At 37.3% G+C, this 60,948-nt stretch overlaps 3 protein-coding genes and 1 pseudogene across 4 annotated transcripts; all 4 read left to right on the forward strand.

Annotated features, from left to right (window-relative positions):
- The first annotated feature begins 2,646 nt into the window (after positions 1 to 2,646).
- LOC128598824 (olfactory receptor 2A2-like) lies at positions 2,647 to 3,570 on the forward strand. Its single transcript, XM_053609614.1, has one exon. It carries the CDS (start codon positions 2,647 to 2,649, stop codon positions 3,568 to 3,570), a length of 924 nt encoding a protein of 307 aa, XP_053465589.1.
- A 20,940-nt stretch (positions 3,571 to 24,510) lies between these two features.
- On the forward strand, positions 24,511 to 25,434 carry LOC128598844 (olfactory receptor 2A2-like; annotated as a pseudogene).
- Positions 25,435 to 50,208: 24,774 nt separating this feature from the next.
- LOC128598864 (olfactory receptor 2A7) lies at positions 50,209 to 51,276 on the forward strand. The gene has a single exon (XM_053609704.1). It carries the CDS (start codon positions 50,277 to 50,279, stop codon positions 51,207 to 51,209), a length of 933 nt encoding a protein of 310 aa, XP_053465679.1. The 5' UTR covers positions 50,209 to 50,276; the 3' UTR covers positions 51,210 to 51,276.
- Positions 51,277 to 55,611: 4,335 nt separating this feature from the next.
- Positions 55,612 to 60,687, forward strand: LOC128598776 (olfactory receptor 2A1/2A42-like). 2 transcript variants are annotated; one of them, XM_053609549.1, is made up of 2 exons: positions 55,612 to 55,727; positions 59,251 to 60,687. In XM_053609549.1, exons 1-2 carry the CDS (start codon positions 55,714 to 55,716, stop codon positions 60,200 to 60,202), a joined length of 966 nt encoding a protein of 321 aa, XP_053465524.1. In that variant the 5' UTR covers positions 55,612 to 55,713; the 3' UTR covers positions 60,203 to 60,687. The 2 variants fall into 2 exon arrangements, with proteins under 2 accessions (XP_053465524.1, XP_053465525.1); XM_053609550.1 differs by having other exon boundaries at positions 55,631 to 55,723.
- The last annotated feature ends 261 nt before the right edge of the window (positions 60,688 to 60,948 follow it).

Here is a 60,948-nt window from a genome sequence, read left to right on the forward strand (position 1 = left end):
TTTTATCTCTGGAGGAGTCTTGTGATTGGAATTAGGGCTTACTGATAAAATTGAGGATTATCTCATCTCAACATTCTTAAAATAATCATAGCTACAAAGACCCTCTTTCCAAATAAGACAATATTCACCAGTGCTAGGGATTAGGATGAGGTCATATCTTTCTGGGTCACATTCAATCCACTATAGAAACATTTACAGATGGCCATTTTATCTACAGATGTAATATAGTCTATATCTTTATGTTTATTTGAACTTATCCTTTACAAATACTGCTTTTAATTATGTTCAACCTTCAAATAATCAAATTGTAGTTGTACTTTCTTTAAAAAGGTATAAACCATACCTTGGTCAATAGATAAAAATATATATTTTGTACATGTAATATACACATTATATATTATATATAGTTTATATATAGTATACTGTATATTTAATATACATGAATGACTACATATACAACTAACTAAAATACCATTCATCTAATTAATAACCATTTTATCCACCTTTGTTGTTTCTGTAACTATAGCAGTTATTTTAAGAAACAAAGAAGTACAAGACATATTAGCACTCATTATCTGGTGAAGAGCCATCTCTTGTTCAAGTAAGTGGTACTTGATGTCAACACTGCTTCCTCTTTGACATTATTTTGAGTATTATCCATATCTTCATGGTGAGGACATAACTCTTTAACTGTTATTCTTGACCAAGACTATATATTTAAAAGATACCTGAAGAGCCTACCTTTATGAATCCCCTCTACTTCCCTAGAATATGAAAAACTCCCTTTTCAGGCCATCTATAAAGAATACTTTTAACGGGGTCCAGACAAGATCAAATAGGCTGCCTCCTTTCTCTTTGTTGTAACTTGTACATAGCCAAGAAAACCCTCCGAAAGGAGAGGCGTGGGGCTCCACTGCGTACACAAGGAGGCTGGAGGGTAAGCACACTGTGTATGACAGTGCTATTTATGAAAAACCCCTATGACTTTTCCAACTCAAAATAGGCCTGGCTGCAAATTTACATTTATCTATGCTTCATTTCCTCCAAAGGGATATTCAAAATTCTCAAAACCTTTCATCACTGAATCTTCTTAATGTTAATATAGTGAAATAGATGTGACTCCCTAAGGGATGTCAATTAAGTTGTATTTGGTTTCCAGAACTAATCTTTGAATGTATGATCCTCTGTAACAATTTGTGTACCTGCTCAAGTTCTGTGCTGTTACTTTTAAATGAGAATAACAGAAATATAAAAAAGCCTCATGATAAAAATCATAATAAAATATAAATTATCACAATAAAATATAAAATATTAAAAATCCAATAAAATTCAGACGGTTTATAAATATACTTCATCAAAGGTAATTAGATTTTTATAGGAAATGGCTGTTTTGTGGCTAAAGTGAAGAATGTATAAGCTGAGCCTGAAATACTTGGTCGTGTCAGCAGGAAGTACTCAGATTTGACCGGAACATGTTAAAGAACAAAGGAGCAAGCTTGGGGGTCCACAAGCAGAAAAGTCAAGCATCAGAAAAAAATGATAATAATGAAGTATATAACCCATTGAATAAAAAAAATTCTGAGGTCATCCTGATAGATTAGTGAATAGATAGATAGATGATAGACAGATAGAAAGAACATGTCTTTATACCAAAATTGCAACTAGGAAGTATAAATTCAATGATAGAGTCAGAACAACCCATTTTGAATCACCATTACTAATAACTCAGTCAGGCAAGATAGTCAATGGATGCTAGGACACTACAGTGACTGAAAGAAGCTAATAATGAGTAGTTCCTCTATGAGGAACAAGATAGTTCGTAATTTTAACGAATACTCCAGAATCTAATTAGGGAAAAACAATGAATTTACAGTGGAGTATCTGGGAAACACCATCTTCATGTAGTGATCCATCTTAGCTGCACCAATAATGAGTCAAATTATCATCACACACTTGCTCAGAATGCACAGAAGGACCCTATTAGAAAGTGCATAATCTGAATAAAAACATGAGGAATATTATACACTTCCAATTTGTGAAATATTTACTAAACAATTGCTGTATAGTCTTCAAAATATCAATCTTTGGAAAATCACAAACAGACTGGGTAAATATTCATATTATAGAGTCAAGGCTACTGAAAACAGATGACCTTAAATACAACGTGTGGTCTTGGATGGGAGAACACTGGATAGTGGAGAAAAGAAACAAGTCAATATCAAATTTCCTAATTTTAATAATTACACTGGGGTCAGGTTACTGATTTTATTTTTTGGTGAAAAAATGAGGAATTTAGGGGTAAACAGGAATTATTTTTATCATTTAATTGCAAATGATTCAATAAAATAAGTATCTAGAGAGAAAGAGAATAAGACAAATAAGAGAGAAACATAAGCAATTGCTAATCTGCATGAAGGTACACAGGAGTTTGAAATATTCTTGACACTTTTCTTTAAGTTTAAGCTTATTTCATAATTAAATGCTAAAAACAGAAAAGTAGCAAGTCTTGAGGAGTTAGGGGGACTGTCTAATAAGATCATATGACCTTGCTCTGAGCTCTGTTTAGTTAAATGACCCAAATTTTCATTGACTCTCCAGTTCCGACCTTCCTTGACGCTGCATCCCTCGACACACTGTCCATTGGGAATGGGAGGCAACCAGTCCTGGGTCTCAGAATTCATCCTAGTGGGCTTCCAGCTCGGTGTAACGATGGAGCTCCTCCTCTGCTGCATCTTCTCCCTGTTCTATGTCTTCAGCCTCCTGGCAAATGGTGTGATCTTGGGACTCATCCTTCTGGACCACAGACTGCACACCCCCATGTACTTCTTCCTCTCACACCTGGCCGTTCTCGACATGTCCTATGCTTCCAACAATGTCCCCAAGATGCTGGTGAATCTACTGAACCAGAAAAGGACCATCTCCTTTGTCCCATGCACAGTGCAGACATTCTTATATTTGGCTTTTGCTGCTACTGAGTGCCTAATTTTGGTGGCAATGTCCTATGATCGGTATGTGGCCATCTGCTGCCCTCTCCAGTACACTGTCATCATGAGCTGGAGAGTGTGCACCATCCTGGCTGTCACGTCCTGGGCATGTGGGTTTATTCTGTCCATAGTACATGTAATTCTCCTTCTAAGGCTGCCCTTCTGTGGGCCCCAGGCTGTGAACCACCTCTTCTGTGAAATCCTGTCTGTCCTCAAGCTGGCCTGTGCTGACACCTGGGTTAACCAAGTGGTCCTCTTTGCTGCCAGTGTTTTTGTCTTAGTTGCGCCCCTTTGCCTGATGCTTGTCTCCTACACACACATCCTCTGGGCCATCCTCAAGATCCAGTCAAAGGAGGGCCGCAGAAAGGCCTTCTCCACCTGCTCCTCCCACCTCTGCGTGGTTGGGCTCTTCTTTGGCATAGCCATGGTGGTTTATATGGTGCCTGAGTCGAAGCAACGAGAGGAACAGGAGAAAATGCTGTCTCTGTTTCACAGTCTCTTTAACCCAATGCTGAATCCCCTCATCTACAGTCTGAGGAATACTCAGGTCAAGGACGCCTTGCACAGAGCCCTGCTGAAGAAGTGAGAGTGTATAGAATGTGGGTTGGGAAGGGCTTTGCTTTAAAACATGTGCTTTGCTGATGCAAAAACTCAAATTTTCCCATTAGAAGTCTGATATAAAAAATTGTAATTGTAGTAATTCTAACTCTGAAAAGAAGAAAAAATTCAAGTGAAAAAAATAGTATATCATTCTAATTATACTTGTCTCCCCACTGAAAACACTATGGGGTACAAACCCAGTTTCTGGGTTAAATTTCAGAGCTGAGAAACACACCTATTTAGAGAGTGCATCATTTTCTTGGCATTTTATTGCAAATCTCTCATTTTGAAAGGAAAGAAAACTAAACTCAAAGCAAGCAGAAAGAATAAAATAATACAGATTGGAATGTATATAAATGAAATAGAAATGAGAAAAGTAATAAACTCAATGAAAGGAAACATTTTTTTTTTTTGTAGAGACCGAGTCTCACTGTACCGCCCTCAGGTAGAGTGCCGCCGTGGCGTCACACGGCTCACAGCAACCTCTTAACTCTTCCCTTATGCGATTCTCTTGCCTCAGCCTCCCGAGCAGCTGGGACTACAGGCACCCGCCACAACGCCCGGCTATTTTTTGGTTGCATTTTGGCCGGGGCTGGGTTTGAACCCGCCACCCTCGGCATATGGGGCTGGCGCCCTACTCACTGAGCCACAGGCGCCACCCGAAAGGAAACATTTTTTAAAAATCAACAAAATTGACAAACTTAACTAGATTTACCAATAACAAGATCAAGGACAAAAACTCCAATGATTAAAATTGGGCATTAAAGTAACATCATAACCAAACCTACAGATGTAAAAAGAATCATAAAGCAATTCTGTAAGAAACTCTATGCCAACAATTAGAAACATAGCTAAAGGGAAAATTTTTAAGTAAGATACAATCTATCAAATCTCATTCAAAAGTGAATGAGATTGTAGATACAATCTATAAATGTCATTGAAAATTTAACAGATAAGCTGAATAGACTTATAAGTAAAAAAATTGAATTAGTAATTTTAAAACTTTTACCAAATAGAGCCATGGACCCACATTGCTATGATAGTAAATTATACATAATTTTTAAAAGAACTAATATTATTTCTTCACAAAAATAATCTTAAAAATAGAAGAAAATGAAATATCTCCAACTTGTTCTGTGAGGCTAGTACTTCTCTGTAATAAAGCCATCATGAGGAATAAAAATTATAGACCAATTTCCTTATGAATATAGATAAAAAAAATCCTCAACAAATATTAGCAAATCAAATCCAGCAAACATTAAAAGTATTAAATACAACTGAGATTTATTCCAGAAATGCAAGCTTGTTTCAACGTTTAAAACTCTATCAATGAAATATACAATGTTAATTAAATAAAGGGGGAAAAAAGCACAATCAACTCATTACACATAAAATTATTTGCCAATTTCAACATTTTTTTTTCATGATACACACACACATACATTCTCAATAAATTAGAAATGTAAGGGAACTTTTTCAATTGAATAAAGGGAAGATAAGAAAACCACAGCTAGAAATTATAATCGTTAAAGCCTGGATGTATTCCTCATAAGAAAAGAAACAAGATCAAGGAAATTGTCTCTTGCTGACTCTATTCACAGTTGTACTAGAGGTTCTTGCCAGAGCACTTAAGCAATAAAAAGAAATTAAAGGCATCCAGATTGGAAAGGCATAAGTAAAATTACATTGTCAGATGACATAATCCCATATGTAGAAAATTCTAAGGAATTTAAATTACCTAGAATGAATCAATTCAGCAAAGTTGCAGGATAAGAGTTCTAGACATAAAAATCAGCTGAGTTGCAGGTGTGTGAGTAGCCAAATAAAGCCACAAGCTAAAATAAGAGGGACCAGTCAAGCCTTTAGTCATTTGCTGCGACAGTACAGGCTGGAGATTGAGCCAGAGTGAGTTCCAGCTCCCACACTGCTCCACTTATCCCATGGAACGGCACTAGGCAAAGATCAGGTGGATCAGTGCAGATGCCGGGATCCCTCTCTGCTGACAAAGCCCCCAAACCAAAGTTGCTGATATTTGATGGACCTGAGAGTAACAGGGGGTGAGGTAAGGAGAGAGGGAGAGAGGGAAAGGCTAGGAGTGAGAAAATACAGAATACTGAGTCATAGTGGAGAAAAAGTGTCTTCAAGTTTTCTCCTACTCCCCAGATGAGGAGAGTCTCTATAAAAGGCCCCAAGGTAAACAGCCCTCCCAGCGAAGGTGTGTGAGTCAGGATCACAACATCCATATTAGAGCAAGGCTGGGCAGGGGGTCTGACCCTTGACTACAGCTCCCTTTCAGAGACGGAACTGTGCTGGCTGTGCACCAGGTCAGGGCAGCTTCCACCTGAGTCACCCGTTTGTGATTGCCCACAGTCAGACTGAAAGGTCACTCGGGATTTTGGCCAGGAGCAGACTCCTTAGCTCCACACACTGGTTTTTCAGGGCCCTGGTAGAAATACAGTCTCCTTCATCATGAACCTGAATGGATCAGATTTTCCGGATTGTACCAAGAACCACGAAATTAATCCGAGGTCACGGTGTACCTCAATCAGAAAGACCAGGCTTACCTGGAGGAGTGAACGTGGCCATTAGTCCCAACTGCTTCCCCAGCCAACCTTTCTCTCACTACTTTGGAGAGTCAGGAGGCTCCCTCTAGTTTCTGTGTGAATTTGGCCAATACATTGAAGCTGACCTAAATGCCTTCTGGGCAGAGGCGGTGTCCTGATACACAGATGAGAAGTACGATCCCAGTTTGCAAGGTTAGGGTCCCCAGAGCAAGAAACAGGTTGAAGGGCTCCAGATGTGGCCTCCCATTGTACGGCCTCCTGCCCTAGGGCTGTTAGTCCAGTCCTTAGTTTCAGAGCCTCTTCTTGAGGAAATTCTTCTTAAACTGTCTTGTTCATTTGTGGCACCAGCTTATCGCAGAACACAGTGGCAGGACTTGGGCTCCCTGAGAAGTAGTGGCAGGACTCCTGTGTGACCACTGGTATGTCTCGCCTCAAAGCCTGGCTGAGGTTGGCAGGGAGAGCAAGTGAGGACGCACAGGCGCGCATAACACAGTGAAGAAACTGAGCTGCCCCCAGGAACGCTGACAGGGTAGAGCTTTGGGGAGGCAGGGGCTATGCCATACAGCAGGTCCAATTCAGTAATCAAACTTTACATTTAAAAAACACACTTACTATTTTCAGGTTGGTGTTTTGTCTAGAAAGGTTGTGTGTAAGAGAGATGAAAGAATTTTTATACAAAAGCATTTTACATAATTTAATCTGAGAAACACATTATGTTTAGATATTGGTCAGTAAAAATCCTAACTTTTTAAAATCCAAAATGTGCTTACATACTCTCCAAGCTCCTGGGGTCTGATGACCATTTCAACTTCCATTTATTTGTGACTTCAGAAAGGAATTGAGAGATCTGGAAGGCACTCGCAGGCTTTCTCATAAGATCAAAGTGTCAAAAGTATGCAGAAGGTTATACAAGTGAAGGAAGTGGGTACAGCCTCCTCAAACACAGAGCACAAAAGGAGAAGCACCCTGTCAGGGAATCACCACCCTGGAATCACAGGTCACTTGCCTTAGGCGTGTGGTCCAGGTGATGGAGGTCAGTGTTATCCTAAATTATCATTACTCACAGGGCACTGCTGGATGGGCCCTGGCAGGGCTGATGAGCCCATGTGCCACCATTGAGAATTGTTCATTCACATGTGAGGCCTTCTGTGGTAGATAAAGCTGAGAGACCAGACGTTTCAAGGACCATGGTCCCGGTCAAGGACATGGTGCCTTTCATGTACTGACTAACTGTGGAGCTAGTCCAGAGTAGGGATGCTTTGAAGATACAACCACTTTAAGATGAAGGGATATTTTATAATCTTACATGAGGAGAAATCTGTTTAATGTTTACCATGACGATTAACAATATTGCTGACTCTTGCTTTTATTGGGAAAGTATAAAAGTAACAATGGGAACAAGAGCAATTCTTTGTGGTGATATTCCCACTGCTCTACAGAGTTGCCGGCTTTCTGTACGCTGAAGTGAAATTGTTGTTTTCTCATCTGCTCCTGCTTTAATTGACTTATTTTTAAGATACAAGCCATAACAAATACTAACATGTGAATTGACTAAAAGAATATAAATCAAAGTAGGAGAAGCATTTTCTCCTAAATTTAAACAGTTTCGTATAACTAAATTTTACTTTTATCAGAAAATGTAAGGCAACCAGATCAGGTCTGAACAGTACTCAAAAGTATCATAGGATACATATTTTTAAAAAAATCTCATAGACATTTATGTGGTTGGCCAATGTTAGATATTATCTGAGAATATCAAGTATTTTACCCTACAAGCCAGTGGTCCCCAACCATTTTGGGACCAAATTTTATAGAAGACAATTTTTCCACAGATTAGCGGTTGAGGAGATGATTTAGAGATGATTCAAATGCATTACATTTCCCTCAGAGCATGAGGCATTAGATTCTCATAAGGAGCCCACATACCTAGATCCCTTCCATGTGCAGCTTACAGTATGGCTCATGCTTCTACAAGTATTTAATGTCACTGCTGATTGAACAGGAGGCAGAGCCCAGGCAGTGATGCCAGCCACGGGGAACAGCTGTAAATGCAGATGGAGCTTGCATGCTCACTCACCACGCACCTCCTGCTGTGTGACCTGGCTCCTCACTGGGGAATGTGGCTATAAGTAATATGTAGAGGGAGAGGTACAGAAAATGTTCTAAAATTCCATGAGTATACTAAAACCATTGAACAGTACAGGAAGAATAGGGATCGAAGACCCCATTCTTGGCAGGGGAGGGCACCCCTAGAAAAGGGGAAAATCAAAAAGTAAGCTGTAGGAGTCAGAACAAAGAAAAGTCAGCTAGTTTACCTTTAAGCCAGCAACTGATAACTTTTTTAGCTGAACAAGTTTCCAGCCTTTCCTGAAACTCTGGCTTATTGGGGATACAGCTTACACCAATAACCTGCTGAGTCTGTGAACACTCTGAGAAGTAAATGGTCATAAAAGAGGTTATGACAAGACCCAGAATAGATACACCTTTTAGGTAATTTCCTGCCCATTAAGCAGAGAAAGCAGATACCCCTTGTGGAGATTTGCATTTGGCTGGGGCACAGACCAAGAGAATAGCTAAAGCCCTGAGATATGGGCAGGAAAGCTTAACACCCCTTGTCACAGAGGAAAATCCTCTCTGGCGGTAGTGAGAGGAAAAAGCCTCTCTCCCCTCGATTCCTCAGAGATTAACACCAGTGGTGTTTTACTCCACAGTGAACTAGCAGAGCTTAACACTTTACCAGGAATCTGTGTGTGTGACTACGGACAGGAGGCTCCCCCCACACAAGGCTCAAGTTTCAGATGCTCTAAAATGGCTCAAATCCTTAAAGTTAATAATAATAATAGGTGCTGAAAGCTCACTCAAAGAAACTACTGGCATCTTATTTCCCTCCCTCAGCTTACCACCTAGGCAAAGAGGTTTTAATAAAAGCTGTATAGAACAAAGACTCAGGGCCACTCACGAACAGGTGGTGGTCCCCTGAGCTCCCACCTTTGAATATTCTTGTCTGTGTCTCGTGTCTCTTTCTTTATCGTGGTTCCTAACTTTATATTTCTTCAGTCAGTCATGCCAGTTCCACAGGTCTCAGTGGACCCTGTCCCGGGGGTGGGACCCTGACATTTGATGCCCATGCAGGGCTCGATACTTGGAGCCCACCCACAGAACAGCACACTGCAGATGGCTGAATTATATGGCATGTAATTAACATCTCAATAAATCCATTTTTTTATGCTGCTGCAGTTTGAGACCACTAGCAGTCCGCCTGTGATTTCTTCCACTTACTCATTCCCTTATGGAGAATCATGTTTTATCACAACTGTCACTCACTTGGACCTTCTAATAGTTTTAGAAGCTCAAAACTCTTTCATCAAACTATTCTTGCTTTAAATAGACTAGTTTATATTTTATTGAAAATCCTGATGTGAATTTTGCTATGGAATTCCAAGTTGGAAACAGAAATTAGTCATCTGGCCTGATTATATTGGGAAGTCACTGTGACCTCAGCTACAGAGGAAATGGACTGCGGAATGCTAATAGACCATCGGACCAGAGGAAAAACTGTTCATTAATTTATTACACAAATTTCTTACATTTAGTGGCCACTGCCGGCCAATATTAGGCACACTAAGGGATACCTGTAAACACACGTATAGGTGTCATCTTCCAACTCCACTGGTCAGTTTACAAAAAGAAAATGATTAGCTCAAAACTCCAGCCCCAGCTTCCAGTTCCAAAATGGCAGTGGACAATTAACCAGGTTCATCCTCAACACAGACACACAGAAAACCAAAAACAAATATACAGCATCGTGCTTTTCACCATCCACAACTCAGAGCTCGACTAGGAAGAGGAGACGGTTTTCAGAGCAGCAGACAATGGGAAAAACCCCTGTGCTTCCAAGCAGCAATAAGCACCCCTCAGCCCTGACCCCCAAACACCAAGCAGCACCAAGCAGCTTCTCCACCTCGCTGGGTTCTCTGGCAGATGATCTGTTTTGATCTGAACCCATGGGAAGCATCATCACTGCCTGAAGGGAGAAATATCCGTGAAGACTGCAGAGAAAGACAGTGTGTGTGAGGGGGGATCTACCATTCCCAACCCCGGAAGGTCTGCTCTGTCACTCAGCCAAATAGATGCCAAGTCAGAGAGGCCGTGCAGCAGCTCTGTGCCACAGGAGGTGTGTTCTGCTGGACTCCTGGCCATAAACCGCCACCCATTCTTTCCCCAGTGCTGGGATAATCTCTTGGGATCTCCCAGATACAAGACAGAGTGGCCAAACTGTTGCTAAATCTGAGGCCCAACCTGGGCTTAATGTGCCACCTAGAGGGGAAGGGGAAGAAGTAACCTAGTAGTACAGATTTATTAAGCGAAAATAATTAGTAAGAAATTAATTAAGGTTAGCCCTAACCCCGACCCTAGCAATTTCATTACTAGGTTTCTACCCAGAAGAACAAAAATTATTTTACCACAAAGACTTTTGCTTCAGAATGTTTATTGAAGCTCACTTCATAATTGCCAAGTCCTGTAAGCAACCCAAGTATCCATCAATCCATGAATGGATCAACAAACTGGCTTATGTATACCATGTAGCATTATGCAGCCATAAGAAAAGATGAAGAGGCTCAGTGCCTGTTGCACAGTGGTTACGTGCCCAGCCACATACACGGTGGGTGGCGGGTTCAAACCTGGCCCAGGCCAGCTAAACAATGACAACTGCAAGAAAAAATAGCCAGGCGTTGTGGTGGGCACCTGTAGTCCCAGTTACTAGGGAGGCTGAGGCAAGAGAATTGCTTAAGCCCAAGAGTTTGAGGTTGCTGTGAGCTGTGACATCACAGCACTCTATATGACACTCTACCCAGGGAGATATAGTGAGACTCTGTCTCAAATAAATAAATAAATAAAAGGTGGAAACTTTACATCTTTTATGTTTACCTGGATGGAGTTGTAAGACAGTCTGCTTAGTATCTTAAGAATGGACAAAAAAATGTCCAATGTACTCAATACTAATATGAAATCAACATATAAACAATTACACACCCACACAAATGATAAAAACACAAATATAATCTAGCAAGGGGGAAAGGAGAAGAAGGAAAAGGGAGGGGAGAGGATGATTGCTGGAGGAGGGAGGGCAATGGACAAGATCCTGCCTAATATTCACAAAGTGAGGGTGTGTAGCACGCCTCTGGGTGAAAGGCTCAACTACCATTTGAACTTTACCTTGGAAGTGAGAACAATGTAACCTTAAAATTTGTACCCTCATATGAATTTGAAATAAATAAAAATAACATAATTAATAAAAGCTAAGACAAGGCAGACAGAAAAAAAATGGAACAAAATGCCAGCTCTTCAATGCAAAGATATAGAAATATACCCACAAGACTCTTAATTTTCTCTTTCTCATATCTTACCACCACCTTCTTCCCTCTCTCTAACATAAAATAAACTTATACTTTCATATCCTACCAAAAATAAGTCACACCCACGAGAAGCAACAGCAAATAGGGAACCATGACCTCCCCAAAGGACAAAGCCACAATCCAGTGACGGACGCTAATGAGACAGTGACTTGCGAGCTCTCTGACCAACAACTCAAAATAGCAGTTTTAAGAAAACTCAGGCTGTAGGCGGCACCTGCGGCTCAAAGGAGTAGGGCGCCGGGCCCCATATACCGGAAGTGGCGTGTTCAAACCTGACCCCAGCCAAAAACTGCAAAAAAAAAGAAAGAAAAGAAAACTCAGTGATCGCCTGGGTAACAGAGAAAAGAAAATCAGAAATTTATCAAAGAAATTTAACAGAGATTGAAATAATAAAAAATCCAGAAACCTTGGAACTGAGGACTATATTTGCTGAACTGGTATCTATAAGCATCTACAAACAAATATCTCTTTCTTGTAGTAAAATCTTTTTCTCTTGTAAAAATAACTCTTATCTTTTGAGACGCAGCTTCTGGCTTGGTGCTGAGCCTTGGTAGAAACTCGGTGCCCGAACATGGTCCCTAAGTGACCAAGTAGCCTGTGATGCCCAGAGGAACTAGAACCATCGGATTCATTAAAGCATAAATTTGACATGCACAGAAGTACTCCAGCATCAAATGGAAGTAATAAGTATGATATGTTAGTTCACAGTTTTTAATATTCACTTCATGGTGGTCTGTTAAAATATTTGTTTATATAGATATTGTAAACAATTACTATTTTTTAGTTTTTTTATAGATTTCCAGTCATTTTGGTCTATAAGCTCCAGGTGTGGTTATTAGTTAGTTTACTGTACAATATGTTATGGGGATAAGCTGAAGCCCAGACTTTAGTTTTATTTCACACCTGAAGTGCTTACAAAGGAAAAGGAAGATGAGCTCTCAGTGTCAAAGTCCGTGAACCAGAAAGCTGCAATTTGTGACTTTACATGCCACAACTTATGTTTCAGTTCAGGAATTTTCCTGAACCCACATTGGGCAAAGGTCTGCTTAGACTGTACCGCCAGGATTTTGCAGAAGCCATTAGGGGTTCTTTCCTGATTCCCTCAGATGCTCCTTCCTACAGGGTTTCTGGGATGCTTTCATTTATTTTCAAGAACATCTGAACTAGTATCATGACACTTCATATTTTCTTAGGGGCAGGTAGGGATGATCCTAAAAGTATAGAAGAAGGAAACTCCGATCTCCCACCTCCCAAAGATACTTTCTTATTTTGCCATGAACAACCTGACGGTCTGCCTACTATAGCCCTTGGTATATACCAAGTAAAAGCAACCGTTCCCTTCCAGAATTCCTCCCACTCTTCCTCTTCCATTTTTTCTTTCCTCTATAATCTTTTTTTGTGTGTTGATCTTAGGAAATTACCTACTCCTAGTTTAGCAACATGGTTAAAAGCTTTAGGCCAATAATTTTGTCCAATTCAATTTGGTTTTGTCTCATTATTCTCTCTCAGAAACTTTTTTCTTTAGGCCAAAATTATGAACATATTATTTATTCAGTTTTTACTGACAGCCAATTTTTATGTATAATGCTACTTTTTCATTCTTTATATTAAATTCCAATTAGTTGTATCACTTTTTAAAATATTTTATTTATGACCTCTTGATATATGACATGATATGATATGATATGAAGAATTCTTCAGCTGTTTTCACCTTTTGCCCTCTATAATTTTAAGCAAAACCAGGCATTTTTCTACCGTCTTCATGGGTGAAGCAGAAATATAATATACTTGTTTAAGATTGTTTGAGGTTTACATGAGATTTATGATGCATAGCTGGACAGGAGGGTCTGGGCATTTTGAGTAAAAACCAGCAGCATATTAAAAGAAATTACACTATGACCAGTACATAAGCATAACCTTAAAACTGGTAAGATACCTAATTCAGAATTTACCAGGCTATTTTGGCAACCTGCAAATGAAAAAATAAAAACCTATGATAGAAATTAGGGAGTTGTAAATGAGAAGAACACAGAAAACTGACAAATTGTCAAAAGAAGAAAAACATTCAGACAATGTTATCACCAATTCTATGTTAGGAAAAGAAGGGAAAAAGAGGATAAAAACTTTCCAGCCAAATTTCATTCCTCTTTCCTTATCAAATTCTAGTATGCTCCTCCATTCTTCTCACATTGATTTTCCTGTATATGAAATTTATATCCCACTTCTAATTTTTACTCATCATTTTATCATTTAATCATTGCTTTATATTAACATTTCTTCTCAACTAGGTAATGCATTAAGTTTTATATGTCCACTGGGATTATACAGTCCTTAAAATGGAAGAACATAAGTTAAGCACTAACATAGGTATTCTTCTAGCACCTGGACTGTTATAGATAGATAGATAGATAGATAGATAGATACATAGATACATAGATAGATAGATAGATAGATAGATAGATAGATAGATAGATAGATAGATAGATAGAGAATTGAATGAGAGACTTATATAAGGACCAAATACTGCTAGAGACTGAATTAAAGGACATATAAAGAAAAGTATAAATTATTTTAAAAGTATCGTCTCATCTGGTTATCATTATAAAGTAATCTTGGGAACATGATGTGCTACAGTTTCACACTTTTTATGGCCTGTGGTTCCTCTATCTCAGCCATCAGATCACCTAATGTACTAACCCTGCTTTTCACTAATAAAGTATATTCCGTGATCGTGGATTGGAGGAACAAATATTGTTAAACTGACATTCTACACAAATAAATCTATAGATTTAATGTGCATCAAGATACAATGATAGTCTTCACAGAAATAGAAAAAAAAATAGTAAATTCATATGGAGCCATAAAGGACCTACAATAGTCAAAGTCATCCCAAACAAAAAGAACAAAATTAGAGGAATCCTTGTACACTATTGGTAGAAGTGTAAATTAATGCAACCACTATGGAGAACAGTTATAAATCATTCACAAGGATCTTAAAGAAAGTAAAAATAGAACTATTATATGAGTCGCCAATCCCACTGCTCAGTGTATGTTCAAAGAAGGGGAATTTGGCATATTGAAAATATCTCTGCATACCCACGTTTATTGCTGTACTAGTTAAGATCAACCTAACTGGACATCAGCAGATGAATGGATAAAGAAATGGTGGTACATGTACACAATGGAATATTATACAGCCACAAAAAGAATGAATCCTGCCATTTAATACAGATGGAACTGGAGACCATTATGTTAAATGAAATGAGCCCAGCACAGAGAGACAAATCTCACATGTTTTCACTCATGTGCAGGAGCTAATACAAAAAACAACTGACCTCACAGGAACAGAGAGTAGTAAGATGGTTACCAGAGGCTGGGAAGGGTAGCAAGCAAGGGGGATAAAGTGAGGATACCCCAATGACCCTGATTTGATTAATTCATACTGTGTGCCCGTATCAAAATATTACATGTACCCCATAAAGACATATAACTATTATGTACCCACAATAATGAAAAATAAAAATAATTAAAACCAAAAAATAAAATGGTCTAATGATTAAGACCTTGGAATTCAAGTTTATGTTCCTGTTAGCCTCAACGTACTCAGGAAATCAGATTACACTAAAAGAAACCCAACTACAGGGACTAATGTTAAGATTTTATTTCACTGTCAAATAGGCATGGATCTCACATGCCTCAAGTTTCTCCTGAATGTCTGGGGAGTGGAACATCAAAATTCATGAAACTAACAAATTCATATATTTAGGTAACTGTAACACTAATATGGTCCTAGAGTTGACTTCACATGGATGTACCCTATTAGTTATGGAGGGGTTTCCTGTGCTTGCCTTAACCTCCATCTCACAGTCTCTGTGGCTGTGCAGACAAGCTCACTCCTGTGCCTGCTGGAAGAACAGCAACAGTTGGGTTCTTCATGTCTCCATAGAAACCCAAGTGGTGCAACCGAGACCTATTTTCTCATGCACTACAGGAAGCTCTCATGACAATTGGGAGGGCGCCCTGTGGAGGTGATGAATGAATAAAGCCTTCCCTTCTCAAAGACAACGTGAAAAGCCAAGATCCTTCCTTGGCAGTTCTCAGGGAAACAGCAAGGTTTCCCCTGCCCTCAGCACATTCAGCTGCCCAGCTGAACGTTTGCCTTTCCAGCAGGAAGATTCCCCAGGTCCTCACACAACAGCCATCTCTAGACTCAGGTTTCCTAATTGCCTTTGTAAGTTCTGGTCAAAGACATTCTTACATCATTTCCATTGCTTGTTAGCTTTGTTACACTCTCCAGCTCATGATGACAGAATATCGGAAGGGATGGCCATATACCAATCATAGGACATCACTACTGGGAGAAGACATTTGGTATGAGCAAAACTCAAAAAGACATCTGGAACAGTATTATTACCAAACAAAAGTTCAGCTACCACCACCTGAGAACCAAATGTGGTGTTGGTGAAGAAAAGTGGTTTATTCAAGTTTCAGCAGCCTGAGGAGATGCCTCATTTATGTCTCAAAGACTCTCTCATCTTTCTGTGCTTACCGAGTAACTTGTAAAGGGAAGAGATTAAGAGGGTTCGTGGCAGAAAGCAAGCTTTGTGCAAGTCATCACAACTTGCTTAGTGGTTATAGGCAAACAGTAGGTTGGCTGGAGGATCTTGTCATCATCTGTGCATGGCTGGTCAGTTTTGCAATCTTGATCTGTTTTTCCTCAAGGTTGTTTTCTAATCTTGTGCCTGCCAGCTGTGCAAGCAAGCATTGGGCTCATTCTAAACTTTTAGGACAGGACAAGCTAGAAGCACATTGGAAGCAAGTGGCTTCCCTTTAGGTAGCCCATCAATATACTCTGCCCCTGGGGCACTCTTACAATAGGAGTCAGAAAATAAATATAGTATTGAAAGGGCTGCATCTTTTTGAGAGAAAGATATAGAATCAAAAATAAATGAAAACACTACTCAGTGGTTTAAATAAAAGGTTTTGTGAAACAGGCAGAATTCTCTACATGACCCCCTAAGAATTTTGTTATTCAAGCTCTAATCTGAGTACTATTGTGAAGGGACTTTGCAAATCAATGCATCTTAAACTGCAGACATTGTCTTGGTGATACTCAGGTGAGCCTTCCAAAAGCTGGAAGTTTCTCCATCTAGCAGCAGAAGAGAAAGTTAGACTTGAAGGATGTAAAGGACTTGACAAACCATTTCTGGGTGTGTGAAAGTCAAAAAGTAATAGCCAGCAGCTGAGGGCAACCCCAGAGGACAAACAACAAAAACAAGAAATGGACTATTCCTATAGTCACAGGAATCAAGTTCAACCACTGATGGAACTTGGAAGAAAATCCCAAGTGTCAGATGGGGATTGCAGACACAGCCAATGTTGATTTACCCATGAGACCTACGCAGGAACCTTGACCAATTTAAACAGTCAGATGTAGATACATGTTATTTTAAAGTCACTTAAAGTGTTCATCAGTTTATTACAATGGAGATAGAAAATGAATACATTTCTGGTATTAAATAAAGACCGTCTGTTTCTAAATGTTTCCAGCGCTCGTCCTTGCTAGACTGGTGATTTATCACTTAATGCAATGACTGTCTAACTTTTCAGCCTGTGGATACTTTTAAACTCCTAAAAATTACTGAGGATCTGAAGATGTTTTGCATACATAGGTATATTTGCCGATATTTGTCATAATACGTGTAGAAGTTAAAACTGAAAATTTACTAAATATTTACCCCCAGTTCATTTTAAGAGGTTCCCCTTATAGGCAATTAGAAATGCTTTATGAAAAAGAACTATCTTTTGTAAAAGTAGTAGAAATGTATTATGTTTCACATTTTTGCATCTTTATATGTCTGGCTTAATAGAAGGAGTTGTATTTTGTATATTCTCCGGCATTGTATTTGTTGTAATGTCACATTATCAGGTAGCCTCTGGAAAAATTAAACATATGCTCATGAGAAAATAAGGGTAAAAAAGATAAAAATTTTCTAAATATTATTTTGTAAGTAGTTTTTATACTATAGACTCTTTGAAAGCATCTCACCAAGTCCCAGAGTCCCTGGACCATGCTTAAAGAATAGCAGATGATATATTTAAACTTCAGTCTTCATATCTGTAAAATAAAGATGGTGATTACATTAATATATATTATATATATATTCCATTTCAAGCATTTGACACATTTTCTGAAACATAATAAGGGCTCAATAATTGTTGCTTACAGCTATTTTAACACTTCTTCATTTGTATCCGGCACTTCCTACTGCAGACAGGATACATCTTGGCTCTGTGAGATCTATTACTTCTCAGAGTTACCAAACCAGGTTTCATGGGAACCATCCCTCAACCATCTAAAACTCCCAGCCTCTCATCAACCTTCATGGCTTTTCTAGAGAAGCATAAAGTCACAAAACAACAATGATTTTAAGAGTTCTGATCTTGTGATTTGTGATACCTGTCTCAAGCTGATGATCCTTCAGATATCTGAAAGTTTATGCAGAAATCATGCTATGCTAGTATCTGACCTCGCTGCTCCCTAGAACCTTTCCTTGGAGGACAATCAGACACAATCTTTGCTCCCCTCCAGGGAGAAGAGTCAGAGATCTCTTTCCCTCTGCTCCTTAAGGGAGGAGATAAATAGGTCTGATACCTTATGATTCCTCTGAGAATCTGAATTCTCAAGAGAAACTGAAGAATGTTTTTATTCATCTGATTCTAAGATCAAAGCTCTTGGGGTTCATGGAAGAAATTTCAGCAAGTCCTTTGAATCTGTCCATATATGGGATTTAATCCTATCAAGGCTGCCAGAGGGAATAGTATTCTATACCCATTTCAGAGGTATGCTTCTTAGGGTTTATTCTGTAGGGTTTATTCCAGGTCAAAGTATTTTCCTGAGAGAAGTCCAATGCTAGCATTTCTTATGTAGAAGGGATGCATTTGTGCTGGGTGGGAGGTAGTTTCCAGTACAGGTGGTTGAAATAGGACAGGATGACAGCAGAAATTATCATACATATGCCAGAGGAGGGACATCTCTCGGTAATCTTTGCTCCTAAATCAAAGTATATATTCAGGTAGTTAGAATAGACACCAATGGTCCCTCCCTACAGAGAACGTTTTCTTCTATACTAAGGCCAGGGTGTCCCAAGACTCCCTCTCAACTCCACCTGCTCCACCTGCTGGACAGAGCTAGCTCCATTGCCTCCATGAGAAGGAGATCAGAGATGAGAAGCTTGATATCCAAGCATCATTTCTGAATAAGGTTCTCCAGTAGCCAAATCAATGAAATGTAATATATAATTACTTATGCTAAGTAAGGGTATTGATGGCCAGGAAACCCTCTCTCAATGGAAAAGACAACTCTAGCAACAGCTTCAGTAAAACTTTTCTATTTGAAACAGCATAAGAGGTAAGTTTATCATATAATATTTTTCAGAACTATCCAAGGTTACCATTCTATCATGATAATTACCACATTTGAAATCACTGTATTTTATATCATATTACAAAATAGGATAGAACAAGTTAGCAGCCAACACTTCTATTAAGAGTTGGAAAAATGGGGGAAAAAACACCTTAGTTGAAGATACTTTCTGGGTTGCAGGCCTGCCGGTGTAGAAAATTGCTTTTATTAACCATGGGTAAAGAAAAAAAACCTTCTGTTTGGGGGCTTATGTTGTTTATTTATTTTATTAGGAAGGTAAATATTTTAGATATCACTGTGGAGATAGTTGCTGAAAGATTTTAATCTATCTTGAATTTTATATTTTATATTGCAAATTTCTTTACAACAAAATGGAAAGGATAATAAAGATAAGATTTATTAATCAAGGAAAAATAACTGGAGTGAAATGCCAGGAGACAAATGTTGCTACTGGGTGGCAATAGACTGAATTATCTTCAACAATATTGTCATCCTTTCCATTCAGAAATTGTGTTTTACACGTTGAGTATTTCATGCAAATGTGTCTAAGTAAAATTTCATGATACAATGTTACTATCCCTCACTAAGCATACTATAATCTTTAATTGTAGCAAAAATAATTTAATGCACACATATATACAATCTTCTTCCAAAGTAATATGTTTCTATGAATTTTAAAATGTTTGATTTTGTTTCTCCGTTTACTGAATCAAGATTCTCAAAGAAACACTGCCTATGAAACTGATCCCTTTTAGACTTACAGTTTGGAAAAGTTTATAATATTGTCACACATGTCTTCAAAACTACCTTGTAGGTGATTTTACTTCCATATGAAGCAGTTTCTCTAAAAACCTATTCCTCTGAAATTGTCTCATTATAAACATCAATTCAAAGCAGGTGTAAGATATCATTTGTTTTTTTATAGCTAATGTAACAAATTACCACAACTGTGGTTGCTTAAAAGAATAGGAATTTATGCTTTCACGATTCTGGAGTCTGTGGGAAGTCTGAAATCTGGTAGGATCACATTCCCTCTGAGAACTCCAAGGGAAAATGCATTTCTTGTTTCTTTCAACTTCTGGCTCTGGTCAGTGTCCTTGCTTTCTGGCTACATCTTTCTCTGCTCCATTCCCACATCACCTTGCCTCCATGTCCCTTCCCTATTCATTAAAAATTTCCTTGTGCCTTAATCTCTTGAGAACTCTTGTGATGGGAATTGGGGTTTACCGATAAAATTGAGGATTATCTCATCTCAAGATTCTTAAATTAATCACAGCTACAAAGGCCCTCTTTCCAAATAAGGCAATATTCACCAGTGTTAGGGATTAGGGTGAGGACGTATCTTTCTGGGTCACATTCAATCCACTATAGAACAGTTACGTATGGCTGTTTTATCTACAGATGTAATGTCATTTTTATCTTTTTGCTTATTTGAATTTATCCTTTATGAATGCTGTTTTTAATTATTTTAAACTTTTAAATAATCAAGTGTAATTGTATGTTTTTGAAAAAAGTATTAACCATATCTTAGTCAATAGAGAAATATATATATTATTATAGGTTATATATAGTTATACATCCTGTACTATATATTTAATATACATGAATTAATAAATATACAACTAACTAAAATGCCACTCATCAAATTAATAACCATTTTCTCAATGTCTATTTTATCTATAAATATTATAGCAGTTATTCCAAGAGAGAAAGAAGTACAGGACATATTAGCACTTATTATCTGGTGAAGAACCATCTCCATACAAATAAACGGCATTTGATGTCAACGCCTCCTCATCTTTGATTTTTATCTGGAGGATTATTCATATTTTTATGGTGAGGATATAATTCTCTAACTATTATTTTTGACCATGCCTATACATTTCCAAGGCACTTACACTTATGAATCTCCTCTACTGCCCAGAATAGGAAACACCTACTTTCAAGCCATCTGTAAAGCAGACTTTTAACAGAGTCTAGACAAGATCAAGTAGGCTATCTTCTTTCTCTTTGTAGTAACTTGTAGATATGCAAGAAAACCTTCCCAAGAAGAGATCTTTGATTTCACTGAAACACCCCTTTGGGGTTACACAAGGGGGTAGACAGGATAAGCAGAGTATTTGTGAAAGACCCCATATTGACTTTTCTACCTCAATACGGCCTGGCTGCAAATTTACATTGTGCCTCAAAATTCCCTCCAAAGGGATATTCAAAATTCTCAAAACTTTTTATTAATGAATCTTCTTTACACTCTTACACGTTAAAAGTTAAGTAAATAATAAGTGTAAACTAAAATGATAGCTACCATTTGAAGAGCTATAACTCATAACTCTCTAGGAATGCATCATCTGCTCTGTAGAACTTTACTATGAGCCATACGTACTGAGATGAAATTATATTTAGGCAACATTTTTTAAGTGTTATGCCATTTATTGCTTTAAAATATTGTTAAAGTAACTTGTAAGTCTTGTATGGGTGAAGATATCCTCAGTATTTTTTGGAGACATGGTCTTGCCCTGCCACTCAGGTTCAATCCTGGCCTCAAGTGATCCTACCAATTCAGTCTCCTGAATCCCTGGAATTACAGGGAGAAGCCACCATCCCCAGCCCAGGGTTCCCTTCTGTTTAATGTATGGTAAATAGTCAAATCATTCCAGTTGTCATTCACCCATGAAATGGGTCTTCCTCTCAAACTAGAAACTGGAATTGAGAAGAAATAGATTAGATTAGATATAATACGAGGAATCTGTGTCTCTTGTTCTTAACAATATAAATAGAAAGACATCTAGGTAGGAAATCTGAAGAGTAATGTTCAATTAGTTCTTTTCCATGGGACCATACAGAACCAGAGGAGTAAAAAACAGAAAAAAATGCCCACAAAACAGTGTCACCTTCTTCAGCTTACAGGTGGGCAGTTCAGGGTTGCAGGTGGAATTGGAGATAATTTTATCCTGGTAACCAAGTAAGTGCACACATTACAAACCAGGTTGTACTAAAGCTTTGCAGATTATTAATTTACATTTAACATATTTTTCTTCTTTCTTAGTATCTAGTATCAAGCTGAGATAGGAATGAATCAAAGGAAGGTGATTTTAGATAGTCATTCAGTAAAGCATTAAAAGGGAAAACCAGTATGAAAGAAGCAGCCATAAAACTGGAAAAACAACATAATGAAGGTGGATTTGAGATTATAGAAGCAGGATTGCTAAATTGACACCTTCTTCCAGGGGATGGCTTTTTATAGTGATAAAATTCTAATATATCCAGGATTTTTGCTTGTTTAATTTATAGATGACTAGAGAGAGATATGCATAAATACATATACACATAGATAAATTGATTGATTTGACTGACCTTTTCTAAGTCTCAGAATTGACCATTATAATCATGACATAAACAACATAAACGAACCAAATTACATATATATATAATTAAATAATTGATGTATCCATTTCTAAGATGAGATATATATTATCTCATATATAAGATGAGATAATATTACATAAATTATAATATTTGGATTTAAGGAAATAATAGACATCCGTCAAGGGTATGTTGCAGAGAAATATTTTTACATAGACAGTAATTCATGTTATAGACCAGAACGAACTAAGCAACACTGTTCAATGTAACTTTTATATTCATGATATATAGGAAATAGAATAATAGTAAAAAGGTATAACTGCTTGTACAATTACTAATGAGGATCACCTTTGGTTTTATGGTTCAAGGTGTTATGTCTTCAGTCTTTTAGCTAGGTTTCAGAATGCTTTTCTAAGATTTTAAAACTTGATGCGAAAATCTCATATGAGGTCAATACCACCTTATTCACACAATGACCCACACGAAATCTAAAATGTTGAAGAGTCTATAATTTTCTAAATTAGAATAAAAACAACATAATAAAAACCTGATGACGAATAAGGTACTAGGATTACAAACGTATTTTTACTAAAAACAAAACAATAAATATCAAGACTATTTTCTTCAAGGCTAATGTTAATTTAATGAAATAGATGTGACTCTCTAAAGGAAGTTAGTTAACTCGTATTCAGTTTTCAGAAGTAATGTTGAGAAGGCATGATGCCCTGTAACACTCTGTGTACCTTCTCAAATTCTATGCTCTTACTTTTAAATGAGAATAACAGAATGAGCTCCTCATGATAAAATGTAAATTATAATGATAGAAAGATAAATTATTAAAAAATCCAATAAAATCCAGATTTTTGGTTTCTAAAATTCCTTCTTCATTAAAAGTAATTAGATCTTTAGAGAGAAATGGCTGTTTTGCAGCTGAAGTGAAGAATGTACAACCGGAGCCTGAAATATCTGATCACATCAGCAGGAAGGAAGTGCTCAATAACGACAGGAACATGCTAAAGAACGGAGGAGCAAGATGGAGGGTCCACAAGCAGAAAAATTAAGCATCAGAAATAAAATGATAATAATGATGGATATAACTCATTGAATATGAAAATTCTGAGTCCATACTTATAGATGAATGGATAGATAGATGATAGATAGATAGACAGATAGAACTTTTATTTCTACCAAAATTGCAACTAATAAATGTAACATCAGTGATAGAATCATAACAACCCATTTTCAATCACCCTTACTAATAATTGAGTCAGGCAAGATAGTTGATAGATGCTAAAACTAGTGACTCACAGAAACTGCTCCAGAATGTAATTAGGAAAGAAAAACAATTATACAGTGGAAACAATTATACATAGTGGGAAGTGCCATCTTCACCTAGTGATCTGTGTTGGCTTCACCAATAATGGGACAAATTATCATCACACACTTACTCAGAATGCACACAAGAGAATGCCATTTTTTCCTGTGGAAAGTGAATAATCTGAATAAAAATATGAGGAACATCATACATTCCAAATTTGTGGAATATCTACAATTGCTGTATACTCTTCAAAATATCAATGTCTAGAAAGGCATAAAGAGACTGGGTAAGTATTAATATTACAGATTCAAGGAGACTGAAGATCTTAAATACAAATGTGTGATCATGGATGAAACCCTGGATAGGTGGGAGTGGAGGGATAATACTGGATAGTGGAGAAAATAAATAAGTCAATATCAAATTTCCTAATTTTAATAATTACACTGGGGTCAGATTACCGAATGATTTTATTTTCTGGTGAAAAATGAGGAATTTGGGGTAAACAGGAATTATTTTTACCCTTTAATCTCAAATGAGTCAACAAAATAAATAGAAAGAGAATAAGACAAATAAGAGAGAAACACAAGCAATGGCTAATCTGCATGAAGATACACAAGAGTTGCCAAAATTCTTGACACTTTTCTGTAAGTTTAAGTTTATTTCATAATTAAATACTGAAAACACAAAAGTAGCAAGTCTTGGGAAGTCGGGGGACTGCCTAATAAGAAAATATGACCCTGCTCTGAGTTCTGTTTTAGATAAATGACCCAAATTTTCATTGACTCTCCAGTTCCGACCTTCCTTGACGCTGCATCCCTCGACACACTGTCCATTGGGAATGGGAGGCAACCAGTCCTGGGTCTCAGAATTCATCCTAGTGGGCTTCCAGCTCGGTGTAACGATGGAGCTCCTCCTCTGCTGCATCTTCTCCCTGTTCTATGTCTTCAGCCTCCTGGCAAATGGTGTGATCTTGGGACTCATCCTTCTGGACCACAGACTGCACACCCCCATGTACTTCTTCCTCTCACACCTGGCCGTTCTCGACATGTCCTATGCTTCCAACAATGTCCCCAAGATGCTGGTGAATCTACTGAACCAGAAAAGGACCATCTCCTTTGTCCCATGCACAGTGCAGACATTCTTATATTTGGCTTTTGCTGCTACAGAGTGCCTAATTTTGATGGCAATGTCCTATGATCGGTATGTGGCCATCTGCTGCCCTCTCCAGTACACTGTCATCATGAGCTGGAGAGTGTGCACCATCCTGGCTGTCACTTCCTGAGCATGTGGGTTTACTGTGTCCCTAGTACATGTAATTCTCCTTCTAAGGCTGCCCTTCTGTGGGCCCCAGGCTGTGAACCACCTCTTCTGTGAAATCCTGTCTGTCCTCAAACTGGCCTGTGCTGACACCTGGGTTAACCAAGTGGTCATCTTTACTGGCAGTATTTTTGTCTTAGTTGGGCCCCTTTGCCTGATGCTTGTCTCCTACACACACATCCTCTGGGCCATCCTCAAGATCCAGTCAAAGGAGGGCCGCAGAAAGGCCTTCTCTACCTGCTCCTCCCACCTCTGCGTGGTTGGGCTCTTCTTTGGCATAGCCATGGTGGTTTATATGGTGCCTGAGTCGAAGCAACGAGAGGAACAGGAGAAAATGCTGTCTCTGTTTCACAGTCTCTTTAACCCAATGCTGAATCCCCTCATCTACAGCCTGAGGAACACTCAGGTCAAGAACGCCTTGCACAGAGTCCTGCTGAAGAAGTGAGGGTGTGTAGAACGTGGGTTGGGAAGGGCTTTGCTTTAAAACACGTGCTTTGCTGATGCAAAAATTCAAATTTTCCAATTAAAAGTCTGATATAAAAATTGCAATTGTTCTAACTCTGGCTCTGAAAAGAGGACAAAATTCAAGTGAAAAAATAATTTATCATTCTAAGTATACTAGTCACCCCACTGAAAACACTATGGGGTACAAATCTATTTTCCAGACTAAATTTCAGTGCTGAAATTCACACTTATTTAGCATGGAAGAAATGAAAAAGCAATTTTTCCTTGGTATTTGCATCATTTTCTAGGCATTTTTTAAACTTAATTTTTATCAAATCATAACTGTATACATTATGGGGTACAATGTGATGATTTGATATATGTACAATGTGGAATGCTTAAATCAAACTAATTAACATAACCATCACCTCACTTGCTCATTTTTCTGGCACGACATTTATAATGTACTCTTAGTTATTTTGAAATGTGCCCTGGCATTGTGTACACTAGGTCAGATCCCACCAAATACTCTCCGTTCACTCACTCTCCTCCCTCAGCTCCCTCCTCCCTTCTCTTCCCCCTTTCTTTCTGGACTATCTTTGTATTTTGTCATTTGTATGAATGTGTAAGTATTTATATATTGGTTTCATAATAGTACTGAGTACATTGGATTCTTTTTTTTCTTCCATTCCTGAGATACTTTACTAAAAAAGAATATGTTCCAGCTCCATCTAGGTAAACATAAAAGATGTAAAGTCCCCCTCTTTTTAAGGCTGCATAATATTCCATTTTATACTTATACCACAATTTGTTTATCCATTGATGGGTTGATGGGCATTTAGGCTGGTTCCATGACTTGGCTACTGTGAATTGGGCATTAAACATTTTGGTGCAAATGTCTTTGTTGTAAAATGATTTTTGCTCATCTGGGTAGATACCTCGTAATGATATTGTAGGATCAAATGGTATGTCAACTTTTAGTTCCTTGTGAATCCTCCACACTTCTTTCCAAAAAGGCTGTATTAGTTTGCAGTCCCTCTAGCAGTGCAGAAGTGTTCCTTTCTCTCTACCTCCATGCCAACATCTGCAGTTTGGGGATTGTGTGCCGTGGGCTAATCTTACTGGAGTTAGGTAGTATCTCAGAGTAGTTTTGATTTGCATTTCTCTGATGATTAAAGATGATGAGCATTTTTCATGTGTTTTTATGCCATGTGCCTGTCATTTTCAGAGACGTTTCTGTTCAAGTCTCTTGCCCATAAAGAAATAGGGTTGTCTTTTCTTATTAATTTGTTCTCTGTAGATTCTAGTTATCAGACCTCACCAGAATCACAACCTGCAAAAATCTTCTTCCATTCTGAAGGCTGTCTGTTTGCTTTACTGACAGTGCCCTTAGCTATACAGAAGATTTTTTAGCTTGATCAGATCCCAATAATATATTTTTGGTGTTGCTTCAATTACCAAGGGGATCCTTCTCATAAAATATTTTCCCAGGCCAATATCTTCAAGTGTTTTCTCTGCACTCTCTTCTAGTATTTGTATAGTTTCATGTCTCAAATTTAAATCTTTTATCCAGTGAGAATCAATTTTTGTTAGAATTGAAAGGTGAGGGTCCAGTTTCAGTCTTCTGCATCTCAGTTGCTGGTCTGTTCTCCCAGCACCATTTGTTAAATAGGGAATCTTTTCCCCAAAGAATGTTTTTGTTAGGCTTATTATCAAAGATCAAATGGCGATACGTGCTTGGGTTCATCTCTAGATTCTCTATTCTGTTCCATATATCTACAATTCTATTTGTGTGCCATTACCATGCTGTTTTGATAACTATAGATTTATAGTATAATCTGAAGTCTGGTAATGTAATGCCTCCTGATTTGTTTGTATTTCTTAGTAATGTATTGGCTATTCAAGGTTTTTTAATGATTCCATATAAAAAGATGGACTATTTTTTCAAGTTCTTGAAAGTATAACATTGGTGCTTTGATAGGGATTGCATTAAATGTGTAGATTGCCTTTGGTATGGACATTTTAACAATGTTGATTCTTCCCAGCCACGAGCATGGTATGCTTTTCCATTTGTTAACATCTTCAGCTATTTCTTTTCTCAGGGTTTCATAGTTCTCATTATAGGGATCTTTTACTTTCTTTGTTAGATAAATTACCAGGTATTTCATCTTCTTTGGCAGTACTATAAAAGGGATAGAGTCCTTGACTATGTTTTCAGTTTGACTATTTTTGGCATATATAAAAGCTACTAGTGGGCGGCGCCTGTGGCTCAGTGAGTAGGGCGCCGGCCCCATATGCCGAGGGTGGCGGGTTCAAACCCAGCCCCGGCCAAACTGCAACAAAAAAAATAGCCGGGCGTTGTGGCAGGCGCCTGTAGTCCCAGCTGCTCGGGAGGCTGAGGCAAGAGAATCGCGTAAGCCCAAGAGTTAGAGGTTGCTGTGAGCCGCGTGACGCCACGGCTCTCTACCGGAGGGCGGTACAGTGAGACTCTGTCTCTACAAAAAAAAAAAAAAAAAAAAAAAAAAGCTACTAGTGTGTAAGTATTGATTTTGTATCCTAAAATCCTGCTGTATTCCTCAATCACTTCTAAGAGCTTTGTAATTGAGTTCCTGGGGTTTTCCAGGTATCAAATCATGTCATCCACAAAGAGTGAGAGTTTGACCTCCTCTGACCCTATTTGAATACCCTTAATACCCTTCTCTTGCCTGATTGCAATGTCTAAGACTTCGATTACTATGTTGAATAGCAGTGGTGACAACGTGCATCCTTGTCTAATTCCAGATCTGAGTAAAACTGTTTTCAATTTCACTCCATTCAATATATTACTGGCTGTAAGTTTGTTGTAGATGACCTCTATCAGTGTAAGAAATGTCCCCTCTACGCTTATTTTCTTAAGTGTTCTAATGTTGACAGGATGCTGGATATTACCAAAAGCTTTTTATGCGTCAATTAATAGAATCATGTGGTCTTTGTTTTTTATTTTATTTATGTGGTATATTATATTTATAGATTTACATATGTTGAACCAAACTTGTAACCCTGGGATAAAACCAACTTGATCATACATGGTGTATAGTGTTTTTGATGTATCATTGAATTCTGTTTCCTAGGATTCTATTGAATATTTTTACATCAATAATCATTAATGATACTGTTGTATAGTTTTCTTTCTTTGTTGGGTTCTTTCCCGGTTTGGGGATTAAGTTAATATTTGCTTCATAGAACATGTTGGGGAAGATTCCTTGTTTTTCTATGTTTTGGGAAATGTTATGTAATATAGGTACTAGTTCCTCTTTGAAGGTTTGGTAGAATTCTGATGTGAAGCCATCTGGTCCCAGACTTTTCTTTTTTGGGAGATTTTGTATAGTTGTTGCTAGTTCAGTGCTTGATATAGGTCTATTAAAAATTTCTAATTCTTTCTGGTTGAGTCTAGGAAGGTAGTGTGCTTCCAAGTATTGGTCCGTTTCCTCCAGATTATCATATTTCTGGGAATAAAGTTTTTTTGTTTGTTTTCTTTATCTTTCTTTCTAAAGCTTTTTATAGTAATCATTGAAGATTTTTTTAAGTTTGTGGTATCTGTTGTTATTTCTCCTTTATTGTTTCTGATTGACATTATTAAAGATTTTACTTTTCTGTTTCTGGTTAGGCTAGCCAAAGTTTTATCCATTTTATTAATGTTTTCTAAGAACCAACTTTTTGTTTCATGGATCTTCTGAATGATTCTTTTGTTTTCCATTTCATTTAATTCTGCTCTAATTTTGGTTATTTCTTTTCTTCTTCTGGGTTTGGGGTTGGATTGTTCTTCCTTTTCTAGTTGCTTGAGATGACCCATAAATGACCCATTGTTGATTGCCTCTCTTTCTATTTTCTTGATATTCCACATTAGGACTACCTTGGCAGTATCTCACAGGTTTTGAAAATTTGTGTCTTCATTATCATTTTGTTCCAAAATTTTGATGAATTCCTTCTTAATCTTATCTTTGACACAGCTGTCATTCAGCCTAAGGTTGTTTAGTTTCCATGAATTTGTTTGAGTATGAAGATTTCTGTTGCTGTTGAGTTCAACTTTTATTCTAGGATGGTACAAGAAGATACAAGAAATAATTTCTATTCTTTTAAATTTTTTTATTAAGTCAAATACAATAGATCATGAATACGTTCATGCATATGTGGAGTACAATGTGCTGAGTTTTGATTAGACTGTGTCCTAACATATAATCAATTTTAGAAGATGGTCTGTGGGCTTATGAGAAAAATGTGTATTCCATTTTACTCGGATAAAAAGTTCTGTAGAGGTCTGTGAAGTCCATTTGTTCTAGGGTCAAGTTTAAGTCCAATATTACTTTGTTTAGTTTTTTCTTGGAGGATCTATCCAGAACTGACAAAGGGGTGTTAAAATCTCCAACTTTTATAGTGCAGGAAGATATCACATTGTTCATATCCATTAGGGTTTTCTTTATAAATAGAGGAGCATTTAGGTAGGACACATAAATGTTAATTATTAAAATCTCTTCATGTTGAGTGTTTCCCTTGACAAACATGAAGTGTCCATCCTTGTCTTTCCTTATCTTCATTGGTTTAAATCCTATTTATGTGCAAATAAAATTGCTACCCTGGCTTTTTTCTGATTTCCACTTGCCTGTATTACAGATGTCCATTCCTTCACCCTAAGTCTTTTTTTTTTTTAATCTTTTGAGGTAAGATGAGTCACTTGTAGGTAACAGATACCTGGTCTGAGATTTTGTAGCTTGTCAGCCAACCTGTGCCTCTTTAGAGGACATTTTAAGCCATTCATATTAGTTGAGAGAATTGATAGGTATGGTAGTGTTTTAATCAGAAAAACACATTATGTTTAGATATTGGTCAGAAAAAGTCTTAACATTTTAGAAATCAAAATGTGTTTACATAGTCTCCCAGCCCCTGAGGTCTAATGACTATTTTGTCTTCCATCTATTTGTGACTTCAGAAAGGAACTGAGCGATTGGAAGGTACTTGCAGGCTTCCCCCATAACATCAAGGTGTCAATAGTATACAGAAGGGTATAAAATTGAAGGAAGGAGGTAGATAGCCTGCTCACACATAGAGCATAAAGGAGAAGCACCCTGTCAGGGAATTACCACAAAGAAACCACAGGTCACGTCCCTGAGATGTTGTACAGACTGGAGTTAGTTTGCTTCCTCACATCAGCCACTAAGGCTGTCTTATAACTATACATTCAAATCCTCACTTATCTCTGCACCTTTTCTCCTCACCTTGTCTCCTCTTTTCCAACAATCAGATTATCTCCACGTCATACAAATCCGTCTGACATTCACTTGGTGCCATTTATCAGGAAAAAGTGGAAATTGGGAAAGCCAGCACTTACTCCAGTTTTGCCTCTTGTTCATACTATCAAAATAAATGATTAAAGGCCTAAATGTTACTTTCATTTTGATCTGTTGTTTTAATTGGCTACTGTACCACCTGGGGGCTATGCCAGCTCCAGCCCACATCAATTTTTGTATACAAGCAATGAACACTTCTAAACAAACTTAAAAAATAATCCAATCTATAAGATGGAGAAAATACCTAGGAATAAGTTTAAAACAAAAGAAATCCAAAGACTTGTAAAAAAAACCATAAAATATTGTTGACAGAAGTTTGAAATTTCAGTAAATAAAGATTCATTTCAAGAACCATGCATCCATCTGTTCCTTTGCATAGATACCCAGTAGTGGAATTACTGGATCAAATGGTAGGACTGATTTTTAGTTCTTTGAAGACTCTCCATTCTGTTTTCCATATAGGGTACATTAATATATCAGCTTCTTTTATTACAGTTCATGCTTTTAACAAAAGTAATAATTGATCACAAGGTCACCTAGATTTTCTTCTGCTTTCCTCTAGGAGCCTTATAATTTTTATTTTATGTTTAAGTCTACTATGATTTGAGTTAATTTTGCGAAATGTGCAGTGTCTCTGTTCAGGTTTATTTTTTTGCATGTACAGTTACCTAAGCCTCGTTTGCTAAAAATACTATCCTTTCTCCATTGAATTTCCTCCGCTCCTTTGTCTCAGACCAGTTAATTTTATTGTGCAGGACTCTGGGAGTTCTCTGTTTTATTCTCTTTATCTCTTCACATACTCTTTGGCCAAAATCACATTATCTTCATTACTTTAGTTTTACAAAAAAATCTTGAAATTAGGTAGTGTTAGTCAATCCATCTTTATTCTTATCCTTCAATGTTATGTAGCTAATCTAGGCCTTCTGCCTTTCCGTGTAAACTATAGTATCGGTTGCAAATATCACAATTAAGTTGCTAAAATTTGATTCAGACTATGTTTAATCTATATGTAGATTTGGAATAATTTATACCTTTGCAATAGTGAGTCTCCCTGTGTACATGGAACATCTCTCCATTATTTAGGTCTTCTTTGATTTCTTTCAACGGTTTTTTAAATGTGTATAGATCTTGTAGATATTTTGTTAGATGTATGCCTAAGTGCTTAGTTTTTTAGTGCTAATATAAATGGTATTATGTTTTTAATTTCAAATTCCAATTGTTTATTCCTGGTACAAGAAAGCAATTGACTTTTGTATGTTAACCTTGTATCCTGCAACCTTGCCATATAAGTTATTAGCGCCAAGAAGGTATTTTTGTCAATTCTTTGGGCTTTTGCTCTTATAATCTATGATTGTCTGAACCCTCATGTTTGTCCTTCCAATATTAGGGGGCATTGATTATTCTTTGACCTTAATTCTATGATAAAAGGTGTTGGTTTTTGTTTATTCACCTTTTTTTCTACTTGAGAAAAAAAAATTAGAAACTACTGTCTAGAGTGACAATTTCTAGGGTTTTCACAGGTAAGACCAAAACCCACAAATCAGTAATGTCAGTAACCGAGATGCTCTCAGAATTATAAAATGTATTTACATGATCAACCTTGCCTTACTTTTCTATTGCTACTGAATCATATTTTCACAAACTTAGTGCCTTAGAACAACTCAAATATGTTATCCTGCAATTCTATTGGTCAGAAGTGTAAACTATGTCTACATAGCTATATTCTATCCAGATTCTGGAGGATTGGAGGAGGCTCTATTTCCCTGCCTTATATAGTTCCCAGAAGGTTCCTTCATCCTTTAGGTTGTGGACATCTTCCTCCCCTGTCAAAGCCAGAATGATAACACATTCTCTCTTCTCTGATCTCCAGCCTCCATCTTATAAAGCTTAATGACGCAGCAACAAAAACTCCTGGTAATTACATCAGGCATAGCCAGAAAATGCTTGTGATCAAGATCTTTAACTTAATCACACCTGAGGATTCCTTTTTATATGTAAAATGACACATTCTCAAATTCTAGGGATTAGGATGTGAACCTCTTCGGGTATCATTATTCCTTCTACTAGAGTCCATCCTTTGGTCTCCAAAGCTGACATCCATCCTATGTGCAAAATTCATTTGCCTCATTCCTGCTTCTCAAAATCTTAATCAATTACAGCATGAACTCAAGTACAAAATTTCATCTAAATAGCATCTGTTCAACAATCTGAAATATCATAGTCTAAATCAGTCAGGGTTAGATTCTAGGATGATTCATCCTAGGGCAAAATTCTGCTATATCTATGGACCCGTAAAACTAGAAAATAAGTCACGTAACTCCCAAGATACAATGGGAGTATCATTCAAAAAGGGATAAAATGCAATAAACAAAAAACTCTCAACTCATGCAATTTTCAAATCCAGCAGCAATTTTAAAATTCCATTAAGTTTCAAGACCTGGGAATAACCCTCTATTGTTCCATTCTTTCTCGTGAAGTATGTTTACAGTTTAGGGTTTGTTTCAGGTTGTTTCCTGCCTGTAGATCCTGGAGAGGCTGACGGTCTTCTTTCACTTTGTCCTCTATTCCTTTTATCCCAAGCCAGCCTGAAATGTTCTCAATACCCGTGTGGATCTCCCCATATGTCCCTTTTACATTCCCCTTTATATACATGGTTCTTCCACTGATCTTTCTTGGATAACACAATATCATCCCTCTTTGTGGCTTCTGCTGAGGAGGCTAAGGACATCCATGACCACATGACCAATTTTTTCAGAGAACCCTCTGTGGTAATTGAATACTACAACCTTTGTATTCTTCTGAGGCACTAGCAAAACAATTGTCCAGTGACATCTTTGGATTTGTCTCCAAAGCATACTTCCTGACAGTGAATCTCCTAATTTTTGCATTTTTTTTTAAATCTGGATAAACTGAGATTATCCCAAATCTTTAATTCCTGCTTTCTCTTTGCTCAAAAGTTCATTCTTCACTCCAGCTCATTTCTCCCACATTTTATTATCAGCAGCAGGGAGAAACCAGGTGTCATCTCAATACTTGATTTGGAAATCTACCCATTTAAATCTTCTAGATCATCATTTATAAGTTCTGCTTATAACCTAAGAGCACAATTTCCCCAAGTTATCTGCCACCATGTGGAAAGGATCCTGGTTTCCTCCATGTCTGATGGTACAATTTTAATTTCCTCATGAGCCCTGTCTGGCAGCACTGGTGATGCCCTGTTTTTTCCCAACAGTTCTTTCTGTACATGATTTAGATATTTTCAAAGGGGATACAGATTTTCTCTGCCAGGCACCCCACTTCCTTCTGAGCCCTATTCAGCAGCATCTCTTTAACATTCATTTTCTACCAATAGTTCTTTTACAGTCACTTAAGTATTCTCTGAAATAACACAGGGTTGTTTTTTTTTTTCCTGCCTTACTCCTCGCTTTCATTTCACTCTTATAGAGTCTATAAACAGCCACATTTGTATGGATAATTTGTTAAAGTTAATATGGGCTTTTCTATCATGCAGTTCAAAATTTTTCCAGCCTCTATCCCCATCACTCAACTCTAAAGCCACTTACACATTTTTAGGTATCTGTTACAACTACATCCCACTTTGAGGCACCAGAATCTATATTAGTTTCTTCTTGCTGCCATAACGTATTATTACAAACTTAGTGGCACACATCCAACAGAAATTTATTACCTTATAGAGGCCAGAAGTCTAACATGGGTCAGCAGGTTTGTTATTCCTGGAGGCTCTGGGGGCACTTTGTTGCCTCGCCCTTTGCATTTTCCAGAAGCTCTCTGCCTGCTCTGACTTCTTTCAGAGCCAACAGCACAGCCTGTGCTCTCTTCTCTGACACCTGCCTTCCTCTTAAAACCATCCTTTAATATGGAATTAAATTGCCATATAATATATTCATAGATTCTAGGAACTCGGATGTATATACATCTTGGGCAGAGGCATTATTCTACCTACTACAAGCCCTAAAGACAATTACCTTACTGTTAGCAAAGATGTTTAACCTTTAACAAGGTAGCATGCTTGTGTTGAAGCAATCTTAATAACTTGCTGAGCAGAATAAGTAATAGTTAGAAAAGAAGTACTTTCTATATTAGTATTTAGAAGTTACAGGTTACTCAATACAAAGTATAAACAATTATTTTTAAGATATGAGCCATAACAAATAATATAATGTGAATTTACTAAGGAAATATAAATCAAAGTACCCTGTTTCCCTGAAAATAAGACTTATTTTAAGGTGTGCTCCCAAAGATGCGCTAGGTCTTATTTTCAGGGGATGTCTTATCTTTCCTGTAAGTAGGTCTTATTTTCACAGGATGTCTTTTTTTCAGGGAAACAGGGTAGTAGAAGCACACTGGACTTTAAACAGATTTTATGTAATCCTGAGTTTTACTTTTATCAAAAGATGTAAGGGAATTGGATTAGTTCTGAACAGTATTTAAAAGTAATATAGGATACATATAAAAAAGCATCTCATAGACATTTATATTTTTGGCCAATGTTAGATATTATCTGAGTATATCAAGTATTTCACCCCAAAAGGCAGTTGTCTCCAACTTTTTTTGGCACCAGGGACCAGTTTCATGGAAGACAATGTTTCCACAATCTAGGGGTTGGGAGGATGATTTGGAGATGATCTGAATACAGTACATTTACCAGAGATCATTAGGCATTAGAGTCTCATCTACACACCTAGATCCCTCCCATTTGCAGTGTAGAGTAGGGTTCATGTTGTTACAAGAATCTAATGTCACTGCTGATTGGACAGGAGGTGGAGCTCAGGCAGTGATGCCACCCATGGGGAACTGCTTTAAATACAGGTGGAGCTTGCACACTCACCCACCACGCACGTCCTGCTGTGCAACCTGGCTCCTAACAAGTGGGGACCAGTATAGTACAGTCCTGGCATCACAAGGTGGGGACTGCAGCCATAAGGAATATGTAGAGGGAGAGGTACAGAAAATGTTAGAAAACTCCATGAGTATACTAAAACCACTGAACTGTACACTGCAGACTGTTGAATTACATGGTACATAAATAAATTTGTGTTTTATGCTGTTGCAGATGAGACCACTGGCAGTCAGCCAGTGATTTCTTCCACTTCCTCATTCCCTTACGGAGAATCATGTTTTATCCCAACTGTCACTCACCTGGCCCTTCTAATAGTTCTATAAGATCAAACTATTCTTGCTTTAAATAGACTGGTTTATATTTTATTGAAAATACTGACATGAATTTTGCTATTGAAGTCCAAGTTGGAAACAGGAATTAGTCATCCGGCCTGGTTATATTGGAAAGTCACTGTGACCTCAGCTACAGAGGAAATGGATTGCTGAATGTTAATAGACCATCGGACCAGAGGAAAAACTGTTAATTAATTTATTACACAAATTTCTTGCATTTAGTCGCCACTGCCGGCCAATATTAGGAACACTAAGTGACACTTGCAAATATATGTGCAGGTGACCTCTTCTGACTGCAATGGTCAGTTTACAAAAAGAAAATGATTAGCTCAAAACTCCAGCCCCAGCTTTCAGTTCCAAAACACCAGTGGAGAATTTACCAGGCTCGTCCTCAACACACACTCACAGAAAACCAAAAACAAATATAGAGCATCGTGATTTTCACCATTCACAATCCAGAGCTCAACTATGAAGAGGAGACAGTTTTCAGAGCACCAGAAGAGAGGATTTTGAAGTATTTCTTCTTTTCTATTGTTTACAACATTTGGCGTAATCTGTTTTTTGAAATTATCTTTTACTTTTATTTATAAATATTAGTTATCTATTTTTTCAGACTTAAAAAAATAAGAAATTATCTGATGACTCCATACTGAATCTCAGAGTCAAAGCATTCTATAATAGACATATTCTTATTTGACAATGTGAATGTTACTTTCTTTGCATTATTATTATTATTGCTTAATATTTTGATGTAGTGATTGATTCCTTTTCTGAATGTCGTTATGTTCATTCGTTCTTTATGAGGTTATTATCTCTAGTCCTTATCTTAAACATTGTTATTGTTATTAAATTTGAACCCTTTTTAATTTTGTGAAGGCAAAAAAAGGAAACCTAATAAACACATGTATATGTAGCTAAAAAAAAAAAGCTAAGACAAGCCAGACAGAACAAAGTAGAATAAATACCCAGGCAGTGATGCCACCCATGGGGAACTACACAAATCTATAGATATTTACCCACAAGACTCTTCTCTCTCACTGAATCATATTTTCCCCTCACTTTCTGCCCTCTCTTTAATATAAAATAAACTTATACTTTTACATCTTTAAAAAAAGGAGGGGGAAAAAAAATAGTATACCCACAAGAAACAACAGCAAATAGGGAACTATTTCAAAAGGACAAAGCCACATCCAGTGACTGACCCTAATGAGACAGTGACTGATGAGCTCTCTGACCAAGAATTCAAAATAGCAATTTTAAGAAAACTCAGTGATCTCCTGAATAACACAGAAAAGAAAATCAGACATTTATCAAAGAAATTTAATGAAGATTGAAATAATAAAAAATCCAGCAATCTTGGAACTGAGGATATATTTCCTGAACTGACATCTACAAACATCTATAAACAAACGTCTCTTTCTTGGAATAAAATCCGCGTCTCTTATCTTTTGAGACTCAGCTTCTGGCTTGGTGCTGAGCCTTGGTAGAAACTCGGTGCCCGAACATGGTCCCTAAGTGACCAAGTAGCCTGTGATGCCCAGAGGAACTAGAACCATCGGATTCATTAAAGCATAAATTTGACATGCACAGAAGTACTCCAGCATCAAATGGAAGTAATAAGTATGATATGTTAGTTCACATTTTTTAATATTCACTTCATGGTGGTCTGTTAAAATATTTGTTTACATAGATATTGTAAAGCAATTACTATCTTTAATTTTTTATAGATTTCTGGTCATTTTGGTCTATAAGCTCCAATTGGGTGTGGTTATTAGTTACATGACTGTACAATATGTTTTGGGGATAAGCTGAAGCCCAGACTTCAGTTTTATTTCACACCTGAAGTGCTAACAAAGGAAAAGGGAGATGAGCTCTCAGTGTCAAAGTCTATGAACCAGAAAACTGCAATTTGTCACTTTCCATGCCACAGCTTATGTTTTAGTTCAGGAATTTTCCTGAAGCCACATTGGGCAAAGGTCTGCTTAGACTGTATCACCAGGATTTTGCAGAAGCCATTAGGGGTTCTTTCCTGATTCCCTCAGATGCTCCTTCCTACAGGGTTTCTGGGATGCTTTCATTTATTTTCAAGAACATCTGAACTAGTATCATGACACTTCATATTTTCTTAGGGGCAGGTAGGGATGATCCCAAAAGTATAGAAGAAGGAAACTCTGATCTCCCACCTCCCAAAGATACTTTCTTATTTTGCCATGAACAACCTGACGGTCTGCCTACTATAGCCCTTGGTATATACCAAGTAAAAGCAATTTTTCCCTTCCAGAATTCCTCCCACTCTTCCTCTTCCATTTTTTCTTTCCTCTATAATCTTTTTTGTGTTGATCTTAAGAAATTAACTGTTGGTATATTAGCAACATGGTTAAAAGCTTTAGCCAATAATTTTGTCCAAAGTCTTCAATCTGGTTTTGTCTCATTCTTCTCTCTCACAAACTTTTTTCTTTAGGCCAAAATTATAAACATATTATTCATCCAGTTTGCACTGACAGCCAATTTCCACATGTAATATTACTTTGTTCATTTTTGCATTAAATTCCTATGTATCATTCTTTAAAATATTTTATGTGATATGACGTTTTGATATGATATGACATGATCATATCATATCATATATGACATGAATTCTTCAGCTATCTTTATCTTGTGCCCTTCATAATTTTAAACAAACACATTTTTCTACAGTCTTCATTTGTGAAACAGAAATGTAATACACATGTTTAAGATTGTTTGAGGTTTACATGAGCTTTATGATGTATAGCTAGTCAGGAGTGTGTGGTATTTTGAGTAAAAAGCATCACGTAATAGAAATTATGCTATCGGCAGTACACAAGTGTAACGCTAAAACTGATAAGATACCTAATTCAGAATTTGCCAGGCTATTTTGGCAACCCACAAATGAAAAAATAAAAATCTATGATAGAAATTAGGGAGTCATAAATGAGAAGAACACAGAAAACTGAGAAATAGTCAAAAGAAGATAAACATTCAGACAATGCTTTCACCACATCTATGTTAAGGAAAAAGGGAAAAAACCTTTCCAGCTAAATTTCATTCCTCTTTCATCATCAGATTCTAATATGCTCCTCCATTCTTGTCACACTGATTTTCCTGTCTATGAAATTTATATCCCATGTCTAATTTTTACTCATCATTTTAGCATTTAATCATTGCTTTATATTAATATTTCTTCTCAACTAAGTAATGCATATAAGTTTTATATGTCCACTAGAATTATATGGTCCTTAAAATGGAAGAACATAAGTTAAACGTTAACATAGGTATTCTTCTAGCACATGGACTATTAAGAGTAGAAAACCTCTATGTATATTGAATTGAATGAAAGACTTACCTAAGGGCCAAATATTGCTAGAGATTGAATTAGGGAATATAAAGAAAAGTATAAATTATTTTAAAAGTATTATCTCATCTGGTTATTATTATAAAGTAATCTTAGGAAGATGATGTGCTACAGTTTCACACTTTTTTTATGGCCTGTGGTTCCTCTATCTCAGCCATCAGATCACTTTAATGTGCTAGCTCTGCTTTTCGCTAATAAAGTATATTTGAAGGAACTACTTTCATTTGCATTTCTGAAATATTAACATGTCAGCCTTATATAGATTTAAATGTGTTCGAATAAATGAAAACTAATTCCAATGGCTTCTTCTATTTGCTACCCAATGGAGGAACACTTGATCATCACTTTCAGAGCTTCTAGACAGCGGGAACATATTGAAGAAATTGTCAAGATTAGAGTCATATAAACTGTAATCTGTAATCTGAAGATGTTTACAGACAGAGACAAAAGGATAAGTTATTCTCGCTTGAGATAAATGTCACACGCACAGGAAAATAAGTAGGAATCCTAGTGGATAATGATGACTAGCGAGAGTTTGAATGATTTTGCCCAGATGCGAGCTGGTATAAGTGTTGTGAGCCCAACATAAGGTAGGCTGGGCTGAGCTATGGTATTCAGTAGGTTAGATGGATTAAATGTATCTTCAACTTACAATATTTTCGATATACTATGGGGTTACTGAGACACAACCCCAATGTAAATTGAGGAGCCTCCATGTATAATAGAACATAGTAACATACTAAAAACTTAGCTTCTCAAACCACACTGTTTGCACACAGGAGAGGGGCTTCCACCACACGATGTCATGGAAAATGACCAATACTTCTAAAACATACTTTATATTCCTGACAGAGCCTCATTTCTCATAAAATCAAATTTTTTTTAATTTTCAGTAATATTTTAACTACTAATTTTTTTTATTATTGGGGATTCATTGAATCCCCAATAACAAAGAATCAGGTTACAATGATTACACTTGTTAGATAAGACCCTCTTATATTTGTGTTCTGCCCTCAAAAGGTGTGCCACACACTGTGACCCCCACACCCCCTCCCTCCTTCCATCTCTCAGCTCTTCCCTTCCCCCACCCCCCACTGTGTACTAAGTCATTCATTGTCCTCATTTAAGTACTAAATTTTTAATTAAAACTTTAAGTGTAAAAAAGATTGTATGGCTTTATATTAAACATAAATTCATATGTGTCTTAGTTACACCAACGTAGCATGTATCAGACTCACACTTCCACCATTAAAAAACTATGCAATCTGCACAAAATATAGAAACTTGTCTTGTCAGACAAGAACTTTCTCATTCCAAGTTAAGTATGAGACCTTTAAGGGGAGTGAAGCACATGAGGCAAATACCTTAATAACCCAGGATTTCCCAGGAAGGAATCTGCCTGGATTTGGTACAGGAATATGGGAACTGTGGTCTCAGAATATGGTCTCAGAATACAGGATTAGTGGTCTCGGTGACCAGAGGAAGTGGTAATCAAGGATGCTAGTTTTATTGAGAATTAGGGGTTGATGAATCATAAGAGAGAGAGTTATAGAGAAAGAGCCCTGGAAATATGCATGAAAATGCCATTTGGGTCTTTTTGCACCTCTTCAAGGTGTGTGAAGGTCAGTTAAGAAAAGGAGAGATTTAGTAGAGAGCAGGCTCTGGGAGACTAAGAGCAAAGAGAAAATGTTGGGCTAACAAATTCCTGGGAGGATACTGGAGTTTACATTCAGTCAGAGTGGGGAGATATTAGTAAGCTAATATTAGTAAACTTGGAAACTCATTTAGGACTCTAGAAATTCAATGTCTTAGGACATGCCCTCGAAGTCAGGGCTGGGTCCAAAGAATAAAGAGTGAAATGAAAGATAATTACCATAACACAGGTTAAAACTAGGCCTTGAGAAGACCAAGGTGATCTCCAAATGCAAAATTACAAATTCTGGATAAAAATTGCAAATTCTGGGGAAAGAATGCAAAATTCTGTATATCTCTATATTATGCCGTCTATCATTTCAGCATACTTTCTAAAATATATTACTAGGCATACAAAAAAAAAAAAAACAGGAGAAACTGGTAATTAAGAAATACATGGGTTGTTAGAAACAAATTCACAGATCAACCAGATATTGGAGTTAATGAACAGGACATCGACGTATCTATGATCGACATGAAGACAGTAAAGGAAAAATAAATGCCAAAATGGGTTATTTGACAAATTTCTTTTTGGAGCAGCTCTAGAAGGTTCACTTTAATAGATACAGATTCTAATTTTTTTAATTAAGTTTGATGATCCAAACAACTGTAGCATGTCTAGTGTTATTCGAAATGTATGTAAGGCAATTAAAATTTAAATCTGAGAGGGTTAAAGAGACATAAAATGATGTGAGTTTCCTATACTTTACTCAATCTGGTATAAAGTTGACATCAATTGGCTGTGATAATATCATATACAGGCAACATCTGGAGAAACCACTAAGCTTTGAAAAGTAATCAAAGGGGGAAAAAAGCTATAGATATAGGGTAAGGATATTAAGACTGAAAATATTCTTGTACAGTTGAACAGTGTGTGTTTTAAGCTAAGTGTTATTATAAACGAATGAAAGAGTTAAAAAATTTTAGTTTATATTAAAAAGTTATAATAATCTAAGGTTGATTTATTGTTGAAGAAAGACATTTTTAAAATAAATTTTATGTGCTTAAGTATAGAGAGTTTTTAAGGTCTGCAGCAACGTACAGGATATTCCAAGCCTTCTCTTCACATTTACTCACCACTCACTCACTGACTTACTCAGAACAATTGCTGAAAGCTCCATTCACGGTAAGTGCCCTGTACAAGTGTACCATTTTTTATCTTTGAAACCATATTTTTATTGTCCCTTTTCTATGTTTAGATCTATTCAGATACAGAAACACTTACCATCCGGTTACGTTTGTCTACAGGAAACAAAACAGAAACATGCTGCACAGGTCTGTGGCTGAGGACCTGCAGGCTATACCATACAGCCAACGTGCATACTGGGCTGTGCACCTAGGTCTGTGCAAATGCACCTTATGTTGATGTTTTCATGATGGCAAATGTGCCTAATGACACATTTCTTATAATTTATTCATGTGATGGAGTGATGCATGACTGTTAACAACTTGAAGATGCTTTTTATCAAGTGAACAAAATTTCCCTCCACTCCTAAAGTTCAGAGAGCTTTTATTATGAATAGTTATCAAGCTTTGTCAAGTGCATTCATGCTTTAATTGATATGATCATGTATTTTTTTATTCTTTTCCTTCTTACTATGCTGGATTATTTTTGTTGAGTTTTGGATTGAGTTTTATCCAGTCTTGGATTTATGGAATAAACCCCCATGGTCATGGTGGAGAATTATTTTTATATACAGTGGAAGTCTATTTTTGAATATTTACTAAGAATTTTTGCTTCTATATCCATGAGGGATACCGGTCATTGTTGTCTTCTTTTTCTAATGTTCTATTTTCCTGGTTCTGGCATCAGAATGATAATAGTTTCATAAAATTAATTAGAAAATTCTCCCTCTTCTTCTATTTTCTGGGAAAGATTAATTGGTGATAATTTTTCTTAATGTGGTAAAATTCTCCAGGGAAACCATCTAAGCCTGAAGATTACTTTTCATATTTTTTTAAATTATGAATTCAATTTATTTAATATTCATAGGGTTATTCATATTAGGTGAGTTAAGCTAGCTTGAGTGTTTTTAGCAAGGGGTCCATCTTCTCTAAATTGTCAAATTTGTATGTGTAGACTTGTTTATAATATCCTTTTATTACCAAGGCTAATAAAAGCATATTATGTGTAGCAATGTCTGTAGTGATATCCTTTGTTTCATTATGATATCTTAAATTTGTGTCTTCTCTTTGTAAATTGTGCTAGAGGTCTGTACATGTCATTGATTTTTTTAAAAGAACCAGCTCTTTGTTTCATTGGTTTAATTAATGCTTTTCTGTTTTAAATGTTGATGGTCTTGGTTCTTTTCTTAATTAATCCCCACTCTCTGCTTGCTGTGGATCCTGTCCTACAAGAAATGCTAAAAGTAATTGTTCAATATGAAAGAAAAGGACATTAATGAATGATAAGAAATAATGTGAAAGTATACAACTCACTAGTAACAAGACACAAATACAGAGTACTCCAGGATTGCAATTACCATGCAAAAACCTCTTTTATCTTGCATAGAAGACTAAAAGATACACACATCAAAAATAACAACTTTTGAAAGATAGATAGTATGAAAAGATATGGATAGAAATAATAAAAAAAATAAAAAGTGGGGGAATGGAGTTAAAGGGTAGAATTTCTGTTAGATTTCTCTTTGATAGTTTGTTGGTTGGTAAACAGACTTTCACGTGTTTAAAATAATTGCTTACAAAGTGTTTTTTGTAAGTTCCGTGGTAAACACAAATCAAAAAATATACAAAAGATATATAAAAAATAAAAAGAAAGAAATTATGGGTGGTGCCCGTAGCTCAATGAGTAGGGTGCTGGCCATGTGCACTGAGGCTGGCGGGTTTGAACCTGGCCCAGGCCAGCTAAAACAACAATGACAACTGCAACAAAAAAATAGCCCAGCATTGTGGTGGCGCCTGTAGTCCCAGCTACTTGGGAGGCTGAGGCAAGATTGCTTAAGCCCAAGAGTTTGAGGTTGCTGTGAGTTGTGACACCACAACACTCTACCCAGGGTGACAGCTTTAGACTCCATCTTCCCATAAATAAACAAACAAATAGAAATTAAAACATGTTACCAGGGAAAATAACTTTCAATAAGGGAAGAAAGGAAGGAAAAAATAAAGAAAGCAAGAAAGAAAGAGTGGACCACAAAACAACCAGAAATCAAACAACAACATGGCAGTACTAAGTCTTAACCTATCAATAATACTATTAAATGTGAGTGGACTAAAATATCCAATCAAAAGACACAGAGTGGCTGAATTGATAAAAAACAAAACCAACTATATGCTTCCTGAAAGAAACACAATTCACCTATAAAGATACACATAGACTGAAAATAAAGAAATAGAAAAAGTTATTCCATGCAAACAGAAACTATAAAAGAACAAGAGTAGCTATATTCTTATCAGATAAAATGAAATTCAAGTCAAAAACTATAAAGTCATCATATAATGATAATGAAGACAATTAAGCAAGAGGATATAACAATTCTTAACATATATGCATACAACTGGAGCATCCAGATTTATAAAGCAAATATTATCAGAAAGTAAAGACAGATAGACCTGAAAACAATAATATTTCAACATGCCACTTTCAGTATTAGACAGATTATCCATGTGGAAAATGGATTAAGTTGAATGTAATCTAATTCAACTTAATCTATACCATAAGCCAAATAGACCTAAAAGATATTTATAGGAGATTTTATCCAAAAGCTGTAGAATTCACATTCTTCTCCTCACACAAGGAACATTCTCAAGAATAGGTGGTAGGTTAGGCCACAAAGTAAGTCTCAAAAACGTGAAATCATATCAAGTAATTTCTCTGACCAAAATGGAATAAAACTCAAAGTCAACAACAAGAGGAACATTGGAAAGTATACAGACATATGAAAATTAAACAATATGCTCCTGAGTCAGCAGTGCATCAGTGAAGACACAAAGGAAAAAATTACTTAAATTTCATAAGGCAAATGAAAATGAAAACACAACATATCAAAACCTATGGGATACAGAAAAGCTTATAGCAATAAGTGCCTATATCGAAAAAGTAGAAAAGCTTCAAACAAACAACTCAATGCATCTCAAAGAACTAAAAATACAGGAGCAAATGAAACTCAAAATTAGTAGAAGAAAAGAAATAATAAATATCAGAGCAGAAATAAATGAAGTTGAAATAAAAATACAGAAGTTAAATGAAACAAAAAGTTGATTTTGTGAAAAGATAAACAAAATTAAAACCCCTTTAGCTAGACTAAGAAAAGAAGGAGATAAAACCAAAATCCAAATAAATAAAATCAGAGATAAAAAAAGGAGACACTGCAACTGACACTGCAGAAATCCAAAGGATCGTTAGAGATGACTATGAGAGAAGATATGACAATAAAATGGAAAATGAAGAAGAAAAGGATAAATTCCTAGACATATACAACCAGCCAAGACTGAATCTGAAAAATGTCCTAAACATGAAGAAATTGATAACAACTTATGAGATAAAAAGTCTCCCATCTGAGAAAGGCCCAGAACCTGACAGCTTCACAGCTGTATTCTACCAAATATTCAAAGAGGGAATAATACCAATCCTACTTGAATTATTCCAAAAAAGCTCAGATGAGGAAATACTCTTCAACTCATTCTATAAATCCTTTATCACCCTGATTAACAAAACCAGACAAAGCAACAACAACAACAAAAGAATTCGATAGGCCAATATCTCTAATGAATAGAGATACAAAAATGCTCAACGAAATACTAGCAAATCAAACTTAACAGGACATTATAAAGATTATTCATCATGATTAAGTGGGATTCATCCTGGGAATGCAAGGATGGTTCAATATAGGCAAATTAGTTAATGGGATTCATCTTATGAACAGAATGAATGACAAAATCCATATTGTCATTTCAATTGATTCTGAAAAAGCATTTGTTAAAATTCAACACCCCTTCATGATAAAAACTTTCAAAAATTGTTTATAGAAGGAAATTACCTCAACATGATAAAATCCACTCAAGTCAGACCCACAGCTAGTATCACACTGAAACAAAACAAGGATTCCCGCTTTCAACACTGTTTTTCACCACAGTACTAGAATTTCTAACTAGAGCAATCAGACAAGAGAAAGAAATAAAGGACATCCAAACCGGAAAGACAGAAGTCAAATTATCCTTGTTCTCAGATGATATGACCTTATATGTAGAGAAACATAAAGATTCTACACACACACAAAAAAAAAACACACACACACATACAAAACTGTTAGAACTACTAAATTCATTAACGTTTACAAAATCAACTCACAAACATCAGTAGCATTTCTTTACACCAATAGTAAACAATCTGGAAGATAAAACAAGAGAATAATATCATTTACAATAGCCACAAATTAAAAAAAAAAACCTAGATATAAACTCAATAATAAGTGAAGCATGTCTATAATGAAAACTATAAAACATTGTAGAAAGAAATAGATGAGGACACAAAAAGTGGAAAGATATTTTATGCTTATATATTGGATTTTATGCTTATATCATACTAACCAAAGCAATCTACAGATGCAAACTCCATCAAAATACCAATGATAGTCTTCACAGAAATAGAAGAAATTTCTAAAATTTGTATGGAACCATAAAAGACCCAGAATAGCCCAAATTATACTGAACAAAAACAACAAAACTAGAGGAATCACATCACCTAACTTCGAATTATACTACAGAGCTATAATAATCAAAACATGCTAGAATAAAAACAGACACAGATAAACGCAACAGAATAGAGAATCCAGAAATAAATACACACATCTATAGTGAACTTATTTTCTAATAAAGATGCCAAGAATGTACAATGAGGTAAGGACAATCTCTTCAATAAGTGGTACTGGGAAAATTGGATATCCATATACTGAAGAATGAAACCAGACCCTATCTTTCATCATATACAAAAATCAAATTGAATCAAATACTTAAATCTAAGACATGAAACTACTAAAAGAAAACATTAGGGGAAACACTTCAGGACATCGGTCTGGACAATAATTTCTTGAGCAACACTGCCAAAGCACATGCAACTAAAGCAAAATTGTACAAATGAGATCACATCAAGATAAAAAGTTTCTGCACAGCAAAGGAAACAATCAAAAAAGGGAAAGGGAAAAAATATTTACAAACTATCTGCTTGATAAGGTATTAATAACTAGAACATAAAAGCATTTCCAGCAACTCAATAGGAAAAAAATCAAATATCTGAATAAACATGTCTTGAAAGAAGACAAATGGCCAATTGGTATATGAAAAAATACTTAACATTATTAGTCAACAGAGGAATGTAAATCAAAACTACAGAGACTTATCTCACCCCAGTTAAAGTGGCTTTTATCCAAAAGATTGGCAATAACAAATACTGACCAGGATGTGCAGAAAAGAGAATCCTTGGACACTTTTGGTAGGAAAGTAAATTAATGCAACCACTATGGAGAACACTATTAATCATTCACAAAAAACTTCAAGAAACTAAAAATAGATCTACTATATGGGTCAGCAATCCCGCTGCTTAGTATTTTTCCAAAGAAGGGGAATTCAGCTTATTGAAAATATCTCTGCACTCCCACATTTATTGCAGCCTTTAGTCATGATAGCCAAGATTTAGAATCAACCTAACTGGCCATCAGCACATGAATAGATAAGAAATGGTGGTGCATGTACACAATGGAATACTATACAGTCACAAAAAAAGAATGAATCCTGCCATTTACAACAACACGAATGGAACTGGAGACCATTATGTTAAGTGAAATGAGCCAAGCACAGAAATACAAATTTCACATGTTTTCACTCATGTGCAGTAGATAATACAAAAAACAACTGACCTCTGGAAACAGAGAGTAGTAAGATGGTTACCAGAGGCTGGGAAGGGTAGCAGTTAGAGGGGATAAAGTGAAGATACCCCAATTACCCTGATTTGATTAATTCATACTGTGTGCCTGAATCAAAACATTACATGTACCCCATACAGATAATATAACTATTATGTACCTATAATAATTAAAAATAAAAATAATTAAGAACCAAAAACTAAAATGCTCTAATGATTAAGACCTTGGAATTCAAGTTTATGCTTCTACTAATTTCAGGGTAACTGGAAAATCAGTTTACACTAAAAGAAATATGACTGCAAGAATTAATGTTAAAATTTTATTTAACTGTCAAACTAACACAGGCATGGATCTTGCATCTTATAAGTGTCTGGGGACTGGAACAACATCAAAATTCATGAAACTCTAACAAGTTCATATATTTGGGTAGCTAGAACACTCATATGGTCCTAGGGTGGGACTTTGCATGGGTGTAGCCTATTAGTTATGGAGGGGTTTCCTGTGCTTGCCTTGCCTTAACCTCCATCTCACAATCTCGAATTATACTACAGAGCTACAAGCTCACTCCTGTGCCTGCTGGAAAAATAGCAAGAGTTGGAGAGCAGCGCCTGTGGCTTAAAGGAGTAGAGCGCCGGCCCCATATACTGGAGGTGGTGGGTTCAAACCCAGCCCCAGCCAAAAGAATAGCAACAGTTGGGTTCTTCATGTCTCTATAGAAACCCAAGTGGTGCAACTGAGACCTATTTTCTTATGCACTACAGGAAGCTCTCATGACAATTGGGAGGGTGCCCTGTGGAGGTGATGAATGAATAAAGCCTTCCCTTCTCAAAGACAACGTGAAGAGCCAAGATCCTTCCTTGGCAGTTCTCAGGCAAACAGCAAGGCTTCACCCTCAGCACATTCAGCTGTCTGCAAGAATCTCTGCCTTTCCAGCAGGAAGATTTTCCAGGTCCTCACACAACAGCCATCTCTAGACCCTCAGGTTTCCTAATTGCCTTTGTGAGTTCTGGTCAAAGACCATCTAACATCATTCCCACTGCTTGGTAGCTTTGACTTTCACATTTACTACCACACAAAAGTCCATTTTTATTCTTTTGATGCTTGAATTCTGCTCACCAATAGTTTAGATAATATCATGATCTTTGTAAAAAATATTATTGGTCATAAATATGGTAGAATCAATATATTAATATAATTCATATGTTAATTGTTATTTTTGACTGATAGCTATTTTTTAAGATGAAGAGATAGGTGTGTGAAAATGACTCTGGGTAAACAGTTAATATTCACAAGAAAAGCCAGCCCTTTCTTTTAAGAAAACAGGCATAAAGTGTCAAATATAGAGGTAAGTCCAATAAATAAGTGTGCAAATGATTGTGTACTTATCACTCATCTCTTATGAGGCCTCACAGGGTTAGAGCAATGAGCAGGAGCTCGGAGTTTTGATCACTAAAGAATATTATGCTGGTGCTTACATTTTGTTGAGGAATCAAGATTATCTAGTTCAATCTCCCAGAGAATTCAGAGATGCTATCTGCAGCCCTTCTCATAGAACCAACTAGCTGTTGCCGGTCACCTGCAGAGGCAGTGCTCACAACTGTGAATTCTAGAGTGTTTGCCAACATTCAGCCAAATTCCAACGAAAGTTATCGACCTGTTTGCATGGTTAGGTAATGACACGCAAATCTACTCAGTCATTCACATAAATGCTCCTCTAGATATAAATTGTTAAAAACTAAATGACAAATAAAAGATTTTAGGCTGAAATAAGTCTTTACCCTTGAACAAGAGAAGATTTTGTAAAATATTTCTTGTAGACTAACAGTGCAGAAGTGAAAAGTGTGTTCAGACAGGCAAGCAGGAGGTGAATGGGCAGTGGTATATTTGGCTGATGGTCTAGCTAACCTTGTATACCCTGCCCTAAATAAAGACTTCTAACTTAAGGTGACACTTAATGCAGTTTTAAGACTTTGGCAGTTGTTTCAGCTAGTATTCATTTTTCTGAAAAAATAAAAGATAATAAGTCTGCAATATATAAGAAACAAAAAGCAGAATTTATTTAAGGAATGTTGGATACTTTACCAAATCAAACAAAAAATGTGTATTAGATTAACATATTTATTTTGAAATTTTGGCCTCAGTTAAAAATATTAATACCAAAAAAGGCAAAACATATGTGTGTGTATATATGTATATATTCATAAATTTCATTTTAGAGTTACCAAATAAAATAATAATTTAAAGACACAAAAGTGCATTGCAGCTGTCTCTGATCACTTCTCTGCCCCACAAAAAGGATATTTATTTTAAACAAGTAAAAATAAGTTTTTAAACACTTTCTTTAAACTGTGAACATAAACTCGTTTTCCTCTGTCACAGTGATATGGGAGACAATGTAACAAGCATCACAGAGTTCCTGCTCCTGGGGTTTCCGCTTGGCCCGAGGAGTCAGGTATTTCTCTTTGGGCTCTTCTCCCTGTTCTATGTCCTCACCCTGCTGGGGAACGGGGTCATCCTGGGGCTCATCTCCCGGGACTCCAGACTGCACACCCCCATGTACTTCTTCCTCTCCCACCTGGCCGTCGTCGACATCGCCTACGCCTGCAACACGGTGCCCCAGATGCTGGTGAACCTCCTGGATCCAGCCAAGCCCATCTCCTTTGCTGGCTGCATGATGCAGACCTTTCTCTACCTGACATTTGCTATCACAGAATGTCTTCTCCTGGTGGTGATGTCCTATGACCGGTATGTGGCCATCTGCCACCCTCTACGTTACACTGTCATCATGAGCTGGAGAGTGTGCATCTCCCTAGCAGTGACTTCCTGGGCCATTGGAGTCTTTCTCGCCCTGATTCATCTGGTGTTACTTCTACCTTTACCCCTTTGTAAGCCCCAGAAGATCAACCACTTTTTCTGTGAAATCATGGCTGTACTCAAACTTGCCTGTGCAGATACCTTCATCAATGAAAACATGGTCTTGGCTGGAGCAATTTCTGTGCTGGTGGGACCCTTGTCCTCTATTATAGTTTCATATATGTGCATCTTCTGTGCCATCCTCAGGATCCAGCCTGGGGAAGGTCAAAGAAAAGCCTTCTCCACCTGCTCCTCCCACCTCTGTGTTGTTGGACTCTTTTACGGCACAGCCATGATCATGTATGTTGGGCCCAAGTATGGGAACCACAAGGAGCAAAAGAAATATCTCCTGCTGTTTCACAGCCTTTTTAATCCCATGCTCAACCCCCTGATCTACAGTCTCAGGAACTCAGAAGTGAAGAATTCTTTGAAGAGGGTGTTGGGAATAGAAAGAGCTTTATGAAAAGATTATGGCATCACATTTCACAGTGCCCTAGGAAGTTATAATTTCAAGAGGTTCCCAACCCAACTCAGCATGAGAATTGCCTGAGACATTTGTTTAAAATAAAGTTATCTCCTACCCTACCATTAGATAACTGATTCAGTAGACATAACATAAATTCTAGAAATGTATGTCTTCAAATATTACCAACAGCAAGTGATGTTATAGCTAGTCCACATCAGAACAATGCCCTTTATAATATCCTCATTAAGCTGTGATCCAGTCCCATACCTTCCCTAATCTCTTCCTCAAAACACTAATCCCTCCAGAAGACTTTATAAATAAGTTCTATAGTCAAGTAATTTTGAGAATTACTGCATATTAGATGCTTCCCTTTAGTGCTCACAATTCATATGAGCATAGTGAATGCTGTAAAAATTCCTTTCATAGGCTGGGTGTGGGGGGGCTCATGCGTATAACACTTGCAACTCTGGGAGGCTGAGGCAGAAGGATCTCTTGAGCTCAGAAGTTCAAGACCAGCCTGAGGAAGAGCATGACCGTGGCTCTACTAAAAATAGAAAAATGAGCCAGGCATTGTGGCAGGTGCCTGTAATCCCAGCTACTTAGGAGACTAAGGCAGAAGGATTGCTTGAGCCCAGGAGTTTGAGGCTGCTGTGAGCTAGGCTGATGTTACAGCACTACCCAAAGTGACAAAGTGAGACTCACTTTCTCAAAAAAAAAAAAAAAAGTATTCTTATAAAGAAGAATTATATTCCAGTTTTAGTCCTTTTTTTCTAAACTTATTTGATCACATAAAATTACTTTTACAATACATATTAATGGTTTCCTGGAACAGGAGAGCTTGATCCTTTTTGAATCATTGGTCAACCACCTTCTTGCAACCACCTGCTGAAGCAGAATGATTTTTTCCCTACAAAGTGAGCCTCTAAAGAGGATGTAAATCTGAGAACAGTACTCTAGATTGGCCTGTGAGAACTGTGCTCTGTTTGGGAAAAGAGACTGAGAGTCACTAATTATCGATGGTGAGTTATCTGGAGATTATGAATCCAACTCTCTCCTTTGCCAAAGATCAACATTCCTAAAAAAGCCTCAGAAAATGGCCTTGTTCAGCTTGACAGTCTTCTAAATTGGAGACAAAAAATATATATAATTGTGTATACACTTTCCTCTGTTTGTCACTGCATGAAATCAATCTAGTTTTTAATGTCTCAGACTTTGAAAGATAAAACCAAATTTCTCATAGAAATCTAGAACAATTTGAAAACCCACCACCTACACAGTTAAAAGCTGTGTGAGTTTGATATACAATAGAAACCATGTAACTTTGAGATGGTATATTTTCCTAGGTTTAAAATTGTTCTTATAAACATTTGTACAATATGTAATTTATTACTGTCTTAGTTCAAAGAATTTACTTTTATATCATGAAATAACTTTTTATGACTGATGGTGAAAAGATGTCATAAAATAATTGTTTTTTATAATCATTGTTTTACTTTGCTACCAAATTTTTCTCTTGTATGTCGGTTTTCTGATTTCTACCTTTTCCCCAAAGTTCACCTGGAACATAAAAAGAAAAGGAAAGGTCTTGGTCGTTGTGGATGGCCTGATGTGCAACAATATTTTCATGTGATCAGAAACCATTTTTGGCGTCCCGACAGGTGTGTTTCTTTTCACAGTAGATGTGCAGAGCCAGAGCACAGATGGGCATGATCTCAAAACTCAATAACTGGCAGATTTTCCCCCGAGTTTATGCCATAACCCCAACAAGTCCGGGATCACACTGTAAGGAAATAATTTGTTTGTAAATTATATAATTGATATAATAGTTCCCAGATAATGCTTTGACCACCTTATGTCTGGGAAAATAGCACAGCAAAATGCAAATAATTATAACAATATTTTAAGTTGCAAATCATCTCATCCTATAAAAGGGAGAAAGCTTCTGAAAGAGGATCCTCTTCACCCTTCCCAAGAGGAATTGAACTCAGAATTTCCCTCGTGCAGAATAGAGGTTAGGAAACAATTCCAACAGATGAGCTGAAGCGGTGGTTTTTGCCCTAGAAGACCCTCCCTTCAGGCAAGTTCTAATAAGCTCCACGGGGACACCTCGGCCTCTCTTTGGACTCCCCAATCCACTCCATACCTCCCTAACCAGCTACCCACAGCATCCCCGCACTTTGGAGTGTCACCTGGATTCAGCTGATTTGTCAGGGTCCCTTTTTTCCACTTCTGCTACAACCCAAGGGACCCAGATTATATCAGGGAGAAGCTGAGCTGCTGAGAGGTTAACTCCAAGAGCTTATTCATTGTCACATGGGTCCTGCTTCCTGGAAAGATCACTGTACCATCTAGAGATTAGGAACAAAGGCAGTGCTAGGATTCATGAAATTCAAATAATGCTAAGTATTCAGGGGCTGTAATGAGAGGTGTCTCAGCAGTGTGCTCTGTGGCTGTCTGTGTGTCCTAATTGCGCATCCTGCTGGGGATGAGAACAGAAATAGAAAAGACAATAGTTTTGTCGCTCCTTCCCAGCAGGGGTGGGCACGAGGGAGGGAGAGGTTTCACCACCCAGCCCCTCCAGTGAGCCCTCAGGAGCCCCAACTACATTGAGCCCATCAGAGACTAACTTCTTTTCTGAGGTCTCTGTTGCATTTTCATCACTAACAGAGGTGAGAGTTCTGCAGCTCCCAAGGAAACTCCCAGGAATCAGGACCCCTGTCCCAACCTTCAGGTGCTTCCCCTATGAGGTCCTTGAGTCCAAATGTGGGTGCCCCCAGGTCGCCTTATTTCCCATAAATTCCTCTTAGGTGTGTAGCCGCCCGGTCTTTAGTTAACTCTCACTCCTGTACTGCAAGCACTGGTAAGGAAATCCACTCCTCTCTTCTCTAAATTGTGCTGATCATTCTCATTCTGCTATAGGAAGAGTTGGGAGCAGGGTGGAGGGGAAGTTAATGCTAACTTCTTTGAACATATTGTTCACAAATAATGTAAGTATGTACAGAATTACATTATTTGTGTTTTATATAGCATGAAAGCAACAGACTTATAAATGTTGATGTTAGATGAAAGAATAAACAGTACGCTACCCACAAAATCACTCTGTTCACTTACCTGATATAATCCACTTTTGGAAGATAATGGCCAATAAAGTGAATGATCTTCGGGGGACTACTGACAATCATGAGTAGGCCATGCTTGTCAGGTGTATACAGTCATGGGCTCTCTAAGAAGCTGTTAAAGATGGATAATCAACAATCCCAGTGACTGAGTATTCACTGTGCATCAGGAACGCGCTCACTGTGTAAAACGTCACCTCAATTAATTTCACAACAAACTCATAAAATAGGTATTATTATTTTTCTCCTTTTACAAAAGAGGAAACTGAGGCTTAGAGAGGTAAAGAAATAACTCAAGGTCATACAATTAATAAGTGTGGGTGCAGCCCGTCAGTCAGCCCATGCTCACTAATTGCTACTTTGTGGTGTCCTTCACTGCTCTCCGTGCCTGAAAATCTGGTTCACAGCAGAATGTGGAGAGCTCATGAATGTTTTGTTCCCTCATATTTAATCAAGTCAATATCTAGTCAGCCAATACATATTGATTGAACACACCAGGTTTTAGGAACAATGTATGGTCAAATATATCATTTTTTTCTTTTTCCTTTTATACTTAAGGCATGAGTTCTAAGGGTATCATTTTTTATTACTTACTAGATCAGAAATATTTTCTTCAATCTAAGGGTAGATTTTAAACACAATTTCTCTGAAAATTAATTTTGAAGTAAAATTAGATAGTTCTTCTTGGCTATTAAGTAGTCAAGAGAGAATGTTTCAATGTCCCAGGTAGGTAAGGTGGCAGATATTACTACTATTATAAATTATAGGATTGTATTTTCCAAGGTTGCTTAGGCAGAGAACCTGACCACAAACCTCCTATGTAATCAAATTCCTCTAGGGAGCCACTCAAACGTTGGAACTGTTGACAAATCTCTAGAAATATTGTGGAGATGTATATTGAGGAGGTAGGAAAGAGAGATTTTGAGAATGGGAAATTGTTGGAGAGAATGAAAACTGGGAATGGATAGAGGATATCAGAAAAGAGGTCCCGAGAAGGACAGATGTGTCAGGATAGAGATGGTGGTATGGTGGTATGGTAATAAATGGGGACAGGCTTGCAGGAGACGTGGCCATGACAGACAGAGAGCATTCTAGTTCTGTTAGCTGTGGCAAATATTTCCTATTACTTTGAAGTAAACCATCTAATACTTCAGCTGAACTGAGAATTTAAAAATAGCTTTCATTTTAGGAATGCTGAGTGACTCATTAGAAAAAGTTTGTGAGCTCATCAGATCTTAAGTTTTACCTTTTGAAACACCGGTACTGTCTAGTACTGACAGGTTTGTGCATGTGTGAAGACATGATTTCAGTCTTAGATATTTACTGCAAAACCATGGAGATGTTGGATAATGTATTAGTCATCAAATAATTTGCCAGGATTCTAAATGACTACTTGTAAGTAAGTACATTTAAAATATATCATTTAAAACATATGCAATGCCTGAATGTTACATTTGGAACTGGGTTGTATTTAATTTGTTTTTTAGTCTTTCATTTTACCTCTTATAATCTTTGGGCAACTTTAGTCCCTTTGAGTTTTAGTAAGATGTTCTTAGTATCATTCAGAATGAAATACAATAAAATATGGAGGAAAAAAGAAATAGAAGTGTCTTTCAAGTATTAAATGTTTAAAGTTCTGGGAAATTCTACAGTTATTTTTGTCAAACTTCACAAAGTCTGTTTGTTTGGTTTTGTTTTCAGCCTTAAGAGAAATGTCCTTAATGGAATAAAATTTAAGCAACCCAGAAATTTCAGATGCAGACCAAAGATGGTCCAAAAAATAATTATTAGAAAGGCAGTCATTCATTTGTATTTATTGATTCATTTATTTGTACATTTATGAAATGTCAGAATTACAAAAATGAGTACATCAAGTCCCGGTTCACAAGGAGTATGTTAACAATACAGTCATTAAAAAAAAAAAAAAAAAAAACTTTAACCCATATGGCAATTGTCCTTAAAGAATTATAGTTCTGTGGCTGTGGCTCAAAGGGGTAGGGCACCAGCCCCATATGCTGGAGGTGGTGGGTTCAAACCCACCCCTGGCCAAAAACTGCAAAAAAAAAAAAGAATTGTAATGTATTCATTAAGCATTAAGCTTTCCTTTCTTCCTATTTTTTCCATTTTTAAAGAGATTCATACTTCATAAACAGTGTTTTTTGTTCCCTTTATGTAATCATCTGGAAAGTTACAAAAGGGAATAACAAAGGAATAAATAAAAACATTAAGATTTCTATAAGATGTAAATTCAAACTAATTTGCACAACAATGTATTTTTATGTTCATAAATTTAGAAAGTTGGTCCAGCAGAGTAATTTTTTTGTAGAATTCTGGGAAAAAATGTATGCAGCTTGGTCTTGTGTAAGGAAGTTATAATAGTCACAAGAATTCATTTGTGTCTTGCTGATATAATAATTTATTAATAGTACTTATAAGTAAATAATCACTTGTTGCCACTAGAAAAGGATCCATTGGGGATGTCCTTCAGGGTTTCAATTAAAGCAGTGTTTTACAACCTTTTGAATTTCACCACATACCTGAACCTATAGTGAAACTTTGGTGGCACACTTAAATTATGTTGATCAAAAAAAGAGTAAAAAAAAGAATATACTTATTGTGCTTCGAACGTCTTTCAAAATAATTTAATTATGATCTTTAAAAATTTCCATGGCACACCTAAGATCCTCTCGTGGCACATGAGTATGCCCTGGCACATCAGTTGAAAACCACTGGATGAAAGGCTCAGAAAATCTTTCTTCGGGTTGTAATTCCACAAGGTTGTCTCAGCCCAAGGCCTGGCCCTCAGTAATTAGATCCAGCCTTGGAAATTTTTTTTCACTACACACATTTATCAATTGTATCATAACTATCCGAACTAAAAAAGGAACAATGAATAAGCCTGAATAGAATTGATTTGCTTTAAAAATATAACTGCAAAACTGTCCAAAATTTTTGCCAATCAGCACATTTCTTCTTTGATGAAATATCTGCACAAAAAAGCGCAATAATACCCAGAGGCTGATTGGTGAACATGAGGTCAGGGCAGAGAGGGTGACCTGAAGAGCCTGGTGACCAGGTGTATCCCTCACTGATCACTCAGGCTAGCTGGGCTGCACCTACGGACCTGCCCAGAGGAGGACGGCACCTTCATGCCAAGAGGCCAGACTCCCCTGGACAGTGTGAGGATGTGCTGGCAACCACTGCCTCTCACAGGTCACCTCCCTTATTTGCTCCTTAGCCTTTCTTGAGGCAAGTACCCCACATGGCTGACTCCATTTGGTTTCTCTGACAAAGTCACTTCCTCCTCCCCTGCCTCTGTGAAATGACATCAAAAGCACTGTCGGATGCCCTGCAGCCCAAGTGACATATGTCCTCACGTGTCCTGTTTTCCTGCTCCAATCCTTCTCATCTAGTATGATTACATTTTACAAATATTGCTTCCCAAATGCAGTAATGATTTTCTTATCTCCAAGTTCTTCAGAGAGCACCTCCTGAATGTTTCCACTGGTATCAATGACAACTGGGCTAGGGTCCTGTCAAAAGCAGCACCTTCCCTTGCATTAGTCCTAGAGAAAAACATTTCTTTTTCAGAGGCAAACAGGCACATGTTCAATAATTTAGCCCTATGTTATTTTTGCCTAGCAAAATCACTACCAAAATGTTTGTACTAGCAAAATGTTGGATTTCTACATGGTATATTTTAAAATACGTTACCTAGGTCATAAGTACAAAAATCAAAATATTATTTGGTATATCGCCAATTCACAGAAAAACCAATTACCTGACTAACAACGTACTGCAACAGTAACTTATAAAATGACAAATTCACTAAATTCACTCTTTGCCGAAAATCTTTTAATTAGCCATATGCAAAGTAGGTAGTAATTCTTATGTTGATGAAGCAAGGAAAAGGGTTTTTTTAATGAATAGTTAGTTATTTCTTATGTTTTTGATTGTCACGTATGATGCAACGCTAAGCATGGCACAGACAGTGGGTCTTCCAGCACACTGGCACTGAACTTCCCCACTGCTATCAGCATGAGGATTTGCTCTTTTGATAACAGTGCAGAAGGGATGAGTTACAAGTCATTCACGAGGAACCACATTGGATGTTTTCACGACATCTACACACACACAGCCTTCAGATCAGTGCACAAATGCCTGACTTCATCCTCATTACAACCCTGCAAAGTGGAGACTCACAACACGTGAACAGTGGACAGACCTGAAAAAAATCCATTTCCTGAAAATTGCATGGGTTGCTATTCATGGTTACCGATTCTGTAAATCAGTGACCATGAATGAATTAGTAGATTAATTGCCAAATATAATTATCATTTTATATTCACCATCCATTGTAAAAGAAAGATAATAGCAGGAGCCCACATGTAGCACATCCATCTATTCTTTCCCAGGAACCTAAACAATCACACTGTCATAAAAGTTGCTTTTTATCTTTGAGCTCCTCCTGTTATCATGTAAACCTCTCTAGAGAGCAAAGGTTGATTCAGATGTTGAAAGCAATACAGTTAATATTTCCATTGAGAAACTGAAATGATCTTTTTTTTTTTTTTCTGGGACTAGTCTAATTCTCGAATTGGGAGTCCTCCCATTACTGATGACATCTGCACTTGAGAAATTCCCTTAGTAATTTTGACATGGGCAGTGTCATGATTCTTGTTATGTGGCCATTTTACTTTCTGTTTTGTCTTGACATTTTTCCTTCCCGTCATGAGTATCAAGGCTGTATGTACCCTCACCTAACACTGGTCAAACAATCAATCCCTTCATAAAATTGGATGTTTAAAATCAGTAGTTAACTCAGTATGTAACATTAATGACTGAATTCATAAAATAATATATAATAATGTCTGGATATTTGTTGACAATCCTATTTTAAGGTGTCCATTTCTTTTTCACAGTGAAATGGGGAAAAACCAAACAATAGTCACAGAGTTCATCCTACTGGGATTCTGTCTTGGCCAAAGGATACACATGGTCCTTTTTGGATTTTTCTTTCTATTCTACACCTCCACCCTGATGGGGAACGGGGTCATCCTGGGGCTCATCTCCCGGGACTCCAGACTGCACACCCCCATGTACTTCTTCCTCTCCCACCTGGCCGTCGTCGACATCGCCTACGCCTGCAACACGGTGCCCCAGATGCTGGTGAACCTCCTGGATCCAGCCAAGCCCATCTCCTTTGCAGGTTGCATGACACAGACCTTTTTCTTTTTGAGTCTTGGTCATACAGAATGTCTTCTCCTGGTGGTGATGTCCTATGACCGGTATGTGGCCATCTGCCACCCCCTCCGGTACTCTGCCGTCATAAGCTGGAAAGTGTGTGCCATGCTGGCCATCATTTCCTGGACATGTGGCTCCCTCCTGGCCCTGGTCCATGTGGTCCTCATCCTGAGGCTGCCCTTCTGTGGGCCTCATGAAATCAACCACTTCTTCTGTGAGATCCTGTCTGTCCTCAAGCTGGCCTGTGCTGACACCAGGCTCAACCAGCTGGTCATCATCGCAGTCGGGGTGCTCATCCTGGTGGGGCCCCTCTGCCTGGTGCTGGGCTCCTACTCACGCATCCTGCTGGCCATCCTGAGCATCCGGTCAGGGGAGGGCCGCAGAAAGGCCTTCTCCACCTGCTCCTCCCACCTTTGCGTGGTTGGGCTCTTCTTTGGCAGCGCCATCGTCATGTACATGGCCCCCAAGTCCCGCCATCCTGAGGAGCAGCAGAAGATCCTTTTCTTGTTTTACAGCTTTTTCAACCCCATGCTGAACCCCCTTATCTATAGCCTGAGGAGTGCAGAGGTCAAGGGGGCCCTGAGGAGAGCATTGTGCAAAGAAAATCATTCCCAATTGGGTGGCACGTGAATCTCCAGCCTCAGTAGTCTCTGGAGCTTGGGGTACTGATTACCACCTAAGTTCACTACTCTTCCTATTTGTAAAGTATTCCCTCTCCTTCTGGAAGTATTTAGATTTTTGCTGCATTCATTATGTTTATTATACTTAACTTTTTTCATTTAGGTGCTTATTGAATTGAGAATGTTCAAAGGAAACATTTACTTTGTACAGTACTCTGAGTCCCAATAGTTTAAAAGAGACAATCCACCTCTGACTTGATCAAGTGTGCTCAGAAATAGCAGAATCGTGGGCATTACCAGATGTAGTCCCATCGGTAAGAATCTTTTTAAAGTGCTGCAGCCACAAGCAAAGATCTCAGAACCCAAATATACTTCTGTCTAGTTGCATCCTTCATTTGACTCTGTCCCATGAATTGTATTTTCTATTACAAGTCGTAAATGTACCTACATCCCTACTTAGGCTTGGAGGAAAACTGATTTTTAGTGAATAAATCCTATAATCTGCCTGACAATTTCTGTGGTCAGAGAGTGACTTTATACACATCCAGCTGGAAACTCCAGCAAATTACACAACAAAATACACTTTCCAATGTGCCCCAAGACTGTACTGGCCACCTTTTTCTAAACTCTTCTCACCTTTTCCTCAAGAGTATCCATGATTTTCCCTGAATAAGCCACATGCTCTTCATATGGGGCAGTTAGAAAGTGCCACAATCCAGCTTTTAATTGCTGGGTATGAATGGAAAGCCCTAGGCA

Source organism: Nycticebus coucang, chromosome 11 (assembly GCF_027406575.1).
Source record: "Nycticebus coucang isolate mNycCou1 chromosome 11, mNycCou1.pri, whole genome shotgun sequence".
NCBI lineage: Eukaryota > Metazoa > Chordata > Mammalia > Primates > Lorisidae > Nycticebus > Nycticebus coucang.

Excerpts from the sequence above, each read along its gene's own strand:
- LOC128598824 (XM_053609614.1), top strand. The coding sequence starts at position 2,647 with ATGGGAGGCAACCAGTCCTGGGTCTCAGAATTCATCCTAGTGGGCTTC.
- LOC128598864 (XM_053609704.1), top strand. The coding sequence starts at position 50,277 with ATGGGAGACAATGTAACAAGCATCACAGAGTTCCTGCTCCTGGGGTTT.